Source organism: Vigna radiata, chromosome 10 (genome assembly GCF_000741045.1).
Source record: "Vigna radiata var. radiata cultivar VC1973A chromosome 10, Vradiata_ver6, whole genome shotgun sequence".
In the NCBI taxonomy this organism is placed as follows: domain Eukaryota; kingdom Viridiplantae; phylum Streptophyta; class Magnoliopsida; order Fabales; family Fabaceae; genus Vigna; species Vigna radiata.
The window spans coordinates 7,234,035-7,306,123 of NC_028360.1; the positions used below are offsets into that span (position 1 = coordinate 7,234,035).

At 32.9% G+C, this 72,089-nt stretch overlaps 7 protein-coding genes across 9 annotated transcripts in view; 6 read left to right on the forward strand and 1 right to left on the reverse strand.

Annotated features, from left to right (window-relative positions):
• The first annotated feature begins 3,791 nt into the window (after positions 1–3,791).
• LOC106776067 (DNA-directed RNA polymerases I and III subunit RPAC1) lies at positions 3,792–8,963 on the forward strand. The gene is made up of 9 exons (XM_014663372.2): positions 3,792–4,103; positions 4,337–4,522; positions 5,948–6,074; positions 6,232–6,318; positions 6,446–6,639; positions 7,523–7,618; positions 7,729–7,822; positions 7,979–8,098; positions 8,671–8,963. Exons 1-9 carry the CDS (start codon positions 3,951–3,953, stop codon positions 8,772–8,774), a joined length of 1,161 nt encoding a protein of 386 aa, XP_014518858.1. The 5' UTR covers positions 3,792–3,950; the 3' UTR covers positions 8,775–8,963.
• Positions 8,964–12,929: 3,966 nt separating this feature from the next.
• Positions 12,930–15,092, forward strand: LOC106776066 (vacuolar protein 8). Of its 2 annotated transcripts, none has more exons than XM_014663369.2 (2): positions 12,930–13,045; positions 13,239–15,092. In XM_014663369.2, the coding sequence occupies exon 2, from the start codon at positions 13,285–13,287 to the stop codon at positions 14,668–14,670; it is 1,386 nt and encodes a 461-aa protein (XP_014518855.1). In that variant the 5' UTR covers positions 12,930–13,045; positions 13,239–13,284; the 3' UTR covers positions 14,671–15,092. The 2 variants fall into 2 exon arrangements, with proteins under 2 accessions (XP_014518855.1, XP_014518857.1); XM_014663371.2 differs by having other exon boundaries at positions 12,940–13,045; positions 13,271–15,092.
• A 19,887-nt stretch (positions 15,093–34,979) lies between these two features.
• Positions 34,980–41,142, reverse strand: LOC106776097 (ABC transporter C family member 3-like). 2 transcript variants are annotated; one of them, XM_022786854.1, is made up of 10 exons: positions 38,910–41,142; positions 38,510–38,596; positions 37,761–38,411; positions 37,425–37,589; positions 36,932–37,226; positions 36,615–36,829; positions 36,184–36,489; positions 36,035–36,098; positions 35,708–35,947; positions 34,980–35,537 (listed from the first exon to the last, which is right to left on the reverse strand). In XM_022786854.1, exons 1-10 carry the CDS (start codon positions 40,689–40,691, stop codon positions 35,425–35,427), a joined length of 3,918 nt encoding a protein of 1,305 aa, XP_022642575.1. In that variant the 5' UTR covers positions 40,692–41,142; the 3' UTR covers positions 34,980–35,424. The 2 variants fall into 2 exon arrangements, with proteins under 2 accessions (XP_022642575.1, XP_022642576.1); XM_022786855.1 differs by lacking the exons at positions 34,980–35,537; positions 35,708–35,947; positions 36,035–36,098; ... (1 more) ...; positions 36,615–36,829; positions 36,932–37,226 and having other exon boundaries at positions 37,449–37,589; positions 37,753–38,411.
• Positions 41,143–48,200: 7,058 nt separating this feature from the next.
• Positions 48,201–54,121, forward strand: LOC106774739 (ABC transporter C family member 3). The gene is made up of 10 exons (XM_014661778.2): positions 48,201–50,741; positions 50,913–50,999; positions 51,091–51,741; positions 51,945–52,109; positions 52,228–52,522; positions 52,627–52,841; positions 52,930–53,235; positions 53,348–53,411; positions 53,485–53,724; positions 53,814–54,121. The coding sequence occupies exons 1-10, from the start codon at positions 48,372–48,374 to the stop codon at positions 53,930–53,932; spliced, it is 4,512 nt and encodes a 1,503-aa protein (XP_014517264.1). The 5' UTR covers positions 48,201–48,371; the 3' UTR covers positions 53,933–54,121.
• A 5,874-nt stretch (positions 54,122–59,995) lies between these two features.
• LOC106774740 lies at positions 59,996–61,545 on the forward strand. The gene is made up of 4 exons (XM_014661779.1): positions 59,996–60,612; positions 60,693–60,839; positions 60,924–61,095; positions 61,174–61,545. Exons 1-4 carry the CDS (start codon positions 59,996–59,998, stop codon positions 61,543–61,545), a joined length of 1,308 nt encoding a protein of 435 aa, XP_014517265.1.
• Positions 61,546–67,098: 5,553 nt separating this feature from the next.
• Positions 67,099–71,278, forward strand: LOC106774741. The gene is made up of 6 exons (XM_014661780.2): positions 67,099–67,416; positions 68,805–69,223; positions 69,294–69,420; positions 69,506–69,781; positions 70,173–70,274; positions 70,373–71,278. The coding sequence occupies exons 1-6, from the start codon at positions 67,369–67,371 to the stop codon at positions 71,093–71,095; spliced, it is 1,695 nt and encodes a 564-aa protein (XP_014517266.2). The 5' UTR covers positions 67,099–67,368; the 3' UTR covers positions 71,096–71,278.
• A 409-nt stretch (positions 71,279–71,687) lies between these two features.
• LOC106775126 (ABC transporter C family member 3-like) overlaps positions 71,688–72,089 on the forward strand; it is a 5,875-nt gene continuing 5,473 nt past the window's right edge. The window contains exon 1 of the mRNA XM_022787109.1: positions 71,688–72,089. This exon is cut by the window's right edge and continues 1,868 nt beyond it. The gene's annotated coding sequence lies outside the window, so the exon portion shown is untranslated.

Sequence of the window (72,089 nt, forward strand, 5' to 3'; positions counted from 1 at the left end):
TTTGTACTATGTTGTATGTGTTTTCCTTTGCGATGATCATCCACTTGGATGAGAGTAGATGGCGAGGATGATACTTTGGAAACAACTTTTGATAGGGACAACAATGCTCTTGTCTAGTTCTCTAGGCTTTAATTATCTTGTCCTAGGATATTTTGAAGAAACTTTATTATGTTCTAAGTTTTTAAATTCTTTATATTTTAAAGGAGAAACTCTAGTACTCCAACTATGCATTTTTATACTGTTTAAGAATGATTGTAATCCTATCACTCTTAACTGCTTTCTATTACTATTCATGATGACGTCTTGATTATATCATATATCTTTATTTTATAATTGGGATGTCACATCATTTATAATTGTTTTTAATGTTTTTTATAATAAATATAAACTTCCTATGTTTATGGGGTAAAAGTATAAATATAATTATTTTAATTTAAAATTACGGATATTTAAAACATAAAATTGAAAAAAATATGTAAAAAACAACAACTAGTAAATATAATAGTTTATAAACTAACAAACTTATCCTAATCATAAATTAGTAATCATTAATAAACATAGGGTTAAATATGTTTTTAGTCCATAAATTATCAAGTGAATTTGTTTTTTGTCCCTCTTTCAAACTAAGGGTTATTTTGGTCCTCCTCCTTCAAGAAAACTTATTTTTTCGTCTTCTAAAACTAACGGCATTAAAAAAAAGCTAAGCTGGCTGAGGGTGGACGAGTTATTCATGTCGATAAGGTCTTTACACAGACTCATATTCGCAAGGGGATGTTGATTAGAGGTCTCGCAAGACCATTGTAAGTAAACTTTTTAACAACATTTAATTTTGTACTCTTTTTTCACACTTTCACATTCATGTTACTGACGTTTTCTATCTTATTTAACAGGAAGATTATTCTGCGAGATTGACACAGGTGAGACCAGAGGGGGGATCTGGTCGTGATGGTAGAGTAGATGCTGACGAAGAAATGATCAGGACCCAATGTTGGGTTGATACCATCGGGGAAAAAAAAGAAAGGATGACTGTATGGGGTAGGACAACTTGCCTCTCATTATAGTGCTGGAAGAGGAGGCATATTCAGACATCAACCATCTACCTCTACCACATTTGACCCCAACAATGTCGTCAGTAAAGATGTTTATGATTCACTTCTAACAAGATTTGAAAATCTGGAAAATCATGTTAGGACTTCCTCAGTAAGGACATACCGCCCCATCATCATCCCAGCAACCATGCCCATCTCAGCAGCCATGCCCACCTTAACAGTCATGCCCACCTCACGGCCTTCGGTATTATCGAGGGCTTTCAGGTCGTCAATAATATCGAAGACCAAAGGCCGTCGGTAATGCCAAATACCGAGGGATTGTGACCGTCGGTAAATCTCTTCTTTTTTATAGAAATTCTCAGATAATGAAATAAAATTTATATTCTAATAATAAAAATAAAAATATCTATATTATTTTACAAATATTTAAACTTAATTTCATATAAAAAATATACTCTTATTTAGTTTTGAAATAAATACATTCAAAGACACTTACAGAATATGAAACAGAATAAAATTACAAAAAGAGGGAAGTAAATAATACTAAATCATTTGTATAAAGCAAAATTCTCACAAAAGAATTATAGAAAGTGAAACAGGAAAAATATTTGTGAAGTAAAATGTTCACTCATACGAAATCAGTCAACAAGGATAACCTCTAAGACGCAAAACTATAGAAAAAATTTCAAATTATTTTATATCTCTCGCTTTTTAATTTTTATAGTAGTGTACGTGATTCATTAGTGAAATATTTAAAAGGATAAACTGTTATAGTATTTTTTATTTAATTTAGAATAATTAATATAGGAATAAACTTTCCAGAAAGTGTAACAAAAATTTAAAATATATTACATATATTTTGTTAATATATACCATCATTATCCAACATGTTAATTTAAAGGATTGTTATATAAAACAATTATCCAACATGTTAATTTACTCAATTTCGACTACCTATTAAATTTTTAGTTTTATTTAAGTCTTTAGTTATTTTCTTTATGAAATATAATTTAAATGAAACAACAACATATTAACTAAATATATGAAAGTAAATTATGTTGGCACGATTGACTCATAAACTCAAATTTTAAGACTGAAAGGCCAAGCTTAAGGCATTCTCCATGCACGATCAAGTTTTTTTTTTTCTGTTTTGTTTTTTTATGTATTTCTAAACTTTTTTTAATGTCAAAACTATTTTTTTTTATATAGATTTCTTTTTTCTCTTTCTTATAATTACTTTGTCCATCTACCACTAGAGCTGTCAACTTTTTTTTTGGCCCTGAGGCCAACCCTGACCCCCTTCTTAATTAGTCCACTATTTTTTACCCACATTAGAGAAGGTTTTTTCAAAACCCCAAGCCCCTACAGCCCCAAGAAAGTGGGTTAAGACTCTAGTTTACTCTAAAACTCCCATAGTCCCCAATGTACTTTTCTTTTTCGACTCTCACTCATTCTCTCTGATCAAACACTTGCTTGAGCTAGCAACCACAACATAGGTCAACGGCATACAGCAGTACAAAGTCGACGACAGACGACGGCGCATGGTGGACGGCAGCACATAGTGAACGACGACACTTTGCTTATGCAATGCTTAGAGGAGAATTNGGCATGAGTTGCTATGAAAGTTTGTAAGTGTAGCTGCTGTAAACAGTAGTTAAGTGGCTGCAACGCTGGAATTTTGCTGCCATGGTGGAATTAATCAAGTGGATGATGTTCTGAAGCGTTCACTCCTTTCACTATATCTTCTCTGCATGGATTCAAGATTCATACACTTTCAAGCCTGATTCAGAGTCATTTGCTTATGTGTAATTGACTTTGTTATTTATCTGAAATTAGTTCTACATTGAATTTACTTTTCTATGTAATTGCTTTCATTATGCACCTCTATAATTAGTTTATCTATGTTTATTCTCATTGCTTACTGTTTTGGGAGATTGACAGATAAATGGAAAGCATTCAATAGCCATAGTTTTTTTGTGAACATGTAGTAATTGAAAGGCTTGGATGTTAATGATTTGCTGCAGCATACGAATTATGCAGGAGGCTATCGTAGTGTAAGCTTTCTAGTATTTATGTGAGGATTTAGTCAGTAATACAAAAGCAAGAAACATTTAAGTGTTTTTTTTCTCTGTAAAAATGGAATTTATTGTTGGATATTTAGTTTTTTTTTTTTATAAAAAAGAAAGCCTATAGGCTGACCCTAACTCATAGAACTTTAGGGCTTTTTAGTTCCTAAAACTTTTTTATTAAAAGACTTTTTTGACCCTGTGAACTTTTTTGGCCCCAATCCACATGGGCTAGGACCAGTGCCTAATTGACAGCTCTAAGTACAAGGTTCAAGAAGTACGAGGACACAATAAATGTATTTTGGTTATATATATATATATATATATTCTTCTGCATCTTCATAATTTATAAGTTTTATCCCCTCAATTTTAAAAATAAGATATTCACACATGACATCCGTTTTGGAATTAGCTTTTTAAAATATAATTTTTGAAAGAAACTTTTCGCTATATGTGATATCTTTTATGATGAAATTTCTAGAATGAATTTTCTAAAAATACGTTTTTTTTGGACCAATATTTTTCTAATGTATATTTTTTCTTTAGTGAAAAATAATATTTTAATCTTTTTTATTATGAATGTAATGCAATTAAACATAATAGAATTCCAGTTAGCAATAATGAGGTTTAGGAAGAAAAAACTTAAATAAATAGAATATTATTTCCTATGCAAAACATAAGACGCAGGGGTTTGTCGTGTAAACCCTAAACCCTAAATATCTCAGGTCGCTCAGCAATTCACATAACCGCTCTGCTACTCCTTTCAGTTCCTTTCAACTGCTAACCCGACAGACCACTGGAAAGCTAAGAAGGAAGAGAAAAAAGCACAACAAAGATGTCGGAGGAAGACGAATCAATGGCGGAACAGAGTGATAATGAATCAGGACTTGATTTTATACTGAGCTTAGATGATGTTCCATCAAAGATCCCTCCACACCTTGAGCTTTTCAAAACGCGTGTTTTATGTAACAACGATGCTCCTATACATGTAAACTCTCATGCTCTTGACCTCTTTTATATTCTCTTCAAGTTATTTTAATTTTACCCTTTTTATGCTACATTATATTATTTTTTTTAGCACTCATTCATGTTTTGATAAAGTTTCTATCTTCTCAATTGGGTCTGGAACTGTTGGGGTTAGGATTTCAAGCATTGCATTTGTTATTTATCTTAGAAGGGGTTTGTTTTCTTATTTATATTTTTCTATGTTGGTGTTTGTAGACGGATACTATACATTATTCTGGTGCTTATAAGGTTTTGGGAGTTGATAATAGTCAGCAGTTTGATAGCTTCCGTAAAAACTTCAAAGTTGAAGTGAAGCGGCTTACTGATAGTGACATGGAGTTTGATATGATTGGTATTGATCCAGCACTTGCCAACGCATTTCGAAGAATTCTTATATCAGAGGTGAGATATTCTTGCTCTCCTTATTGCGTGCAACGTTGATGAGATTTTTTTTAATATTTTGATGCATTTGTTATTCCTATTTTTCAAGGTTAGATATCTTGCCATAATCTACAACACTTGTTCGTTCTTCTTAAATTTCGTTTTTTAATAGTAAGTAGGCAATAGTAGAGAATGATGCCCAGTCATGAGCCCTTACTAGTTTATAGTTTTGAACGTTTTTATTTTAAAACTGATGGGTTTACACCATGTTAATGTGTCTGTGTAGTATCTATAATGATTTGTCAGATTCTCTGAAATTAAATTAGCAAGTTTTAAACCTATATTGTACAAGCTGCTATATTTGCATGGGATGTACGCGTTTCTGTCCTTGTAGACAATAATGTTTTATTGTAGAGTTTGACAGACTTCTAATAATAATTTGAGAAATTACTTAAATGCAGACATTGATTGTTTTTTTGCAAAGTCTTAAACTGTGAAAGGGAAACAAAGAGATCTATTTCTACCTTTATAAAGCCTCAAGTTACTTTGGATTGACCCAAATAGATTTAGCGTCTATTACTAGTCAATTAAAGGCATTGAATTGTGTGAATCGTTTTGTATGGCCTGAAACATTGTGATTCAAGCTGCCCAATATTTTCTGTTATTCAATCAGCTTTGAAATAAGAGTAAATATCAGTACGAGGGAAAAGAGAGAAAATATCATGTACTAATAAGATGAATTTTGGGTGGATAGGTAATGGTAATTGCCATTTTTGAACAATAAAAGTAGGTTATTGACATGTGCTCCTTGGATTTTTCATTTTTCTTTTGATCTACAAATTCTTCGCTGATTATACTGAGGTATGCTGCAGATTTATAGTTACACAGTAAGATTCTTGATTAAAGTTGTTGCAGCTACCCATTGCTGCTATGCATTGCCTGGGGTAGTGAAATCTGGTTAGAAACCAGATCTAAACTGATTCGATATTTTAACTGGTTTGAAATCAGTTCAATTCATAATGGTTCTTGAAAAGTGGTTTGGTTTCCAAATGTCTCTACAACAATTATTATCTCTGGATTAAGAACTGAACCTTTTAAAGCGTTTGGTTTTTAAGAAAACTGAATTTTGCACACCTCTAAATTTAGTTATCCACTAAAAGATTTATGTTTTGTATTAACATATTCAAGAATTTTACATCAGGATAGTTTTTGAAATAGGAGACATATTGAATGAGAGGGGGGAGGGGGGGGGGGGTTAATTCACTTGCTCTGATGTTTTTTTCTGAATGGAAGTTTCTTTTATTAGCTCCGATTACATATAGCATTTTACAATAGTCTTATTTTGGTTTTTCTTTGCTGTTTCTATGATAGATTTGAGTAGGTTAGTAGTGGTGTTGTTGTAAAGTACCAGTGGAAATAATATTTTTTTGTGGCTATATATTTTAGGTTCCAACAATGGCTATTGAAAGAGTATATATCGCAAACAATACATCAGTTGTACAAGATGAAGTTCTTTCCCATAGATTGGGTCTTATACCAATTCGTGTTGATCCCAGGCTATTTGAATATCCAGGTCTATATCTGCACTAACCTATACATGGTTGTATTTCTCATTAATTTTACGACTTTCTCATATGTTGTTTGAAAATTTGAACTATGTGTGTACACTTTTCATATTGCCCTTGTATGGACGCAGTTAAATGTGTTATTTTTGTCTTTCTTTTGAATAGATAATGCAGGAGATGACAATAATGAAAGGAACACCATTGTCTTTGGGCTACATGTACGATGTCAAGTCGGTCAACCTCGAATTACTGGTACATGACATGAAGCTCCTGCTTTCTAACATATATGTTACTCTAAATTTCTTATTTATCTGTTTAACTCTATCCTTTACCCTTGCAGCAATCTGTTTTGACTGATGATATTGGGATATTATTGCAGTGAAATCCGATAAACTAAAGTGGTTACCTAATGGGAGTGAGCTTCCCTGTGAAGATGTCAAACCAAATACATCTTCAAAGCCAAAGACGTTTACATCTTTTAGTTGCAGCCAAAATTCACTTCCTGGATTTCCCAGCAATTCAAGTGATCTTACAGATTCAGATATTATATTAGCTAAACTTGGACCTGGTCAGGTAACCTCTAAAAGGAGTATAATCACTTTTTTTTCCCTAGATTTAGAGAGATAAATTATTTCTCATGGATAACTTTCTTCTCCAAAAGGATTGCTTTTTGGACTTTTTTATACGTGACATTATGACTGTACCCATCTCCCTTCCGGAACTAGAAATTTGTACCCATCCTAGTCTCTATTTCTGTTGGGTATGAGATCTGTCTCATCTCCATCCTTCTTGAGTAATGAATATATTTGCACTTGCATCCGTACCCGCTTTCACAATGCCCCAAATATTAGTTACATAATATTTTTTAAAAAAGCAAAAGTCAAAGCAAAGAAGGCATGATATTATAATAATTATACGTTGAAATTTTATGATAATGTTAACATCTATTATATTTTGCAAATGTGAAAGTGAAAGTATCTCGGGAATTTGAGTGAACTCGTTGGATATAAAACTAGTTGAATGATTGAAATAGAGAACAAAATGTAATGTAGTGAGAGAAGAGTTCTTTAAATGAAACGAAATTAAAAACCAAAGAAAAAAGAGAAGATAAGTCTTTTAGTTTACATGTTAAACTAAGGGATTAGGATGGAGATTTTCAGTGGAAATTAGGATGGGTTTGGACAATCCATGCGGAGATGGGTGTGTTTGCCATCCCTAATTTTCAATGCCCATCCACTCCTGGACAACTTCTCTTTTTTCTCATAGACTGGATAATTGTAACATTGTTGCTCATTAATGGTCTATTTGTTACCACACGAGGTTCATTTACCTCTGTTTCTGTCTGTCATTTCTTTTACCATGCAATGCAAGATACTGAGTTATCTGTTTTTGCAATCTTGTTTCCGTTTACTTGTCTTCGTATAGAATACTGAATGGCATACATGTTCTATTGTAGGAAATTGAACTTGAAGCACATGCAGTTAAAGGCATTGGTAGGACACATGCAAAATGGTCCCCAGTTGCCACTGCTTGGTATCGGATGCTTCCGGAGGTAAGGCAATATACCATATATCTTATCTACTAGTCATATTCACTTTGAACCAAGCCAAAAACTTGCAAATTCTGCCATGTGTAAGAAGGGATTTTTTTTTTTTAATCTAGGTTGTACTCTTGGAAGATATTGTGGATGAGCAGGCTGAAGAATTAGTAAATAAATGTCAACCTAATGTGTTTGATATTGAAGACATTGGAAAAGGTAGTTCAGTTTTTGTTTCAGTGCTGTCGTGTACCACATTATATTGTTTTGCATCTATTTCTGCCATGTGCTGCACATTGTTAATGATTAATAACATGTAATCTCAATATCTGTTCTCTTTGGTACTTAGTTTGCTGATTTGATTATTGAGCGTAGGTAAAAGAAGGGCAACAGTAGCCAGACCACGGAATTGCACTTTGTGTAGGGAATGCATCAGAGGAGGCAAAGAATGGGAAGATCGGATATCAATACGTCGCGTTAAACATCATTTCATTTGTAAGTATTATATAGCCTACTGATTTAACAGGGCTAAACATTCAAAGCTATCTGAAATCTTAACATACAAAAATTTACATAATTTTTAATAGTCTAGTCTCAAGGTAACTGGTTCATGTAGTGGTTCAGCTTAGAAGTAATAAATTTTATTGACATGACTGGTTCTAAAATTCTCTTCTTATATATTAATTCTCATTTACTAAGAAAAATGTCCTTACGTAATGTTATTTTCTTAATGAAATATTCTCAAGAATGTTGATATATTAGATTATAGCCAATGGCTGTGGCAAATATAAAGAAGAATGCTAGCAACACCTCATTAGGATTGACTGAACATTGGATCTCACATTTAAATAAAGAGAATCATTAAATGAGAAGCAGATACAATAAAATAAACTTGGGCCAAACATAGTGTCATGTGTCGTGAAGTTTAGCACACCAAATATATCTTGGCTGGTATAAGATGAAATGATGTATGTAAAGAACCTCCTACTTATTTTGTGCAAATTTGATTTTACATGGTTCTGTTGCAAAAAGATCTTACACGTATATTTTTTTACTTGTGTGTGTAGTTTGCATTGAATCAACCGGAGCATTACCACCTGAAGTGCTATTTACCGAAGCTGTGAAGATTTTGGAAGATAAATGTGAACGTGTGATTACTGAGTTTTCTTGATTCTTCTTTTTGTTATGTCTTAATCTTATAATCATTGAAATGGATAAGGTTATTCTATGCCCAGTTCTGATATGATTCATTTTTCTGGGACTCCTTATAAATTAACTCCCTTTCCTTACTCATAGTTAAGCTTTGGATGTCTGCATTGCCACCATGTTTTATATCTAGTGGTAGTTTAACTTAATATAATGGATTTTAGTTTGTCTTATTCTTTTTAATCTTCAAAATTCAACTGTTTAATATGAGTGATGATACTATTAAAAAATGTTGTCACATTAGTGGTAATAATTATTCCTTTTTGAAAAACTTAAACTTAATAAAATTAAAAATGATTATTTTGACCTCTTACTTGCTGCACAAATAAGCTAAAGAGTGTTTATAATATATGTGGCTGTATTAGTTTAAGTAAAAGATTTTATGGTATACATGTAAAGAGTAAAGAATCTACATATTTACTATAACATCTCTATTGAGATTGTCCTTAGGAATTATCAGAATCTCTAGTACATGATTATCACAATTCATTATTCACATATTATATTCACATCTCTTTCATATTCTTTAATAGACACAATTTCAATACATTTATTACACATTATAATAAATCAAGTGTCTATCTTTTAGTCAATGTTACATTTCATGTATTGAGCTTATAACATAACTTGTTATACAGACACTTAACTCTATTTCAAGAAACTTGTGTATTGAATTAAATTCAAATATTTATATTTATCAAATTATTATCACTACATTACAATAAAACTAAATAATTAGTCCACTCATATGATATGGTAAAATCATTTGACTTATAAAAAGTAATTATTTTTCACATTACAAACTAAGTAATAGGGACCTTCTTCGATTCACATCACCTTATAATTTTCTTTGAGTCTAACTTCAATAGAATCAAAATCATTTTTCTTAGAATATCAAATTCAATATCCAACATAAACATATCAATACACCAACATAGTATTTTACTAAAAATAACTATATTCATCACACATCATATTTCATTTCACAACTAAACCGTATTTTCATTCATAAATATACAATAAACTCAATTTAAATGTTAACAAATTGCAATTATTCATCCATTATATATATTGACAAAATATAATAGTATAGTGAAAGATAAACAAAGTTTAACATTTAGAAACATCTAAAACACGTTTTTTTTTTTTTTATGTTTAGAAAATACTCAAATTTTACAATTCATCCACTCAAAGGTATTAGCATGTCCAACAAAAATTCTACTCACCAAAAGCCGAAGTATTAGCCCAACGATTAAACCATTTGAAGTTTTCACAAAAAAAAAAAAAAAAAAAAAACTTGTTCAATGAAAATTTACTTATTTATTGACCAAAACTCTTAAATTTTCAATTAATTGAATTTTGTCTGTTGAAAATTGTCTCATTCTATGACATATCACCACAGAATTTTGATTTAAATAGTTTGTCCAAAGAATTTGACTCGTTCATAATGACTTTGCATAATTAAGAAATTCCACAAAATATAACAAGTGGTCAAATGGGTTTAAAGTGATTTTTTTCTTCTTTTCTTATGTTTAACATAGAAATTTTCTTACCAAATAACAAGAACCAATTCGACTCAATTGAAATATTTTAACCTTTTCACTGTTAAAATATACAACATAATTCATTTAAAATCTCTTCACTCAATTTATACAAATTTTATCTCAAACAATTCTAACTCTTTAATATCTTAAGCTAATCAAAATATAATAAATATTTAATCATATTACACCATGAAATCTTCAACATATCACAAAAACATTTGTTTTAAGATTCAATATGTTTAAACAACATGTAATCCTTGTATATAAAATCAAATATTGTAACCAAATAACCTTCTCATTCATATAATTTACCTTAAAGTATTGTTAAAACTTAACTAAATTATATGATATGTTAAAACTTGCTTAGATTTAAAGTTAAACTTTCAACTTCTACCATCACATAAAGAAAATTATACATATACACAAAACACTCTAATCAATAATCTAAATATACCTTTTGTACTGTCCTAGGTTAGACCGATCGTCCAAAAGAATAATCATGAGTGTTAGCGTTACAACGATGTCATTCTGTGTGATTAGTCAGATCAAGTAATCATTAATGACTACTTAATACATTTAATAACTGTATATATTGCACTTATTGGTGATTAGTTGATTACATTGCACAAAAAGATACCGTATTAATGAATAATTAAGGGGTTGAATGATGGGGCGACCTATAAATACAAGGTTAAGTGTCCAGGTAAAGATATTTTATTCCCAATTACTATTAGATTACTCTAAAGCAGTATCGCTGACTTGAGCGTCGGAATGTCTTTTGCAGGTACTCTCTCTCCCTTGGCTCGTACTTGAAGGATTAAGAACAGGAATATCGGAATGTCTTTTACAGGTACTCTCTCTCCCTTGNCTCGTACTTGAAGGATTAAGAACAGGAATATCGGAATGTCTTTTNCAGGTACTCTCTCTCCCTTGNCTCGTACTTGAAGGATTAAGAACAGAAATATCATAAGTCGAAAAACAAAGAAAATAACAGAAGAAAAATATGTTTCCTGACCCTACAAAATATCTCTGAAACACCTTTAACAGAGAATATATTTATCTTTGTCTTAGAAAGATTATATGCAATATCTTTAGTCTTCATTCATACACAATTTTCTAAAATCAATTGAAAAAAAAAATATAAAAGAAAAACTTAATCTTAAACACATGAAACAAACTTATTCTATTTTTCAATAGAATCTCTAAGATGAATTATGATGTTCAAAAAGAAAAATAAAACTTTCAAAAATATAAAAAGAACGTAAAGAAAATAGAAAAAAGTTGTAAAAAAATGGTATTTTTTAAATGTTTAAATAGTCGATTGTTTATTTATAAATTTTATATTTAGATAATAAAATATTCATATTTTATTACGAATAATGAATGTGACACAATAATATTAAAAAAAAATCAAATGAGATAACATAGTTCTCTTTCTATGTTTGATGAATATGTTTCTTCCATATTAAAAATATGTTACTCAATTATGTAGATTAGAAATTTAGGTTGATATTTAATGAAATATCTGTACTAATTACAATAAAACTTAATATTTTAGTGTTTGAAAAAAAAGTTACAATTTAAAAAAAATCAAATACGTTGTATTTAAATTATTTATATTTCAAATTATTTAAACTTTCAAGCACTTTATTTAGATAAATTAATTTAATTTTTTTATAAGTAAAACATTTCAATTACTATAAAGTGATGTTTAAAATAAAGATTCAAACTTTAACCATGTAAAATATATGGTTTTATTTTATTAATCAGAAAAGTAATGTAAAACTTATAATGGTAGATATCCTTTATTATTATTTTTTTATGTTATAAATAGGTGTAATTAAATATACAATTGAAACAACAAGGAAGTTCTTCAATTTTGAAAAAAAAAATCACCATCATCATTACATTGATCGAACTGGCGATGTTCACATTAAAATTACATTAATAATATTTCAAATGAAATAAAAATGATGAAAAAAATATAAAAATGTAAATTTAAATGAAAAAAAATAAAAAAGGTTACATTTTATTTTTTAAAATGCAATGTAAAATTTTATAATTTAAATGATTAAATTATTTCTATAAATTCTTAAAATTTAAATTTTCAAAATTCTCTATTTAAATAACATATTTTATCTTAAACTATTTTAAATTATTTATAGAAATAAATTAAAACTCTATATTTAAATACTCTATTTTATCTTAAAATATTTTAAATTATTTATAGAAATAAATTACCGTTTAATTTTCTTTTTATCTAAACACAAATTAAGGCAACTTGATTGTTCTTCCCGAATTTTCTTGTGATCATTTATTATGATTGTTTATTTAACATTTCTATTGTTAAATTATAGCATTATCCTGATATCCAACTCAATAATTTAATATATATATATATATATATTTATTGCGCAACACATTATTTTAATAGCAACTTAATTTGTAGTTTACAAGTTCGAAGACGTTCAGAAAATTATTTTAACTGGTTTAGTGAAAAATAAGTTGTTTACTTAAAATTATAGGCACCGTTGATTTTTCTTTTTTCCTTTTAATGTGTATAAAGATCAATGGTTTGCAATTGACGATGCGAAGTTGAATCAAAACCATCGACTACCACTGCCTGACGCGGTGCTCCACTTGTTGGTTTTCGCTACCTTTCGTTTGGTGTCAAAGTTTTGATTTTTCAGAGGTATCATACAAGATTCGCTCCCTTTTCTTCAAATTCAGCCACTTTTTCCAAAAGGGTGTTTCCCTCTTGTGTTTTTCATGTCTGTTTATTGATTTTTAATATTCCAGTATTTTTTCTACGCTCAGTGATAATTTTATTTTTGTAGGGCATTTGGGTAATAGTTTTGATTTTTAATTTTTGCTCATTGAATTAGACTTGTATTATCTGAAATAAATCACTCAATAGATTGAATTGGAGATATGAACACTGCTGATTGGGATCAAGAACTGAGAAAGTATCAGGATGTAATAGCTTCAGGTACCAAGAGTATGAAAATAAAGGCCATGATGATGTTGGCACGTTTTTCTAAGCATGCCCCTGAGCATGTTTTAGCTAGCACCATACCCATTCTCACTGAGATTCTTGGTCACAATGTTTCAAATGACTCTGGTCCTACACTTCAAGAGGCTGCTGCTTATTGCTTGAAGTGCATTGCTTGCAGGGGTGAGGGTGCGTTGGCCGTTGAAATTGGTGGACACGGTGCCCCTTATTCTTTGATGAGGTTGTTGTCTCACTCTGATGGAAGGATGCAGAAGGTCCTGATAAAGTGTTTGCTCGTTATTGTTAGTTTTTGTAATGCAAGTAGGACAGCTGTTGCCACCAATGGTGGGGTAGAAATGATCATTGGTTTGTTGAGTTCTTGCACCAATGATACTAAGAGGTATTTGTTGGAGATTTTGAGTGTGTTAGCATTGAGGAGGGATGTTAGGAAGGCTCTCACTAGACTGAGAGCTCTACATTATGTTGTGGAGGCTGCTAGTTTTGGGAGCATGGTGTCTAGGGAAAGGGCTTGTCAAGCAATTGGGTTGCTTGGAGTCACCAGACAGACTCGGCGTATGCTTGTTGATTTGGGAGCAATTCCAGTGCTTGTGTCCTTGTTTCGTGAAGGAGAACACTCCACAAAGCTTGTTGCTGGTAATTCTCTTGGTGTGATATCTGCTCATGTTGATTACATTAGGCCGGTTGCTCAAGCTGGGGCTATTCCCCTTTATGCTGAGCTTCTTGAAGGACCTGATCCCTCTGGGAAAGAGATAGCTGAGGATGTTTTTTGTATATTGGCTGTTGCTGAGGCTAATGCTGTTGAAATTGCCGGTCACTTGGTGAGGATTCTGAGAGAAGGTAATGATGAGGCAAAGGCTTCTGCAGCGGATGTGATGTGGGATCTGTCGGGTTACAAGCATTCAATGTCTGTAGTACGGGATTCAGGTGCGATTCCTATTCTTGTTGAGCTTTTGGAGACTGGGAGTGAAGATGTGAAGGTGAATGTTTCTGGGACATTTGCTCAACTGAGCTATGATGGAACTGATAGAATGTCACTTGCTGAGGCAGGGGCGATTCCAATTCTCATAGACTTGATGAATGATGTTGATGAGGTTGAGGAACTAAGGGATAATGCTACGGAGGCTCTTGTAAATTTTTATGAAGATCCATTTTATCATGATAGAGTGTCGGATGCAATTAATGTTTCTTCCTTCAGAAATATGCAGAATAGGTTAGTTCATATTCGGGCATCGAATGAGCACATGGCTAGATCCTTGAGAAGAATGAGTGTTGAGCAGCTCACATGGAACCCAGATCTTGTATAATCAGTTTGAGGGTATCTTTTTTATCTCAAAGTCTGTGCAGAATAGGCTTCTCTCTCTTAAGTTTTAGGACAAAACTTTGATGCAGTACCATGAATGCTGTTGGTGCGGTTGTCAAATCAGAATTGGAGTTTCATTAATTGTCATCGCATGTTAGTGAGGTGTAAATTATCTCATTACAGAACACCTCCAATGGTCAGTACCTAAGTTTTTATCAATTTTACACCCTATAATAGATGTATGTTGTGATGAGAATTGGGAGAAACTAGAGAGAGATCTTGATATTTGTGGTGTATATTTGTTGAATTTTAAAGTCAAATATAAATTAGTGAGTAGATAGAGTTCTACTTGTTGCAAAATACCTGAATTTGCATAAACTTCTGGTACTGTCATTATTAATGTTATTCATTATGAATCAGGAACAACCATTCCATTTTATTAAGATCCTAGGCTACTAGCATTTTGGCACTCACCTAAGTAGTTTGTATTAGCCATTCATTTTGAATTCTCATTAGCTTCGTTAGTGAGTTTACACCCTCTAGAAGTACAAGATCGTCCAATTTCTTTTTAAGAGATCTTGAAGAAGGAGAACATGGATAAAACACTCATTTTTTTTATACTCAAAGTTTATGCTTATTTTGATATACAGACTACAAATTTTGAGCAAGTTTGAACAAATATTTCGACATACGCTTATCTGAGAAGAGATAAAATATACTAAGTTTCTTGCTCAAAGTTAAAATTAACTCACTCGAGAACTATTTTCTGAAGTTCCATCATATAACTGCTTCAATTCACTTATTAACTTAACATAACTTGACATTATTGCTTTAAAAATTTCTTTGACAACAATGTTTTATAATTAGAAGTTCTCAGTGCCCTTGTAAACTTAAAAGAACTAGACATTCTTACTTTTAAAGTTGTTTCAACTAAGGTTTTATGTGTAAGAAGTTCTCATAAGTTAAAAACTAATCAATTGAGCTTATACTACCACTGACTGACCTCTTTTTTATTACTGTTTTTACAATTTCATTCATGAAATAAAAATAAGTATGAGATTTTATTATTATAGTAATAAAAACATATTGTTCCAAAGGGTTTTCGTCACTCTTTTGCAGCAACAAAAAATAATGCTAAGATTAAGAGATACTCTTACATGTAAAAATTGAGAATCCACTGAATAAACACGCAGAACTTTCTATAAGCTTAATGCTTGTCAGTACTGATATCTAGCTAAAATTAGAAAAATCCATTTTCTGGTGTCATTGTAAATGCATCTCTAGTAAACTTTACACTATTATTGCTTAAGCTAGTGCAAGATTCCTAAACTAAACCAAAAGGTTTTCCTTTTCTTGCATCATTACATACAAATAAGGGGAGAGAGAAGCCAAAACAGAACATTTGAAGAATTTTGTTGATAATCGAGCTAAATGACATTGTGTCGTCCTTATAGGGATATATCCAACTTTATTTAAGGAGATAAGACTTTTTGTGGTTGTAATATTCATAACTAAAGCTAAAAAAACAAGTTAGTTTGTGAATATGTTTATAATGCTGTCACGTCTAAATCCTAACAATTTCGCCTTTTCTTTTCACAACTTTAGTGGTATTGCTTGTTATCTATTTGGTCTCTATTTCTTAAGCACCATTTATTCGTGTAAAATGCACAGTATTCACCTTTCTAGCATTTCCTTATAGTATCTGCACCAAAGAAAACGGGGTTTCATCTATAAGGTACAAAAGCATTAAATGATTATAAGATTGCTTGTTTTCACTGCATAAAATTTTAAAGTTAGTGCATGAGAAAGCATCTCATGTCAAAGACCAGCAATTTGACTAATGTCTGCAACATTTAAACGCTTTTAGAAAATTGGATAATGGGTAATATCAGTAAGACATTTATATTTCATACACATAAGTTCTTTAAAATTTTCAGAACTTATAAGCAGACAACATAAGGTGGATTTCAGACAGATGGAAGTATATCTACACGCAATAGACTTTATAGAAGTAATTTCAGTTTAGCCTTTAACCAGGATTTACTTCACCTTAAATATAATTCCGCCATTGTAAAATGCAACGAGCATGGGAAGCTCTGAACTGAATGTTAGCATACTGGCTGCAAATCACTAGACCAATTCATTGATAATTTCATTTTCTTTGTCTGTTGTCAAGTATTTCGTACATAAGCTGTTATCAAGACAACTTGTATTATTAAGTTTTTCGGTCATTTATGAATATTGTTCCACAACATAGCATGTTTTTATAGTCAGGTTTACTTCCTTTACAGCTATTGTAGATGTTAAATCATAGACGATATAATATATCATTAGCTAAGTACGCATTTGCAGCATCATGTATTCATATTTTGTGTCAAACACAGATCTAAGATGAATTCCAGTAGTGTTGAGACTTACTGCCACAGTTCCATCATACTCATTACAAACAATAGCCATGTGAACCGCTTGAACCGGTAGTCTCTTAGAGGATCCAAGTAGACATTGAATCTGGAAAACAGAAATAGATGCATTTTCGGTGATGACATAAAGAAGACCGTTCTTGCAAAATATGTTTTATGAACCTGTTCTTTTTTGCATTACACTCTGTCCTCAGAAACTAAAGTTAAAATGATTTGTACAAAATCTCAAGAGCGAAAGTTACCCGCCACACAATATAATCAAAAGATTGAACTTCGACGACAATATGCATAACAATTCACAAAACATGCATAAATTATATGTTAGAAAAAGTAATATTATTTAGGTTAAATCATTCCCAAGATCCTTACTTTTGGTTTGTCGTCTTAAATAGGTCTTTCACTTATTTTTGCTTTTAATTGAGTCCTTACTTGTAAAAAATTGATCCAATTAGGTCCCTGTCGTTAGATTGATTGAACGATGTTAAAGATACATTAATATCACACGTTGACATGATTTTTTGAATGACGCAACAAAGTGAGGTTGTATAATATGTTTAAGTACGACTTTGACATGAATTTTAGTATTTTAAACATAAAAAACAGTAAAATTTAATTAAAATCAACCTGGAGATGTTTCAATGAAGTTATATGGTGTGAAATTAGGGTTCATGTATAGGATTTAGGGTTCTACATGCAAATTGGGGATTGACTGAGTGAAATTGAGAATTGATTGAGTGAAATTAAGGTTCAGTTAAGAGATTTAGGTGTTTGTTGTCATCTTTTGGATGTTCTTGGTTGGAATCACGAGGTGGTTTAAGGTCAATCACGAGGTGGTCTGAGATCTCGGTTGTCATCTTTCGGATGTTCTTGGTTGGAATCACGAGGTGGTTTGAGGTCAATCGCGAGGTGGTTCGAGATGAATCGCGACTAAGGTGAGTAAATGTTGTATTAGGGGTTTCAATTTATTCTTCGTTGATTTTTGTCATGATATGTGTTTCGTTTTTGCAAAGGTAAATATTGGGGTTGTTTATTGCGATGTGATCTCCTATGTTTAAAGTTGTGTTGAAGTGTCTCTTTCAATGCGTTCTACTTTTAATGTGTTCTTTTTTGTTGGTATATTATTATTTTATAGGTCTATAAATATTTATATTTTGTTGTGCGTGATGGAGGAGGATTTTGAGACTATTTTTCACCACAGGGGAAAGTTCATAAATGATGGCAGACTAAAGTATGAAAGGGAGACTTCTACGATATCTTTTGACCTAGGCATTTGAAGTTATTTTATTGTAGTAAGTGTAGTGAAAGGGTTGTGGTATGTTGGATTCAAAGAGTTGTTGTACTGTGTAGAGGGTGTTTTGTCTTGGATGACAAGTTGGAGTCTTTGTGTGATGATATTGGAGTCATGCATATGGTCAACTTAGCTAGGTTAAATGGTTAGGTTCATGTAGTCATGGTTCACATAATATCTGAACTTCAGGTGATACACATGCTAGAATATGTTGTTGATGATAAAACTGAAGGAGAAGTTGCATCGGTCTTGCATGAGAGTGGTCAATGTGTACAGGTGATGATGAATGTGAAGGTCAAAGTGACTCACAATTTGAGGTGTGTCACTATGAAGAAGATGTTGTTGTGTCGCAAGAGAGAGGTCAATGTGATGTTGATATTGAAGGTCAACAATTTTGATGATGATATAAGTTGACCATCGTGGATTGAGATGTCTGACAACAATTTTGATGATGATATAAGTTGTGGAAATAAGAAAGGATTATCGGATGATGACTGACACTATGAATAATTACTTAGTGTAACACATAATGATCAAGAACATAATGAGGAAGAGGGTTATGGAAAGTTCATGGCTTTTTCTATGTCGAAAAGTATAGTTGATTTTAAATGGGAATTGGAGACGTATTTTGGTGATAAACAAAACTTTTTGGATGCCATCAAAACCTATTCATTGAAAAATGTCAGAATTCTAAAATTTATTAAGAACAATGAAGAAGAACGAGGCTGAAATGTTTGGGTGGAAAAGGATAATGCATGTGGATGGAATACTCTACTTATATGGATATTGTCCATATGTGGCAACTCAAAACTATTGTAGACAACCACATATGTAGTAGAGAGTACACACTTCGCTTACTTAATGTGAAGTGGTTGAGCAAGAAGTTGGAGAATACTGTGAGAGAAAATCCAAAAGTGAAGAGAAAAGCCAAAAATGAAGGGAGTTGAAATTGAAGAGAAAATCAGTAGAAAATAGAACATTGGTATATCTAAGTATATGACTTACAAGGCGAAAGCCATTGCTTCCTCTAAAATTTGTATTTATGACTTAACAACAATTTATATTTTCATTAATGTTAATATTTCTTAACCTCTTCCAATGTAGATAGTGGTCAAGACCAAGGTTTACCACCACAACTCAATGTTATACCTTGGTTAACATGTTAGAGGCCTTCAACAGTGTATTGGTTCATATGAGGACTAAGCCATTCATTAACATGTTGGAGGACATCCAAGTTTATATAATGAAGATATGGGCAAGAAATAGGTCAAAGATATAATCATTTTCTGCATCCATTTGTTCCAAAATTCAGAATAGACTTCGAAAGGAATTAGGATTAACTAAATATTATATTCCTAAGTATACTAAATTTGTTACTAATGATTTTTGTTCTAATTATTTTCTTCTTCGTTATTAATATTGTTTTGCCTTCACTGTTGATCTGCAAAGTAATTATTTGAAATTCAACATATATCAAAAAGTAGAGATAAATTTGTGGTCAATATAAATGAATATTTATGCACATGCAGAGAATAGAACATTATTATAAAATTTCAACATATATATGATAATAATAAGAAGTATACACATTAATAATCACATTTTTTTTTTTAATTCTACTAAACTTATTAAGTAATAATACGAAACATACATCTTTGGATATTTAATTATTTAGGAAAATATCTTAGAAGTGAATTTTAGGCCTAACTCAACCCTACAAAACCAGCTTGTAAGGTGAGGTATGCACCCACTTATATATTATAAATTGGCCTTATCTCTACTCGATGTGGGACTTCCAACAAAATAGAATTATTATCATAAGGTTATAAAAATATAATTTTATGCATGTTTTTTTAAGAAACGTTATTAAAAAAAGTTGCCCTCCCATGGTTTAATATATTTATTCCAATGGTATTAAAAAAAAATTCACCTGCGCTAACTGGTATCTAATGTTATTTTCCATTTTTTATTTAAATAGAATTTATTTGTTTTATTTTACTAAATGACCTCTAGTACATAAATTTTTATTTACATAAGTTACAAAGGTAACATAAAAGTTACATACTAAATACAAATTTGGTTGAGTTATTTTTAGATTTAATTTCCAATAAAATGAAAGTCTTGGCACTAATTATGAGAAGAATAATTATGATTTAAGATAATTTATTATATAAAAAATTGAAAAAATATAATTAACATGACCAAGTAGGTAAAGAAAGAAAGGTAACAAAATTGAAAATATAATTGACATGAGCAAGTAGATAAAGAAGGAAAGACAACAAAATTGAAGAATGTAATTAGCATGACCAAGTAGGTTAAGAAGGAAAGGCAACAAAATTTAGGAGAAGTGAGTGACTACATAGGTTCAGAGGACTTTTATCAAGTTTAGTAGATTGATTATGATTTTAATTTGGATGAGTATCTCTGGGCTACTTTGTTTTTTTTAATATATCAGGTTTTGAATATATATATATATAATATAATATAAAAATTTTTGAAAATTTTGAATATTTTTCAAATAAACATTGAAACAAAGATGGAAACCCAGAAAATAACCTATTTTATTATTATTATCATTCTAAATATTTTTGACAGTTTGAAATCAAACCATATATATTATTTTTTATTTTTTTAATAAATTTTCGAGTATATCAAACTGCCAGTTTCGAATCCTGTTTGATATTTGTTTCAGTTTTAGTGTTGATTTAATTCTGTTTTGTTAGTTCATTGCTTCTTTCATGTATCTTGTTATGAATTTTTTTGTTTGAGTCTTTTAATTTTCTAAATCTGTTCTGTTTTGTCAATGAGCAAGAATAGAATGACACGGTAGAGATCAGCCTTTTTAAGAAAAAAATACACAGTAAATGAGGGTAAATTTAGAAAAAATTGAAAATGGAAAACATTCTTCTTTGGCTATCGATTGTGAGTTTGAGGTAGGTTTTGTTTTTTTATCTCTCCGGTTGGGTTACATGTTTAAATGAAAACTATTGTGTTGGTCTTGAAATGTTATGACGCTAATTAGGGCGAACATGGATGCTAATTAGCAACAACAAATGTTAAATATTAGAAAAACCTCTGCCAGTGTCGCTTCCGAGGTAAACCTGTTAATATGTCTTTTTGCATAGAATCCTGAAAGAAAAGAAAGAATAGAATGTGACAAAGGAATCGAGAATAAATTAGAAGAGTGTTGGAGGGTAATGCTACGGGATTTTGGGAAGAATAAAATAAAAGATGATGTTATGAAATTTTGGAAAGAATAACATGAATAGTGATGTACACAACTTTTTCACTCCTCTTATTAATAGAATTAAATAAAGAGGAAGTATGAGAAATAGTTTAATATATAAATAGTTGCCTTGTTTAATATAGTAATATCTAAAATATTATACATTTTGGTTGTGATTGCATAAAAATAGAATAAAGTTTGTTTCGGTCGGGATTTTGTTCAATGCTAATGGCATTCCGACGCTCAAGTCGGTATAGATAAAAATGGTATAGATAGAAAGAGAGTGGAATAAATATGTATTTAATTCAACCACCTACCTTTGATGATCCTGGACTCCTATTTATAGTTTTTCTCATGGGCCGATGATTAGCAAAATCCTAATCACGGTCCAATAGTAGGCCTGCTATAGTTAATTTGGTTTTACCTTAATCCTGAAATCTTACCAATTCCTAATCTTCATCCTCTGCCGGACGCGTCCGCCGTCCGTCGTGACAACTTTGAAGAGGGATCTGTTCTAAACGGTATTGGATCAGCTCCCTTATGCGAGCACTCGTCGTTATTCGTTGGTCATCAGATGTTTGGCCGGTCCGTCCGTACGGCGACTCGAAGGCTCAACGCCTTGGTCATACCAGACGTTTCGTCTCTCAGCATTTCAAAGAACAATTTTTGTGAGCATGGAAAATGCGGTGCTATCTTGTGCTGACAGGGCTTTATGTGAATTCTTTAAAGTTTTTCTCACAAACAGAGGTTACTCCCGGCCGCCGAGACCGGGCTTCACCGTTGTTTCCTCGGGTTGTGGCGTGTCGGTCGTGACTATCCCTACGACCATCTGTCCTACCCCTTACAGTATAAAGTTATTTCCCATTATTAATCAACACATACATCAATTTTAAGAGGAGGAATAATTAAGTTTTAAAAGTTTTTAGTTAAAGTTTTTTTATTTACTTATAAACTAATATGATACTTAAATGGAACTAAAAGTATTTAAAGTTAAAACTGAAATGTATAAAAACAAGCAACTTAATTTGAAAATTAAAAATAAATCCTAAAAGTCAAATGAATATGCGCAGTGACTGAACCAAACTGTTGCAGACAAAAGATTTATAATTTAAAATTAAAAAAAAGTCAGCAAGAAACACCTAAAACTAATGATCAAAAGCAAAGAGTCATTGGTTAAACTCAAGAATCTGAATTAAATTTGTAAAGTGTGATGTAAGAAGTGACAGTTATCATCATCATCATCCAGGAAGACATCCTCTGTAAAATATGTCCACTTTGGGGGGTTTTTAGTTCCATTTTAGAACTTAGAAATAGATAATACTCGCTTGATTCACCAAACCAAACCAAATTTAAATCATATTCATAATTCTAACCAAAACCAGAACAGGAATCTAATCTAGATGTAATTATCGCAAACATTCTAACACTAAAAATACCTTTAAATTCCTAATGAAAACTAATTGACAGAAAAAATACATCAGAAACAACAAATGAAATGAAGAAATAATACCTAAACTATTTACAATCAAATAAAGGATTATAATAAAAAAACTACCTAAACAGATTTGACATCAAAACAGACTCAAAATAATACCAGAAATTGCAATAAAGCTAAAAGCAACGTGTATGATCTGAAATTGAAGTAAACATCTAAACCTAAATGTAAAAACAAAGATAGATGCTAAACAATTAACTATGAGATGCATAAAACTAATCTCAATCAACAGAAATCAAGACAATGGAAAATAAAGTGCAATATCAGAATGTTAACTCCAAAATTCCAACCAATACTCAAATCTTGAAATCAAAATTCAGAATCTAAAAGCCAGCAGCTTCATTAATCGCAGGCCCAAAAACCAATGCATTTTTTTTCAAGGATGTTGTGCGTATAAGATACCACCCATTTGATGCTCAAATTTCTTCATCAAGTTAGATAGCATACGTTTATGGACCTCTTGAACCAAGATGGCCATGATTCCACAGCCATCAACCCTAATCTTATCGACTTCTCCATCTTTCTTTTCTCTTTCTTATTTCACAGTCAAAAGTTAAAAAATATTAATTCTAAAACTATAATTTTATTAAGGGTAAAACAGGAATGTACAAGTAGAAGGAGGGGTAAAACAAGGGGTTGTGGAGGAAGCAAGGAATGACCGAATTAAGAAAAAAATTTTTATTTAAAAGATTTTCAAAAAATATTAATTTTTTACTTATTTATTAAAATTACATTTAAAAATTTATTTTTAACTAAAATTTTACCAAATTTAAGATTAAATAGAAAAATATAAAATTAACGTAATAATATATAATTAAAGACTAAAATGATCTATGCTAAACTTCTAAGAGTTGTAGTGATAGCTTGCAATAATTTGAAAATGGAAGTATAGCTTCTAATGATTAAAAAAAAGCAAAGAGTAGCAATTTGGACTGTTTTATTTTGCAATATTTCATACCATGAAATAGATATGAAAGGTTATTTTTAAATTTTTAATATCTCTGCCCCTTTTTATAGATGTAGATTTGTCAAAGTCATATTTTGGACAAAATTCATCTAGCAATACATCAAATATCAAAAGCAGATCAAAATTCAAAAAGTAAGGGAATCCCCAAAACCAAGGACAAACAATTGAAATAGTTTAAACTCCAACTCTTATTTTCACAAGTCGTGAATGAAGAGAAAACCAAAAGAGAAAAAGAAACTGGTTATTACCTATGTCTAACCTTAGTAATTTATAGCACATTACCCTCTTGTTACTGATTTTATTAACCAATACCAATCAATAATATTTAGATTAACCTTATTGTCTGCATCTTCCTTTTCTTGCTAGCCATCATTCGTATAAGGAACTTTGCTTAGAAGCATATATTTATTTTTTATTGTAATAAAATTATTATGAGTATCTCTGTGCGTGTACATGCGCGTATGTATATATATATATATATATATATATATATTTATTTATTTATTTATTTATTTATTTATTGTGTTTGTGGCCTTTGATTTTATTTTGATTAATCAGTGACTTACTGTAATTGGACTGAATTAGATTGTAAAGTTACATTCTATAGTTTCTCCTAAGACATTATAGGTCCAAATGATGGGATATGTGCATGTTTAATGGGTTTGGTGATAAAATCTTTAGTTTGAGTATTCAAAATTATTCTATAGTTTCTTTCACCACCAGGTCATTAGTTTGGAACTGTCATCTGGAATTAGAATTAGTGTTATTATTTTCTTTTACTTTTGTTGCAAGATTTATATCTTGTTTGATTTTGGCTTTTGGAGTAGTTATTGATTTATATTTTCAATGCATTGGTATAATTGACCTCTGCCAATAATTGTTTCCTTTTTGAGAGTTATATGATCCTAAAGTGGGCATGTCAATATTGTCCATTAACTATTATTTTATATTTTTAATTTTTAGTATCAAACATATATTATTTCTTAAATTAACAAATTAATTGTATTTTTAATTTTATAGTTTATTTTATATAATAACAATTATTTTCAATTTCATATTATTCTAGTTTAATATTAAACATATTTCATGTTAATCACATTAATCAAATCATTAATAATAATAAAAAAAATTAAACTATTTCCATTATAACCGATAGTTTTCAAAATCCTAACTACATAAACCAGAAAGGGTAATGATACATAGACAACATTTTTTGACAACATTTGAACATCAATCATACGTGTCATTGTGTGATTGGTCCAAATGGCACAATAACATCACCATGAACCAATTACACAATAACAGGTATGATTCAAATGTTGTCAAAAAATGTTGTCTAAGTATCTTTATCCAACCAGAAAATACCGAAAGTTTTTGACTAACCCACACAAGTCTCGGACAGTCTCTATTAAGCCCAGCAATTACCGACAATTTTTGCGAACTCTCACAAGTATCGGTTGTTTTTGTGAAAATCTCCGCAAATGACCATAATTAAATAAACTCCCATAAGTTGCGGCGGTTTCTGAAACCCTCTGTAAATAGTGGTCGTTACGAACAAAACTGTTAGAAATCTTTGTTGACGAATGATTTTTTAGTTGTTTTTCCAATCACGGAAAATTTATTTACTAGGAGTTAAACCTGTCGGTAATACAGAAAAAAAAAACTTTTGATAAAATGTTATTTTTATAGTGAAATATAAAATTTTCTTAATAAAGCATAAAGCATTGACCTTTATTGTGTATTTAAAATGAAAGCTGGTCATACTAATAAAAAAAAAATTGTAAGTTAGCAGAATGTGCTAATTGTCCAGTTAAATCCGAGATGGAAGATTACAATAATTGTGTTAAGAGAATGAAGCCATTCAAACGACAACGAGAGTAAGAAAGTCTTGAGTGTTTTGAAAAAGATTTTGTATATTTTGTTATATTTGTGCATATTACTAAAATACAAAGATATGATAAAAGTCACTAAAAAAATACCATGTGAAAGAAGAAGATAAAAATCAATAAAAAAAGACATTGTGAGAGAACAAGAATATTATAGGAATATTTTTCTTAAAACTTTTTACTTTGTCACATCGTATAAGCTCAGTTTGCTTAACGCTATAAAACTCTGATCCTACAAGGAAGACTAAAATCTAACTTTTTACCTAAAAGGCTACATACTCTACTGAAATCAATTTTTTTGTCTAATAATATTTTTCAAGAAAAGTTATATATAGACGAAAAGTTAAAAAATAAGACAATAATGATAACAGATGAAGGATAATATAAAAAGAATAGAGTACTGAACTTAAGCTGACATCACTTATATATAGTCTAAAGATATATTTCTTTTGAAAGAAAAATCTTAACAAATAAAAAAAATTCTTTGTATTGCTTGTATAATCTTTTTGAGAGTTATGATATATACCTTTGCTCTTAACATTGTTTGTGTTGCAAGTTTTGAAGAAAATTAAAACCAGAATATCTAAACGTGTTGTTCATACAAAATTTGGAATGCCTTTAAGAAGCACCAACTATTCAGATGTAACTAGCTCGACACCTCCTGCATTTTGGATAACATATGACACTCAAAGATAGACAAAGGAAATGTAATACTAAGTCGTTAAACATATAATCGTATACAGAGGTAAAGTCGGCACAATCCGATAAAGGTTTCATATATATCCTATGACTCGAAGAGCAAGGCTCGACCGCTACATATTCTACAAACTCCTCGTCACAAATATCAAAACTAGATACAGAGTTTTCTATAGACTCGTCAAAAAGGAAGTTAGAAGCATTTACACCCCTTCTTAAAAGGTTACTTAGAGCTGGAAGAGCCACCCATTTTCTGTTTCCCTTTCATAGAGGGACGAGGAAGAGAAAGAGGTTCATCGGAAGAACCTCTGTGAAAATAGAGTCAGTGCGACTCGAAGAGTCATAATCTTTGGCGGCAACAACCTTTGGTTGAACCAAAAGTTATAACTCACCAAAAGAATAAAAGAGAGATGAGGAAGACATATACAGGTACCTAGAGGATGACAAATGAAGAATTAACTTGAATGACGATGGTGATAGTTGGAAAACAAGAGCTAAGACACAAAATTGAATATGCATAAATTCAAAACCCTTGAAGAGAGAGATTAACTCTGCAGAAAAGCTTTTTGAGTTATGGATAGGTTAATAAAACATAACAATGGCTGGTCTACGCTAATTTCAAGCTCAACACACGAGCGTCACACATTACGTCGATCATGACAGACCATATTAAAAGAAAATTCTAACCGATATTAAGCTCGGAGAGATTGTCAGTGATGTTTAAGCTAGCTGATCTTGTGCTGAAAGCAATAGAAAGATTCGACCACAACTTAAAAATGAGAAATAAACTCGTTCACTTAATAAATTGGTCTACTCACAAAAATTATTAATTTTCAAATTGAGAAGGTTTATTTATCTATTCGATTAAAAAAATGTAATATTATTGTTAGGCTCAAAATGACCACAAAGTAAAAGATCCAGAAAAGATATACACAATAATTTTTGTTATAATAAATTGAACACAATTATTATATCTTTTAATTTGTTATTATATCTTGAGCTTATTTGTTATTATTCTTTATATAATAATATATTTACAAAATACACTATAGCACAAAGAGTATTTCAACTAAATACTCATTCTATAATATCATTTGCAAAGTAAACAAATGAGGTTCATATTGAACTCACTCCCTTTTATCACTTGAACATTTAGCACACACTGAAGATGTCCAAACGAACCCTGAAGTGGGAGTAGATACAGTCAGATCATACTGCAACTCTCTTATAAACAATCTTAACTCCTTAATACAAGCCTCAGACACAAAAGAGTGTGTCGCTCCAGAATCAAACAACACACAACAACTACTATCATGCAACAAACAACTTTCGATGATAAGATTACCTGAATTGGATGCCTCTAACCCACATAATGCATACACGTGCCTGATGCCTACGGTCTGGCACCGCCCCTCTGCTGAGATCTCCCTGCCTGATGGGACTACTGATTTGTCCTCCTAACAGTAGGACAATCCTTGGCATAATGGCCCTCAGCCCTGTAGATATTGCACCTCCTGAACCCAAACATCTGAGAGCAAACGGAATGGAGATGTGGCCCTCCATAGATATAACACCTCACACTCCCCGAGTGACTAGGCTGCCCTGACTACACTGAAGATTGAGAGGAGGAACCCCTAGACTTATATGAAGGAGTCCTAGAATAGGGTATCCTCCCGGAACTGAAGCTACCTCGAGACCTAGATGACCCTCTAATCCTTAACGACTGACTCCACTGACTTTCTACCACTTTCTTGGCCTTTTCAAGTACTCTTGCCTTCTCAACCAAAGCAGGAAACTCTTTAATGCACAACCAAGTGACCAGCAATTTAATGTCACCCCTTAGACCATTCTCAAACTTCCAATATTGTCATTCATCATCCATAGAAAAAGTGTGGAATCTAATCAAATGCTTGAACTGATCAACATACTTAGAAACTGACATACTCCCCTGAACCAACTGAAGAAACTCAATCTTTTTGGCAAATTCGACATTGTCAGGGAAGTACTCAATGTAGAACTTCTTCTTGAATAACTCCCAAGTGATAGGAGTACCACTTCCCTCCAATAGCATCCTCATGCTACTCCACTAATGGCTAGCCTCACCAGATGGCAAATACTCAATGAAGGCTACCCTGCTCTTATATCATGACCTCTTAGCATTATAAATTCGTTCCATATCACGAAACCACTGATCTACTTCATCAGGGCTGGCCTTGCCATTCAACCTGGTCGAACGGTGTTGCAAGAAATTCTCAAGACTCCATTCTTGAGGCTGAGTGGAAGTAGAAGATGATGGTCCAACTGCAGCCTTGCCACTGCTTATAAGATCCATATACTGCCTTTGAGAGGCCTATGCTGACACTTTGGCAGCCTCCAATTGCTGCAATGCCACAATATTCTACTAAACCAAAGCTGCATTCTGTTGTTGCTTTGCAGTTATCACAGACTTCATCATTCTCGTCATATTTGATACATCAGGACTTGTGGGTGGGGGAGGAGGAGGCATAGGTGCTATCTTATGCTTACACAGAGAGGTAAACCATCAATCTAACTCAAAGAAACAAGGATACCAACTAGACATAACTATGAGTTCACAACACAAGCATAGTACACTCATAACCTACGAGATTCCTAAGGAAATAACTGCTCTGATACCAAAAATGTATCGTCCCAAAAATATAGTATAATACTATATAAAAGAGCTCTCATAGATCTAATACGATAAAATGGTTATCAACTAAAGTATAAAGTATAAACTTAAAGTTATCCAAAAACAACTATAAATTTAAACTTTATATTACAACAGATTAAACAAAACTATCTACAAGACTAGTCTAAAGGTATCTACACCAATGGGTCCCCTCCATCAAGCGCCTGCTCTAGAGTAACCTCATCTCCCTCTACTCACACCCATAGATGATCATTGCAAAGAAAAGAACACTGCAACATACAAAACACAAGTACAAACAATAGTGTAAGCTAGTTTAAATAAAAGAACAATCAATATACTCATCAACTAAATTACACATAATCACACGTACATAGTCATTTACCAACACAATATACTATATGCGGGACACTAAAATGAATTGACTGTCCGAACTTAGAATGATTGTCGAGCTATGGCGGGTTCTCCACTTGTGGTGGCTTATACTGCTTCACAAAGTCATTGCCAATGAGTTTCACCCTACCACACTCACATTTGGGTCTGTTCCACGCCTTGGATCATATTGGAAGCACCCAAGACTAATACCTCCTACTACTCCTCACAACATGGATCAATCCTCTCTACTTTAGAATGAAAGACCATTGGAGTTTTAGGATAACCCCCAAGACTGAGCTCCTGCATTTATTCTAAACATACTTGAATCTCACTAAGAGGATTCACTTTGGAACTTACTTTCACCACTTTGAATCTCAATACATAACTTTGATACTTGCATAAACTCATACATAATCATACATCATCCACAATAAATCAAAGCTTAACTTTAATCAATCAAGAACAATTTAAGGCAAGAATAAAACAAAAACCTGCACTAGTCACTTAGTGACCACTCTCACTAGGCTACAACAGAGTTCTCTCGCTCAGCGACCCAACTCGTTGTGCGAATACATAGATAGTGTTCCCCATACCTCATCCTTTCGCTTAACGACCCAACTCATTCTGCGAATAAAATGACATTAATCTCAGACCCTAACCTATCGCTCAACGACCCAGCTTGTTGTGCGAATAAAATGACAGTGGTCTAAATCCCCAACCCTTTCGCTCAGCAACCCTACTCGCTAGACAAGACTAGAAACAATGGTCTAGACCCTTCAACCTTTCGCCCAACGACTCAACTCGCTAAGTGAATCCAAAGACAGTGGTCCAAACCCCTCAATTACTCGCCTAACGACCTAACTCGCTTGGCGAATTCAGAGACAGTGGTCCAGACTCTCAACTTTCTCGCCCAACGACCCAACTCACTAGGAAAGTCCACAGATAGTGACCCATACCTTTAGCTTCTTGCTGAGCGAATCCACTCGCTCAACGAGTCTACATAATTCTACAACACAAAAATTGCAGAATTTGCACCACTAACCTCCCTTGACCATTTGGATACCTTTTTCCCAACTTCTAACCCTCTTAGATTGTGTTATACACTTAATTATACTTAACTAATTGTGTTTAGACCAGCCTAACCTTATTTTAAAGTGTCTACTATCAAGATTCAACCCTAAAATCTACCAAACCTCAAATTATGGACTCAAATTGAATTCTACCATTTCTAGCTTGTTTTTAACTGAGTTAGGGGCTCCAACAAGTTCCAAAAGACTCAAGAACATCAACCAAAATGAAGAATTTTACACAGAACTTCCAATTCAAGTTCTCACTAGTTCACTTCCCCAAAAACTAGTCCCACAAGTTAAACACTACCTAACCCCCATCACATACTCTTATTTCAGACTCTTTCCATTTTAAATGTTTGAACAAGACATAAAACAACTCATAAACACTCTCAACTGCATCAAACCAGTTCACCACCCCTTTCTCACAATTTTCACTACATGGAATCTCATCTTTTCTTCAAGAACATCATTACAACTTCTACGTTTCCAACACTTTACTATCTAAACTTCCTAATACACATTCCAAACATACAATTTAACATATCAACATTCAATTCCAATTCAAATATCATACAATAAAATTCACAACAACATTTCATCATCACAGTCCTAAAAATACTCAATTAACTTGGTTACAACTAACATATCTCAGACTTTTCACTCCAAACAATTAAATACTCATATAGAACATTAATTAAAGGAAACTTTAGCTTCCCTTACCTATAAACCAACAACCCAAATTCTCAAGACGCTCCACCAATTGCTTTTATCATAAGAAACTTCTAAACAAACCTACGAAACACCAATTTTGACATGGACAGAGTCCTTAGAACTAAAGCAACCAAGAATCAAGGGAGAAGATAACTTGATACATGCAAAACAGTTTATCTTTGCATGATCAAGAATCAAGAAATTACTAAGAAAAAAAGATAAAAACTTACTTGTTCTAAACACCAAATTGATTGGATAAAAATGTAGACCTTGACACCGTGATCGTCTAGGCACCTCCTGATCGTCAAATATATGACTTGAGATCAAGAAATCTTAAAAAGAAGTGAAAGAGAATGAAAAGAAAAAGTTTTAGAGAAATAAAATGTTATTAAAATAATGAGACAAGTTTAGAAAATTCTATGTATATTATAAAATTATTTTATAATAAAATACTCAGTTTCACCATTTGAATACACCTACCAACTCTAATATTCTATTTTTTAGTTACTAGAATTTAACTTTCATTCATTTCAAAATTCAGAAAACAAGAAAAAGTTCATTATACATAAATGAAAAAAATAATTTTTTTCTTAATCTATATCATTAGTTTCATTTATAATTATAATTTTATTATTGAAAAAAAGCGAATACTCTTAAGAAAAGAGTTTTAGCATTTAAGAATGTTGGGAAAGTTACCGAAGGAAGGCTTGTTTGGAAGAAGCATAGTCACGCTTTCCTTAGATTTTCGTGTGATCAAATCCCCAAATCATTTCATATAAAGAAAGCCAATAAATTGGCGTTTCATATTCTAACTTGTAAAAATCGGTAGTATTTTCTCATTGCTTCTTTATCTTCCATTCTCTGTATTGTGTTTGTGTTTATGCTTAATGTGTGAGATTTAAGAAGCAGGAAAGAGCAACTCCACCAGGTAATGTTGTTTATTCTTCATTGGATTGTTCATTTGGCCCATTGTTCACTATAATCATTACCATTGTGTTTGCATGTATTTTTGAAGAAAAAAAATTGTTTTTTATTTCCTATAAGGAATATAGAACGTTTGGATAATCAATTAGTCTTTTTTAGAAGTGTTTTAGGCTAATGATGCCAAAAAAATGTCATCCTCCAAAATATGTTAAAGCCAGAAAGTCTTTTTTACAAAGATATCCGAGCATGCATACAAACATGCAAATTGTCATGTCTCTGAACTTTCGTATAGATCATTCTGATCTTTAGAAAGAGAACACTGGATTTAGCTGATAAAATAGAGGAGAGTAAAATTGATCCAAACATATTATATTAACATCACAGTAACCCATTCAGATCAAGAATAGCGGAAGCAAGAATGAAAGAATAATGTGCATATCTCAAAATGATAAAGTAACAGTATAAAATTGATTTAAACATGTTATATTATTATCACAGTAACACATTCAGATCAAAGATAACGGAAACAACAATGAAGAATAATGTGCGTACCTCCTGCCATTGTAATTTTGTAATCCCAACATTGAGACAACTTTGTTTTCTAAACCTTAACTCACTCAAACTCAATGATGTGTTTTTTAGAATAGAGAAGTAGGCTTAGTGGTCAAAAGTGAGAGTAACTCATTCACTTTATACAAAGTCTGGCCATCAGAGGTTCAAAAATAATGGGTTGGGTTTTACCTTCAAACAATATAATAACTGCTTCATAACCTCTGTGCAGTTAAAAAGGATAAAAGTAATGACTTAATGGACCATTTTATGTTTCTTAAAAATAGAAACTTAAAATGCTATAATATTTATTCTATAATTAAAATAATGCTAACATTAGCCACTTTTTTAAGTTTAAATAACTGTGATGAAAATTTAGAAAGGAGATAATAATTCACTAAAATTTGGGGGAGGGATTCATCATTATAAAAATGTAATGACCTTTACTATTGCTGACCGTAGGGGGATACAATAACATTTTATTTTTCATATTTAACAACACTCTGCTTGTTTTCTTAGTGACTGATTTGAATGTTAGTTTTGTGTAATGCTTTGAATGTGTGGCTCTGCTATTCAGTTTAGTATAGTAATCGTCGATTTGAAAACCCAGTGAACTCTTAATTAGCAAAAAGCTTGAACAATAAATTGCATAACCACTAATGCAAAAATGTTGTTTAACGTCACCCAATAGACGTCGGTTTGTTGGTAACCCGACGTATATGAGTGGACGGTGGCATTATCGTAAATAGTTTGGTAAACTAGACGTCGGTTTAAGTTTAAGGTGACGTCTTTTACACTGTAGACATCCACATTGGCGCAAACTGACGTCTAATGGTCTGGGGTAGTTGAAAAGAGAGTCCATTGCGTCGGTGTTCCCTGGGTCTGACGTCTATGGGGCTGCAATTAATGCTCTTTACCTAATTCCTAGACGCTTAGACGTCGCATAGTCAAACGGCGACATCTACGGCCTGAATGGAAGGCGGGAAGACAAAAAATCTTCAATTTAGACGTCGGTGTTCAGTGGAGGCAACGTCTCTATGCCTGTAATTAATTAGGTTCACCAGACTCGAGGGACATAGATGTCGGGTAGCAGGGGCACCGACGTCTATGTGTCTACAAGTAATTATGTTCATCATTATAGACGTCGGCACCCCATGACAATTGTCGTCAACATCCCTGACAGGAAATCAAACGTCAATCGTTTTAGCTTTCTAGACGTCGGCACCCCTAGACAGCGACGTCTACGGGTATTCAAAAGATCAGTTGAAATGTTAACTTGGTCGTCATATTAGTGATATACCCGACGTTTATGTCAATATAGACGTCAGTGTATGGAGCAACCAACGTCCAAATTCATTTTAAATACAACCGCAAACTCTTCGCGACATTTAGTTTCTGATATCGTCTTCCTCTTCTCCATTTTCTCTTGTGGCCTCTTCCTTTTCTCGCATGCGACACCTCTTCTTTTTCTCTCTGCCTCTTCTTCTTTTTCTCTCTTGCGGCATTCCAGGTGCGTGGTTTTTTTTTTTTTATACTTACCGTTTAAACTTTGTTTAGTCTTTCATCGATTATCTTCTAGTTCAACTTATTAAAATTTGCTTTCTTTGTGTTGTGTTTTAGTGCAGTTTTGTTCCTTTCTTGGGGTAACGTAGTAACACATTCTCCCTCTGCTAGCTGCCTCCCAGAAAAAAACGGCGTCTATTGAATTTCTTTTGATCATTTCAACCCAAAAACGACCCTGGGTCATTGCCTAGTTATCGTTTCACCGTGATTTTTTCTTCTTGCAGATGAAAATGGAACTATGCAAGAACCCAGGTTCGGTTTTGGGTTGAAAAGATCCATAAGAAATTCAAGAGACGCAAGCTTTTTTTTTGGAGGAAACTAGCAAAAGGAGATTGTGCTACTAGGCTATCCAAAGACGGAAACAAAACTGCACTAAAACACAACCACTGTATTAGATGTTGGTTAATGTACACACCGACGTCTATAATACCTCTTAGACGTCAGTCAGTGTCATATTTGAAGTCTTTAGTGCCTCTTCGACGTCGGTTATTGCTAAGACCGACGTCTATATGAAGTCTTTAGATATCCGTTTTCCCCCTACACCGACGTTCAGTGACGTCGGATCTTTCAGTGACTGACGTCAAAATAGACGTCGGTTATAGCAATAACCGACATCGCATTGACATCACCGGAAATGACGTCGGTTCAGTGGTAAACGTTAAAAGCATAAAATAAGTGACGTTAATCAATGTTTTTGCACTAGTGAACAGTTCACAAAATAAGGATAAATTATCTGTGAGCAAAATTAATATTATTTATAGGGTGAGTCTCACACTAGTCTTAGAGTAATAGGAAGTGTAACAACTGAAACCTTGACCTAAGTCCAGTAAGGTAGGGTACACTAGATGAAATGCAACGGTGACCAGACACCATAAAATTTTTATCGTCATGAGAACATATCTGGTTTGGCTAATTTCAATTTAATTTCCAAAACCAGAGTTTGACCTCCTTGTGTATTCTGCAACTAGTTGAGCTAGAGATGAAGTTTTGTTCTTAAGAAGTTTCTTAGGTGAATCATATTCTTCTATCAACCCTGCAGGATCAATATGAAGAGAAATCATATCCACATTTATCATGAGAAGAAAAGGAAAAATATTGACAAATCAAGAAGGAAGCTAAATGATGCTGCATTTCACGACAAAAGTGATTATTCCTTGGATAAAGACTAAATTAGCATGACGAAAGACACAAAGTGATGCATACCTTGATTTAAGAATAAAACCATGTCACTGTCGATGATAGAAGTTATCCTATGAGCAATGGTAATGACTGTGCATTCTGAAAAATGTTGCTTAACTGTTTGCTGAATAATATTATCTGTGGCTGTGTCAACAGATGCAGTAGCTTCATCAAGCACCAAGATCTTGCTTTTCTTCAGTAGAACACGGCCTAGGCAGACCAACTGCCTTTGACCCATACTCCAATTTTCTCCATTCTCAGTCACTGCAAAAACTCAGCGATATCCTTACTACATTTAGACATATAATTGAAACATGCTAAATCAATATTCAAAGTTTTGAGAAGTCACACCTATGGAGTCCAGCTTCCCTTCTTTTTTCCTTACATCATCTCCAAGTTGGCACATATCTAGAGCCTGGAATGATTCTTATTAAAATTTAACATGTATCACCTGCACTAAATAGACAAGTTTCTCATAGTTTCAAACAAGACCAAATTACCTCCCAAATCTGTTCATCTGTGTACTCTTCTAGTGGATCCAGGTTGGTTCTTATAGTCCCTTCAAACATGGTTGGATCTTGAGGAATAATGCTGAGTCTAGACCGCAAATCATGAATTCCAATCAAAGATATGTTAATGTTATCTATTAATATTTTTCCATCCACAGGTTCAATAAGTCGGAGAAGTGTTTGCACAAGAGTTGATTTTCCACTTCCTGTTCTTCCCACAATACCAGTTTTTGATCCAGCAGTAAAAGTGCAAGTAAGACCTCGTAAAACAATAGGCAAGTGAGGAGCATATCGAACCTGCATCACAGACATTCTCAATAAGGGTATATTCCATACAAAAACCGGATTTGGCTTTTAACCAAGAAAATGTTACCGAAGCCTTCAATTCAGAATATAACAAATGAATAATCTTTGAAATGTACCTGCAAATTCCAGATATGAACCTCTCCGAATGATGGCCAAGAACAATCCGGTTGGTTGTCTTTAATCACAAGAGGAGCTTCACTAGGGAGGGATGTGTACTGGAGTATTCTCTCAACAGATATAATCTTTTTCTCCAAGTCACAAAGAAACCAGATTACCCTAGTTTGCAGAATATTTAGATTAAGTCCATATGTCACAGCCAATCCCGCAATGCCTTGGAAAAAACAAAATTGGAACGAAAGATGAATGAAGTTGTTTGCTTAGTGTCATAAAAGAGTAACATATTCAGTGACTTTATGCACTTTGAAGTACTCACCAGGAGCAGTCATTGAATTTGGGAAAGATACCAAGAATACCAAACAGAAGGCAAATATGACAGTGGATAAAATATCCAATCGGAAATTCAGCCATTCAATTGCAGTAGCACTGTATAGTTTGGGTTGGGAATATCTGTCTATCAACTTCATGTTTATGTCATTAAATCTTGATTCTTGTTCAAAACTTCTTATGGTTGTTGATCCAGAAATTGTTTCAGAAAAATGTTGTATAACCGGAGCTTGACATGTACCAACCAATCGTGCCAATTCTCTTGCAGATGCAGAATAGTACCGCTACATTCATTGAATCACTTTGTTAGCATATACAGTGGTAATCTTTGCACAATGATATCAATCAGATTCATATTTTTCTTCCCCTGAGAAATGTTAAATATTAAGTGCATTTCAAATACTAAATAAGAAGAAAATTTTTTTGGATAGCTGGAGTTAAGTGTATTCAAATTATAAAGGTTGGATATTATCCAAAAATACCTGGTACCATATGCTAGCTGCCATGACAGGTATCAATACTATGAACACCTGCCATGCAGCTTGAGACATAACAATAACATTTCCCAATAGTTGAATCAGATTGAGGGTAATTGCCCATAATATGTTTGCAATGTACATATCTAGAGAGCTTTGGTCTATTGAAGCCTGCAACAAAAAGAAAAACTATGATTTTGTCAACAATTACATTCAATATGGTAATTTGAAAAAGAAAATCAAAAGTCTAACTTTCGAAAACAATGCAATCAGCCATTTACATCAGCTAAAAAAGTCTCTTCAACATAAACGAATGAAGAATATCAACACATACTGACATACTCTGTTGAGGATTCGACCACTTGGGGTGGAATCAAAAAATGATATTGGTGCTCGAAAAATACACAAATGCATTTTATCGAAGAGTACAGTGGCTGTCTTGTATCCAGCTATCACAGCAAGAAATGATCTGGCAAATGTGAAAATGGAACTTCCAAATTCAAAAGCAACATAGACAACCATAAGTGTAAAGCTTCCAATATCAGTTTCTGCTGTTGCTGAAACAGGAGTTGCTACAGTCATCCAATAATTGCTTGCAATCTGAAAACCCACAGTGAGTATCTGCGAAAGTAATATGAAGGGCACAAGAGCTCCTCCATAAGCTGTTGTGATGTATTTCCAGTACACTTTAAACCCAACTCTGCCCTTTTCTCGTTCTTCTTCTTGGACAAGTTGTCCTTTGGGCTCAACGGTGCCGTTTGGCTTATCATTTTCAACATGTATGTCTTCTACATTTTGCTCAAATTCAAAATCACTTAACAAATTTGTTTTCTCATCGGTGGTACTTGATGTTTTAAATGTTGGTCTTCTCTCTAAAGACTTAATTGAAGACAAAGCTGCTCTGTGTGCCCCTACAAGTTCCATAAAATCTGTGCCTGTCTTTAGAATGTCTTTGTATTTTCCTGATTGAGTTATCCTTCCTTCTCTCATGACCTAGATAAGTTGTGAGCAAGATAAAAATTCTCAGAAAAAAGTAAATTGACCAAATGCAGATGTTTCAATTCTTGAATATGTATGATTCAATCACTCACCAATATCAGATCAGCATCAGGTAAGAACTCTACTTGATGTGTTACGTATATCACAGTTTTTGATTTTAAATGGCCAAGCAAGCATTCCTGAAACAGTGTGGTGTAAGTGAAAAATCAAACCAAATTATGTTTGACGTATGTTGGTGTATCCTTGAACTCATATGCTGCTCGACATTGCAGAGATTAGATACAGAAAACTCCACTGGTAACTTTTATACTCACATTTGGAGAAATCTAAACTCATAGACTATTTGAAACACGTATGTAAGGAACTGAATACATGTAAAGTGTTAAAAAAGATTGAACGACTGTAACGAGTATTTGGAAGTCTAAAATTACATTACCAAGAAAAAAAAAAACTGGATTACACAGAAAATATTAGTTTAGAAAAATATAGAACCTTAAAGAGATGGGATCCTGTATGAGCATCAACGGCACTGAAGGGATCATCAAAAAGATATATATCAGCATCTTGATATAGAGCACGAGCTATTTGCACTCTTTGCTTCTGACCACCACTCAAATTGATTCCTTTCTCCCCAATAATTGTGTGATCACCGAATGGTAGAACCTCAAGGTCTTTTGTCAAGGAACATGCTTCTAGCACCTTCTCATACTTTTCATTGTCCATCTCTTTACCAAATAATATGTTGTCTTCTATCTTTCCACTCTGTATCCATGGCGATTGAGAAACATAAGCCTTTGTTCCACATATTTTCAATGTCCCAGATATCTTTGGTACTTCCCCTATAATACAAGAAAGTAAACTAGACTTGCCTGATCCAACAGTACCACATACAGCTACTCTCATACCATGATAAACATTGAGATTTATGTTTTTCAATGTTGGATTAGGAGAACATAAATCCCATGAGAAGTTTCCATCCACTAATTCAATTGCCTTGTCAGAACTACCCCACGGAAGCTTCTGTACTATATCAGTCTGCAACTCGTCTAGTCTAAGAAATGATGCAATCCTATCCAGAGAAACTTTAGTTTGTGCAATCGTAGAAATTGTGTCAGGAAGACTGTAGATGGGCATTTGAAGAATTCTGAATGTTGCAAGTGCAGACAAGACCTTCCCTGATTCAAGTGGTATCCCCACAAGAACACAAGCACCAAACGTAACAACTGCAATAAAAGTTGGGGCGTTGTGGAAGAAGAATCGAATAGTTGCTGTGCCAGCAAGAAATTTCCTTAGCCATGTCTCTTCACTCTTTCTAATCTGAATAATCTTTGATAAGAACTTCATCTCCCATGCTTGCAGTTTTAGAATCCTCATATTCTTAAGTATCTCAGACGTAGCCTTCATTCTTTTATCTTTGAATTCCATTATCTTGCCTTGGAACTTTTCTTGCAATGATGCCACAGGATGGTTTAGCAACATCACAATTACAGTGGCAGCAAGAGCAGCTAACGAAGCAACACCCACACTTCTATANAGAATTAACAGGGCCAAAGCAAGCTGCAAAACACANATCCATGGATCATGCATGTACCAACAGAATTCGCCAATTCTTTCAGCATCGACAGTCATTAAGTTGATGATTTCCCCAGTACTACGAACCTCCTTTGATTGACACGAAAGAGTCAAACCTTTAGCATAGATCATTTCCACCAACATGGATTGCATTCTAACCCCAACCTGCTGAAACCTAAACATCCAATGCCTCAGTGAAAGACACTCCACAAGCATTGCAGCAACAAAAGTCGCAGCCAAAACATAGCCTTCATTTTTAAACATGTATTCTCCATTGAGGTATCCAACAAGGATGTCAATAAGAAAGGGTCCAACATAAGAAGCACAGGCATAGAGGAACGCAAATAAACCTGACAAAAAGATCCCTTGCCATGTCGACAAGAATAATACCTTCACCAGCTTAAGTGTGGTNACATTTTTAACACTACCACACTCTGACTCGAGNTTTCTTCTAAAAGTTGGATAAACCCCATAGGCACTGTCAGCAGTAGCAAGAAGTGGGAGGTCTTCATGGTTTAAAGTCTTGTGATTTCCCAGTGTTATTAATGGAGTGATCCATGAGAAAGAAAGAATACTGAAAAGTCCAGCATTTGAATATCGGGTCAAATTTTCATTTCCTCTTGTCTTAATAGGATCAGAATTGTTGATTGAAGTAGAGTCACCACCCAAAAGAGGGTCTTCAAGAGGGGCAAGCTTGGCCATATTGCTAACAGAACATCCAATATAACATAGAAATAAACACGTAATTGTGGAACCTACGTCAGAAACAAGGCAATAACAAGACAAGAAGAAGTAAACACAAGCAGCACAAAATTCTGAACAAACATGGGCGTTCTGATGTATTTTCAAGGCCAAATCAGAAAGGGTGGCAAGCTCCTACGAACCATCATGCTTATACAAGTAAAACTCCCAAAGTAAGCATACAAAAGGTTGAACACAGAAATAACAAAGCTGCAAAGAAGAGTGTTTCTGTAATAGAAAAGACCAGAACTTTGAATTCAAATTCATTCAGTGTTTTCTATGATTACTCTTATTTAAGAAACAGAACCAAGCAAGCAAGAAGCTTCCCTTATTGGCAAAAATTTTCTTGGTGACGATCACTGTTTGACTTGTTGACTTTGCACCAAAACGATACTTCACAAAATATCTCTTTCCATTTAAGAAACAGAACCAAGCAAGCAAGAAGCTTCCTTCATTGTTAAAAATTTATACAAATTAATTTTTAAAGATTTAATTATTTATCAATTTTGCTGCGGGATTGTATTTTATTAAATTATGACAGACTAGTTTGAAAATAAAATTTCAACACTTGTGAAGACTATTTGCATCATTTTAGCATTTAAAAAGTATTTAAAGGAAAGATTGATATTTAATTATGGCGGCATATTTGTCTTTAAAGTAGTCGAGAATCTTGTGGCAAGATACACTTTGGAGATATCATGAAAAGCAATATAAAATCCATGCATGAGCTAAACTATTCCCAGGGCATTTAATGCTCAAGCTAATTTAATTTGTTTTGAAAAAATACGACCACTTCCTTACATGGATTATTAACATTTTAGATTTCCATTAATAAAAAAAAAATTATTCTTATTTAAAATTTTATTATTCCACTGTTATCAAAACTTTATTTTATTTTCATATATACAATTCCTTTTCTTTATTATTTTATGCAATAATTTCATAATTTATTTTTATAAAAGTGCCCACGTGGTAATAAAATAAAAATGATATTATCATATATTTAATATTAGAATAATATAAAGTTTTTAATATTAAATATCAATAAATAAATTATAATTACATAAATCTATATTAGAATGTCAAATAACAATTCAATAATATTAGATAATTATATAAAGGAGTAAAAATGATTAAATATATGTTTTAAAAATAATTTAAGAAACTTAAATTTAAAGAAAAATTAATATAAATAATTTAAATTACTTAATAAATTAAAGATACTCTACTAACTTAAAATGGATATCCAGATTGGATGAAACAAATATGTTCATACTCCTCCCTATCTTCATTTCATACTCAATTTAAAATTTGGACATTATTTATATTCATACTCTATCCATCATATATTTCTGGACAAAGTTGAAATGAGTTTAAACAATAGTTACAAAGAAGAAAATGTCTATATAAGTAGTGGAACAAAAATTGTAATAAGTTCTTAAAAATAACGTGACAGGTTCTGGTGATAAACGATTAATTCCGAGTAATATTGTTTTTGAAAATTTTCGGTAAATGTGAAGCAGATCAGAAATGAAGAAATTCTAATCCATTTTAAGTGACATCATAATGAAATAGATTTGACTTGTTAAAGAAGAGTAGAAATTTTAAATTGGAAATTCATATATAAGAATTCATACTTCTAGCAATGAATCCTATAAAATTTTCCACTCAAGATTCAAAATCTAAAATGACCAATTCATTGTATAAAGAATTTACAAAAAGATTGTGAATTTTGTATTCAAAGATCTGATTAAAAAATAGGATATCCTCGTAAAAAAATTTCATGTTACACACACTCAAATATTTTCTTAAAATTGAGTTTGTTATTTATTGATAATTAAAAGACTTTAAATAATCGTGTTATAATATTAGAGAAATAAAAATAAAATATCAATTATTTTAAAAATAAAATTTGCTTAATTTATCATAACTATCTATTTCAATTTTATCTCTATCAAATCAAACTAAATATTATTATGCTCAAAACTAACAAAATAAGATTTAAACAAAACTATTAATAAAACCCTAAAATTTAAGTTTATCCCAACAAACTATCTCATAAATTTAAATTCTTCTTTCTTTCATTCGGCTTTCCAAGTGCAGCATCCCACATCAAGTTTGCTTCTTTCAATCAAATTTGACTTTTTCCTTTCCCTTATGGACCTCTTGTCTTTTACCTTGGTTGACCTCTTTAATGCTTTGACTGACTTTGTTATGTCTGACTTCTCAATAACCTTGACCAACTCATTTCTGACCTTAGGCGATTTCTCAACAATCTTGGCCAACGTCTTCATCAGGTTCTTCTCAACGTCTTCATTTTCCTCTTTGTCTGGTTCAAGAACACTAGATGCTTTCTTTTCTTTTTCAAAAGCTCCCTTCTTCAGCTACTCAAGCTCAACCCTCTATTTATTCATAATTTCATTAGCTTCATCTAGAAGCCTCCCTATTCGTTGAATCTCTTCATCTTTTTGTTTGAGTTCTTTCTCCAGGTTTTCCTTCTCCACAATGTTGCATCCTTTACCGAGATTGCTTATCCATTATTGGGATCGGGATCTTCATGTCCACCACATCTGAGCTCTTTGCCATCAACAGAATTCCACACTCTTCTTCCACATCTTCAGTAACGAGATTCGTCTCCCCCTTTGTCTCGGTCTTGCAATACTTTGCAATATGGCCAGTCTTGCCACAGTTGTAGCACTTGCTTGATCTACACTCGTTTGCATAGTGGTCATACTTGCCACACTTAAAACACTCAACTCCTGACCAATCTCCTCGGCCTTTCCCTTGTCCTTGGTCACGTCAAATATGTTGACCGGTTTGGTCTTCACTATCATCTCGGCCACGTCCACCTCGTCCTCAGCCTCCCCGTCCTCTATCGTTAGGACCTCGGCTCTGAGTAATCCAAGTTTTATTCGAGTCAAACTGTACGCGTAGTGCTTGATCGTCAGGTTCAATCTGATCATCCCAACTCCTTCTCCTTTGTTCATGGGCTTCTAATGAACCAGCAAGTTCATCCACTATGAGAACCGACAAGTCCTTCGATTCGATGGCGCACACAATACTTTCAAAATCTTTTGTAAGGGATCTCAAAATTTTTTCCACAACCCGGCTAGATGGCATTTGTTCTTTATTCCTACTGAGTTGGTTGGCCACCTTCTCCACCCGAGTTATGTACTCGATTATATGCTCTTTGGGATCCATCTTCAATTGTTCAAACTCTCCTCTGAGAGCTTGTATTCGAATTTTTCTAATGCGATTGTCACCTTTATACGCAACCTCTAATATCTCCCAGGCTTCCTTTGTTGATTTAGCATTCACTATTTTTTCAAATCCCGACTCATCTAATGCATTGTGTATAAAATATAATGTTGACTCATCTCTTGCACGAGTTTTCTTCAACGGTGTCATTTGTGCCACCGTCTGATGTTCATCCTCATCAGGTTTATATAAGTTTTGTTGAATATAGTGAAAAATATGTATGAGATTAATCTTCCTTTTGTTGAATATACACATAGGGTCCTCTATTATAAAAGAAGAAATATAGGTTATGTCCAGAATACAAAGAAGAAATAATAACAAACTAATTAAAGATAAAATATGAAGATAAGATAAACATAATATATCTAACACTCCCCGTAAGCCTATGCATACAAATCATATGTACCAAGCTTGTTACTAATATAATTAATAAACTTAGTGAAGATATATGTTTCCACACTCAAGTGACACCAAATTGTTAATGATTTGCGATGACAACATAATAAAAATGTAATACCAATTCAAAAGACTCCCACTAAGAAAAAAAATATGGGAGGTTGCTTCATCTAAATATCTTTTTTCCAAATCGTCGCTAAGAAACACATTGTTGATAAATACGTCATTACTGAAGAGCTACCACAACTAAGATTCGAGAAAAATGTAGTAATTAGGGAATAAAGTGGGTTTGAGATTTAAGTGGTATTGCTTGGTAATTGTTATTTAAAGTTTAGGAGTTCCTTAGAATTATAATTGCTATGTTAATTATTTAATTTTATTATTGATAAAGTGTAACACCTGATTGAGATGTTATTAAATTGATGATTTATGTGTGTGTGATATTACCAATGCGATGTGTTGGTTTGTTGCTAGGAATTTTGTTTAGGATGGAATGGGTGTGGATTCAATGCTTAGGGACAAAAGTTTAGGAAAAACTTAGATTTTAAGTGTTTTTTTTTTTTTTTGCCTAGGGTCAAAAGGATTTTTTTATCTTCATTAAATGGTACAAAATTAAGTTAGGGATTGTAGGAAGTAAAAGAATGAAAATAAAATCTAATGAAAATAGAAGGGGTTACGTGGCTTTTGGAAGGATTTAGTAGTTGTTGATATTTTAAAAAGTAATTGAAAGGAAATAGGAGAAGAAATCTTGGTGGTTTTTAGAGATTAAGTGAAAGATCTTATTTTAACGAAAAAGATAGAGATAGGGTAAAAAGAGATAAAAAGGAGAAGATGAAAAGGGTCTAGATATTGTTACTCAAGAGCTGAAAATGTAAAAGAAAGAGAGATAGGGAGAGAGACGTTTTCTAGGAGAGAGGAGGAAGAGCTGTAGAAAACCTTAGTGCAAAGGAAGATTTATGGTGTTTTGGAGTTGTAGATAAAGCCCTAGGATTGCCATGGTATGGGGAATCTTACCTTTGTTTGTTATATGTTATTCATTCTTGATTTTCTTGTATGGAAATCCTTATTTTGATACATGTTTATATGATTATGATTATTTGTTGGTATTGTTAGGGTTTATATAATGTTGGTATTGTTGGTTTGTGTATGCATGATGATAGGGTTTATATAATGTTTTTGTTGGGTTTTTCCTATGAAAGTATGTATGTTTTTGTTAAGTTATTCCATGATTTATGTATTGATGCTAAAGGAGGACAAAGATAATATATATTCTAAAGAGTGGTATGATGATCATATGTAGTATGTTGGGTTATTTTGGGTGATAATCTGCATAATGATGGGTTTTGGATGATTCAAGTGATGTAATGAATGTATTAGAGTTTGTTCATAAGGGTATGTGAGGTTTGAATACATGCATGAGGTATTGAGTATGCTTCCTTGTGATATAAGATTGATGTATGTGTGTTTTGAATACTTGAATTTTGTCCAGGATGTGTTTCGATTCGGCAATAATCGATTATCACTAGTTATAATTTATTATTTACACATTGATTTTGAGTTATGTTTCGAGAATAAGGGATTATCTAGGATGACATTAGATTATTCATTCATGTGTGACAATTATGGGAATTTGATATGTTAGGGCCACTAAGATAATTGATTATCTTTAGTGATAATCGATTATCACAATATAATTTATGTAAAATGTGAGTTTCTCAGCAATAATCGATTATCACTTATGACAATCAATTATCCTTGCATTTTTGTTAAAAATGGTGAATTGAATGAAGAATGGACGTAGACCAAGCTTGAGGAGCTGTAGAAAGTGGTAATAATCAAAGTAAGATTAGTGGTTATGTTTAAGGTCAGTTTTGACTTGTGGTTGAGATTGAAGTTTGAATGAGTGTTGGGATGTACATGAGTATGTGGTTGATAAGCATGAGAGTGAAGGATAGGTCTATTTATTGTACTTAGTAAATCCTGAGTTTATCTGCATATAAGTGCTTCTTTTTGCTTTGTGTGCATAAGAAGGTTTGTTCGATTATTGAACCTTCCTTGTGTGGGGGTGATGGTGTTCTTCTTGTCCTTTTGTGGCAAGATTACATGTTTCTTAGCTGGATTGTGGGACTACTCGAGTAGATTTGTAGAGAAGGCTGCAAATTGATATGTAGGAATGGCTATAGTGAGGTAGGGTACAAGAGTGAGACTGACTCATTTCATTATGGTGTTCATGGTACACTAATGCTCATGGTGTTGTTCATGACTAGGATAGTCATGAGGGTGGGATATCTATGATGATGATCATGGTATTGGAGATTTTCACGTTGATAGTGATGTTACTATAATGGTTATAGTAAGTAGTTAGCATATGTGCTAATGAATGGATAAACAAGGGGTCTATGTGTGAGATGTTAGCATATGTGCTAATGAGTGGATAAACAAGACTTGGGATTTTTAATGAAAGATATTTTTATTAAATTTAAGACAATGTAACTGGAGTTATTTTAATTCATTCATTATTTCTATTATTTGAATAATGTAATGGGACAAGTTTTTTGGAATTCATATGCTTTGAATATGTTATGCATATATAAATGTTATGGTTTTGAAAAAAAAAACATATGTTTTTGCGCTATGATAGAAAGTTGAAATTTACGGTTTTTAAATAATTCGTGACACTATGTAAAGTGAGGTGTTACAACTATAAATAAATTAACAAAAATCATCTTTTTCATAAGAGAAAAATCATATATAGATGGATCAAACGCAGTGATGATAAAAGAGAAATCAAAAGAGATAGCACTAGAAAAAAAATCATAAATAAACAAGAGAAAAATTTTTAAAATAAAAAATTTTTCATTCAGGACACCGAAAAAAAAAAAAGAACAACGTCAATGCGATGAATAACTATTTGAAAAAAAAAAGGTGCATTGAATAATCGTTGAATAATGTTAATATTAACCTTATAATAAAAAAGATGTTTGCCTTATGTCAACTTTATTCAACAACTACCTTAAAAACATTATTGGAACACCTAACAGTACAACAACACAATTATCAAATTGAAGCACACTCCAAAAAACAAAATAAAAATAGTTTACTAGAAAAGAAGCAACACTATAAAACTTTGTGAAATCATAATAATTTCATTACTCTCATCACCTTATATTTTCTTTTAATTTTAAGTGAGTTCAATATAAATAAAATCAAGTTATCTCTTTCAAAATCTAAAATTTAACATATAACCTAATATCTCAAGATAATATTTTTTTCTATAAAGTAAATAAACATTCTATATTCTTATTACATTCCAACTTAATTAATTTAAATATTAATAAATTTCAATTTATCATTTGTCATATTATCATAATATGTTGATAAAATATAAGAATTTAGTGAAAATTTTTGCAAAAAAAATCTTTCAAGCACAAAATTAAACCATAACTGCATCGAAAATCGCATTGTTATACTACATTACCATTTTATTAAAATTCAGGATTTGTGGTACTAATACAATTTCTAAGTCAACTATCTCTTCCCACGCATTTAATGAATGTGTACTAAAAGAAAGTGACAATCTAAACATTGAATTTAAGGACACATTAACCTTGGGCATTTTCTGAATAAACTAAAAATTGAATTTATTGACACATCACGTTCTTGGTGAGACAATCTAAACAATGTAACTGTAATGATTTATTTAATATGGCAACTGCAATTAACTCACAGAACTTTTATTCAGATCACGTGCAATATGACATGCATCATGCATTTAGGTCAACTTTCCTTTCCCAACCATTTTTCCTGGAAGATATAACCTCCACTTTCTCTCATTTTCTTGCTCTTTCTTTCGTGTCTTCTTTTCATTCATTGACCAAACTTCATTGTCATCATCCATAACCAGAATGTCTTCATTCGGATACCAAGCCATTTTTTAGAATCCATGCAAGCTTCCCCTGCAAACACAAATTCAACTGTTGTACATTCATGATGTTGTTGGTCTCAACACTCGGTTCTCTTGCTCTTAGACATTTTGGCACTAGTCTTGTGACATATTTAGTGAAGCCGGTTTTCTTGCATGGCTTCTCTGGTTTCCTTCATCTACTGTTATTGGTGGTGCTTTTAGTGTCACTGGTGTGGAGGAAAGTCGCAGTTGGAACCAGAGAAAGTTCCACAATGAACATTACGTTTCCAAAGGCTCCACTTTGTTCCCTTCTTGTTTCGGCTATCAATTTTCTACTCTTTTTGTTTGATTACTTTTGTTGGTATAAAAATGGTTGGTCAGAAGAAAAGCTTGCGACCCTTTTGGATTTTCTGTTCAAAACAGTTGCTTGGGGTGTTGCTGGTGTTTGTTTGCACATGGAACTCTTCATTTCAAGGGAAAGAAGATTACCATTCTTCTTCAGAGCTTGGTGCGTCCTTTACCTCGTTGTTTCCGGGTATTTCTTTATAGTGAACTTTGCTCTCTATAAAGAAAAGCATTCTGCTTTGCCCCTTCAGAGCTTAGTTTCTGATGCGTTCTCTGTTTGTGTGTGTTTGTTCTTCTTTTACTTGGAGTTGTTTGTAAAAAGTGAGGGTGGTGTAGGAGATAGTACTTTACAAGAATCTCTTTTGGATACTGACTCAAGAGATGATGTGTTTGAGACAAAAGAGACCAAGGGGAGTGACACTGTTACACCTTACTCTAATGCTGGAATATTTAGCCTTCTTACCTTCTCTTGGATTGGTCCTCTAATTACTGTTGGAAGGAAGAAGCCTTTGGACCTTGAGGATGTCCCCCAACTTGACAAAAGAGACAGTTTAATTGGAGCTTTTCCAACTTTTAGCGATAGGCTTGAGGCACAATGTGGAGCTATTACCTCAGTGGACACACTTATGTTAGTGAAGTCATTGGTATTCTCAAGCTGGAAAGAAATCATTTACACAGCCATCCTTGCATTGCTAAACACATTGGCTTCTTTTGTTGGTCCCTATCTTATTGATGGTTTTGTTCAATTCCTTAACGGACAACGGAAATTTGAGCATGAGGGCCTTATATTGGTGACTGCATTTTTTGTGGCAAAGCTTTTGGAGTGCCTCACAAGGAGGCACTGGTTATTTAGGTTGCAACAGGTTGGAATACGAATGCGAGCACTGCTTGTGACAATGATATATAATAAAATTTTGAATCTTTCATGTCAATCCAAGCACGGCCACACTACTGGGGAAATAATCAACTTCATGACCGTTGATGCAGAAAAAGTTGGTGAGTTCAGTTGGCATCTACATGATCTGTGGTTAGTAGTTCTACAGGTTATAGTAGCCTTGTTGATTTTGTATAGAAATCTTGGGCTTGCTTCAATTTCTGGCCTTGTTGCAATTCTCATAGTAATGTGGGCAAACATTCCCTTGGGTTCAATCCAAGAGAAGTTTCATAACAAGTTGATGGAGTCAAAAGATGCACGAATGAAAACAACTTCTGAGATTTTGAGAAACATGCGGATTCTCAAACTACAAGGATGGGAAATGAAGTTTTTGTCAAACATAACCCAACTCAGAAAGATTGAGCAGGACTGGTTAAAAAAAGTTATATACTCGTTAGTCATGATCATATTTGTGTTTTGGTGTGCCCCAGCATTTGTGTCAGTGGTTACTTTTGGTACTTGTATACTTGTAGGAATCCCCCTTGAGTCAGGGAAGATACTGTCTACACTTGCCACATTCCAGATTCTCCAAGAACCCATTTATAATCTTCCAGAGACAATATCAATGATGGCACAGACTAAGGTTTCTCTTGACAGGATTGCATCTTTCCTTCGTCTGGATGAGATTCTATTTGATGTTGTGGAGAAGCTTCCACAAGGTAGTTCTAATGTAGCTGTTGAAGTAGTTGATGGGAATTTCTCTTGGGACTCATTTTCCCCTGGTATAACATTGCAAAACATAAATTTCAGAGTTTTTCATGGCATGAAGGTTGCAGTTTGTGGTAGTGTTGGATCAGGCAAGTCTACTTTTCTTTCTTGTATATTAGGAGAAGTACCCAAGAAATCAGGGATTTTGAAGGTGTGTGGAACAAAGGCCTATGTAGCTCAGTCACCGTGGATACAAAGTAGCACGATAGAGGATAATATATTGTTTGGTAAGGACATGGAAAGGCAAAGGTATGAGAAGGTTCTTGAAGCTTGTTGCCTAAAGAAGGATCTAGATGTTTTGCCATTTGGAGATCAGACTATAATAGGGGAGAGGGGGATAAATTTGAGTGGTGGACAGAAACAGAGAATACAAATTGCTCGTGCTCTGTATCATGATGCTGATATATATCTATTGGATGATGTGTTTAGTGCTGTGGATGCTCACACAGGATCTCATCTTTTTCAGGTAACTCATTTTCTACTGTAATTTGTAGTAGAGTGTTATTATTCTATTGTATTCTTTGTATGTATTATAAAACGGAAACTTTCTCAAGCATTTTGTCCAATGTTCTCAAAGTACCATGGCCATTGTACTAGTATTTCGTTAAATGACCCTTTTAGTTTATGTATATGACAGGAATGCTTACTCAACTATTTAAGTTCAAAGACAGTGGTTTATGTCACTCATCAAGTAGAGTTCTTACCTGCCGCTGACCTTATTTTGGTGAGCAGTTCTCAGAGCTATGCTGTCATTAATTCATTTAGTTTGCTTTCCTTCTTCATATATTTCTCATCAGATTATGCTTTATGGTTAGGTCATGAAAGATGGAAAGATTATTCAAAGTGGAAAATACGATTATCTGCTCAAGTCAGGCACTGATTTTATGGAACTTGTTGGTGCTCATAAAGAAGCTTTGTCTGCACTTGATTCAATAGATGGAGGGAAAGCGTCTGCTATAACAAGTACATCAAAAGAGGATGTAAGTTTCGTTGTTTCTCAAGGTATTGAAGAAAAGGAAGTAAGGAAAAATGAGAAAAATGGTGGAAAAGATAACAAACATGACCCAAAAGGCCAACTTATCCAAGAAGAAGAAAGAGAGAAAGGTAAAGTAGGGTTTGCAGTTTATTGGAAATATATAACAACAACATATGGAGGAGCACTTGTACCACTCATATTGTGTGCTGAAATTTTGTTTCAACTTCTTCAAATTGGAAGCAACTATTGGATGGCTTGGGCAACTCCTATCACATCTGATGCTGAGCCAACTGTTGGAGGAAGTGCCCTTATATTTGTATATGTAGCTTTGGCCATAGGAAGTTCTATCTGTGTCCTTGCTAGAGCAACACTTGTTGCCACAACTGGTTATAAGACAGCTACTTCACTCTTCAACAACATGCATCTCAGCATTTTCCGTGCTCCAATGTCATTTTTCGATGCCACTCCAAGTGGGAGAATCCTTAATAGGGTACGTGGGGTGGAACTATGGATGTCACACTATCCATTCCATTTGTTATGATTTTGAGAACAATATATTAATCCTTCATATATTTTCGATTACCATTGATTAGTTAACTATTAGTCACAAGAACTTTACTAGTTGTTTTCACTTTTCAGTGTTTATAGGACGATTTTTCTCAAAAACATGAATAAACTCTATGCTCTTTTCAGGCTTCTACTGATCAAAGGGCAGTGGATATAGACATTCCTTTTCAAACTGGATCGTTTGCTGCCTCTATAGTCCATCTTCTCGGAATTGTAGCAGTAATGTCTCAAGTTGCATGGCAGGTTTTCATTGTCTTTATTCCCATCACAGCAATCAACATTTGGTATCAGGTACTTTGTTTTGCACCATGTTGTCTTTGATGACAGGATATAAAGATGTGACTGGATCATTTGCCAGATTTATTTATCACGCTTTGAGTTGACATCTTAAAAACTTACCATTCATCAGCAATATTATCTACCAGCAGCCCGGGAACTATCACGTTTAGTTGGGGTATGCAACGCTCCTGTCATTCAGCACTTTGCTGAAACAATATCAGGTGCATCAACCATCAGGAGCTTTGATCAGGTGCCAAGATTTCAGCAAACAAATATGAAACTGATGGATGGATATTCTCGCCCCAAGTTCAACAATGCTGCTACTATGGAATGGTTGTGCTTCCGATTAGATATCTTGTCTTCCATCACATTTGCCTTTTGCTTGATATTCTTGATATCTATTCCACATGGGTTCATAGATTCAGGTATGAAACTCAAATCCAATATCTTATTTACCAATCAAAATTGTGTGTTCATAACAGGGCACTTGACCATAATCGCGGTACATTTTTTTTTCTTGCTTTTGAAGGTATTGCTGGTTTAGCTGTAACCTATGGCCTTAATCTGAACATTATACAATCATGGATGATATGGGAACTTTGCAGCTTGGAGAACAAAATTATATCAGTGGAAAGAATTCTTCAGTTTTCTTCAATTCCTAGTGAGCCTCCTCTTGTTGTAGAGGAAAACCGGCCACATGATTCTTGGCCATCATGTGGCAGGATTGATATTCACAACCTGCAGGTAATTGGACTTCTCAATATGCTAGCATTTTAATACGTTCTTCTTCCGTTGTTGATTTACCAAACTTGAGCCAAGTTACTTGATGAAGGTACGTTACGCTCCACATATGCCATTTGTGTTGCATGGCTTTACATGCACATTCCATGGAGGACTTAAAACTGGAATTGTTGGGAGAACAGGAAGTGGCAAATCAACTCTCATACAAACACTATTCCGAATTGTTGAGCCTACTGTTGGGAGAATTATGATTGATGGCATCAACATCTCATCCATTGGACTTCATGATTTGAGGTCTAGACTGAGCATTATCCCTCAGGATCCAACCATGTTTGAAGGTACTGTGAGAAGTAATATGGACCCACTTGAAGAGTACACAGATGAACAAATTTGGGAGGTGAGTTGGTTTCATTTGTCACACAAGAAGAGACTGGATTCTATCCAAAACATTTGACTTGTGGTTGTTCTTCAAATTAGCAGTTTCTTCATATTGGAATTCTCTTATGTAGGCCCTTGATAAGTGCCAACTTGGAGATGAAGTCAGAAGGAAAGAAGGAAAACTAGACTATGCAGGTCTGTCTCATAACTTTGTTGAACATAAATCTAAATGAATTTAGTTTAAATATACTCACAATGGATGCTGCAGTTTGTGAGGATGGAGAAAATTGGAGTATGGGTCAGAGGCAATTGGTATGTCTTGGTAGAGTACTGCTTAAGAAGAGTAAGGTCTTGGTGCTAGATGAAGCTACTGCATCAGTTGACACAGCTACAGATAATTTGATTCAGCAAACTCTTAGGCAATACTTTTCTGATTTCACAGTCATTACAATTGCCCATAGAATAACTTCTGTCATTGATAGTGATATGATTCTACTACTTAATCAAGGTGAGAAGAGGCTTTAATGCTACATTCTTCTTTGAACTTAAATCACTTTAATGTACATTTGTTCATGATTTCAATGGACATTGTTGCAGGACTAATTGAGGAGTATGATTCTCCAGCAAGGTTGCTAGAGGACAAGTTTTCATCTTTTGCTCAACTTGTAGCAGAGTACACCACAAGGTCCAATTCCAGTTTTGACCAACTAAAATAAGAGTTTTTCCCTTTTTCATCTTTGTTTAATGAAATCAAGTTTGGGAAATTACAAGGATAATCAGTGTTTAATGATGTTTGCTTATGATGTTCACCTTAGTTGTCTTAGCATTGAGTGGAACTTTTATATAGTAATGCATACCTCCCCTCTCACAAATAATAAATCCCCCAAAGTGAACACATAAGTAACTACCATCCATTTGATATTCCTTTCACACCATTCTATTAAGTTCTTATCAGTGAATTAATGTAGAATAAGAACATTTATGAATAATACAATTCAAAAAATCATAAAAAAGAAATTTTTTAAAGGTCAAACACACTGAACTTGACAGATGCCTGTTAAATTTAATTTGATGCTGTTACATGGTGATCTATCTGTCCCTTTTATTTATTGTTAAACCCTAGTCGCAACCCAAAATATTCTAAGTCTCTTCTTTTATTTTGAGCTACCTTTTTCTTTAACCGGTTAAAGTTGGGATTTTTCATTATTAGGGTTTTTCTTTGCATCAGATTCTACTCAGTATTTTTCATGCTCTTCTTCTTAAATCTTTTTATTTTTGTTTTTGTTTAAGCTTCGATCTTTCTAACAAAAAGTTTGAATTTTTCTTTACATTAGATTCAACTCTCAGTTTTATTTTCTTTAAGAATGCAAAACCAAAATTTTTATTCTTCAATGTTGATAAGTTGTTGGTGTTTTAGGTGGCTTTGTCAAACCTAACAATGCATAAAAAACAACAATGTTCTTCCCATTTAACATGCCTTACTAATTAATTATATCCTTTTTATTTTTCCAAATCAATCATACTCCTAACCTAAATACCTGCTCTGTCCACTCAATTTTTTAGAATGTATTCACATTTTAATTTATTAGAAGATTTTTTATTAGTTCTGTCGGTCTCTGTTTTTTTTTTAAGTTAAATTTAAAATGGTAAACATGATTTAAATGATTAAGAACTTTATATTGTATTATTTGAATGATAATATTTTAATTTAAATTATTAACACTTATAAATTAAATTTTAATTAAAAACTTTAATACATATATTTTTAATATATATATATATATATATATATATATATATATATATATATATATATTAAAACAACTCAATTGTTGGAAGTCCCACATCGACTAGAGATAAGGCCAATTTATAATATATAAGTGAGGTGCAGACCTCACCTTACAAGCCGTTTTGTAGGGTTGAGTTAGGCTTAAAGTCAACTTCTAATATGGTATCAGAGCCATGGTTAGAGCCTATCCATATTTCTTGTTTCTTGGGCATTTCTATTCCACCCGTTGTCGGGTCGCTATTGGACCACCCAATTTCTACTATCACTTATGTACCTTCGAAAGCACCTTTAGCTCTTATGCTCTCATGGTATAATAACTAAGATTTCTTTACTACTGATTTCATATAGAATCTTTCCAAGAAAATCATAAATCATATAAAGCTTGTTAATATAATAATGAAGTTTAGCTTATTAAAAACGTTGAAGTCAGTTCGAGCATATGCCCTAAATTAATCACTTCATCATTAACTAAATCTCTGAGGAAATGAAACCTTACTACAATGTGTTTGCTTCTGCCACAAAAAGTAGGGTTTTTAGACAGCTGAATAATTGAATTATTGTTGCATAAAATCCCAGTAGCTTTTTTCTTTTTTATTCCAAGATGCTCTTAAATTCTTTTAAGCTAAATACATTGACATACACAGAATGTTGAAACAATATATTCCATCTCAGTGGTAGATAAGCTTACTATAGGCTGTTTCTTTGAAGCCCATGATACAATTGTTGTTCCTATCATGAAAACTCCCTCATATGAAATCTATTTTTCTTCCTTTTTGATAGAAGAGACCATATTCAATTGCCTTTAAGATATCTGAGAAGCCTTTTAACTGTGGACCAATGAGATTCCTTCGGATTAGCCATGTATCTACTATTTAAGCTTGTTCCAAACATTAAGTCTGGATGTGTGGTTGTTAAATACATGAGGCAACCAATGAATTGCTTAAACTTTGTAGTATCTATTGGAGTTGCCTCATCATCTTTGGATAACATGGTTCCTGGTACTATGGGATTTCGCATGGGAATGTCGTCTAACATATTGAATCGAGCTAGTATCTCCTTTGCATACCTTCGTTAGCAAATAAAGATGCCTGCTTCATTTTGAATAACTTCTATTCCCAAAAAAATATAGCATCCTTCCCACATCTGTCATATCAAACTTCAATTGCATTGATCATTTGAATTCTTCACAAATATCTTTGTTATTGCCAGTAAAGATTAGATCATCCACATACAAACTAACTATTAGGATACCGCTTCTAACCTTTTTCGTGAACAGAGTGTGTTCACTGGCACAACGTTCAAACTGTTCTTTAATAAAATACGCTTCAATTTTACTATACCGAGCTCGTAGTGCTTGTTTGAGCCCGTATAAGGCTTTTTAAAGTTTGTAGACTTGGCTTTCTCTTCCTTTCTTAATAAAACAGGCGGGTTGTTGAACATAAATCTCTTCTGTAATTTCACCGTGTAAGAATGCACTTTTTACATCGAGCTGAAAAACTTCCCATGCATTTTGAGCAGCCACAACTAGTAACATTCTCACAGTGTCAAGTCTCGCAACAGGGGCGAAAACTTTTGTGTAGTTGATGTAGTAGGTTTGCGCATAACCTTTGGCTACCAATTTGGCTTTGTATTTTTCTACATGTCCTCTTTCATTGAGCTTTGTTTTGAAGACCCACTTCACTCCTATGGGTATCACTCCATTAGGTGGATCAACTAGTTCCCACATATTGTTCTTCTCAATAGCTTTCATCTCAGCATCCATTGCTTCCCTAAATTTCTGGCTTGCATTTGCTTCTTCGAAAGTGTTAGGATCCTCAGTTGTCACCATTGCTAGTAGATTGTCTTCTTCTACACGTATATTAGTTTCATAAATTTTTAACCATGCAGGTTGTCTCCGTGTTCTCATTACCCTCCCTTCATTTGGATTAGTGTGCTCTGAATCCAAAGTTGGTCCAACTATTTTTGTTTCTGGTTCTGGATTGTTTGCGTTATCTGCAACTGCTACGCGTTGTAACCCCTCACCATCATCTTTGTCTTGGTTTTTCACATCAAGAGTAGTAGTCGTGCATTCAGTTTTGTTCCCATTCCAATATTAAACAGACAATGTAATCGAGCTTAAGTTATAAAATCTGTATATAATACTTAAGTTATATACGGATAAAAATCCGTATATAATAATCCGTAGATAATATCCATTTTTCTTGTAGTGAATTTCAATGCTTATCTTCTTCGAATACCACATCCCTACTAACAATCACCTTTTTTGTAATGGGATCAAAAAAATTTGTAACCTTTTGTCTCATCACTCACGCTTAAGAGAACACATTGGCGACTTTTGTCATCCAATTTCCTTCATTGTTGGTCTGGAATATGAACATACGCAATGCATCCAAATATGCGAAAATAATTTACATGAGGTTTAATTCCACTCCATACCTCTCCAAGTGTCTTGTATTCAACTGTAGTTGTGGGACTCCTATTCTGGATATGAACGCGTCATTTTATTGCCTCAGGCCAGAAGGTCTTGGGGACCTGTTATTTATGAAGTACGACTCTTATTGCATTCATAATTGTTCTGTTCTTCTGCTCTGCAACTACATTTTGTTGAGGAGTGTAAGCAATTGTGAGTTGTCTGGAAATGCCTTATTGGTCACATAATTATGAGAATGCTTTAGATGTGAACTCCCCTCCTCGATCAGTCCTTAAACAGACAATGTAATCGAGCTTCCTTTTTGGCACATGCTTTAAATATTTTAGATGCATTAAACGTCTCAGATTTATCATGAAAAAAATAAATCCATGTTTAGCGTGAATAATCATCAACAAAACTTAGTATGTACCTTTTGCCGCTGTTTGATATTGGTGAAATGAGACCACAGATATCTGCATGGACCAATTGAAGTCTATTTGATGCACACTGGGAGCTTTGTTTTGGTATTGTGGTTTGATGTTGTTTGCCCACGAGACAAGTAGTGCGTACATTTGTGGACATGTTTAGCAAGGGTAGCTCGATCACCATTTGTCTTTGAGCAAGTGTGTGGAGTCCTCTGAAATTAAGATGTCTGTATCGTTTGTGCCATAGTTGGCTTTCTTCCTCGGAACAGTCTTCGACTTGTAAGCACTTGGACTGTTTAGGACACATCGAAGCTGATAAATGAAACATATGATTTCCTCTCATAGTGGTAAGGATAATTAACCCTCTACCAGGATGAAATATTTTGCATGATCCATGTTGAATCAAGATCGTAAGCATGGTTATCGAAAACGCGAGTTATATTGTTAACTCGACCGAGTTTACGAGTTCAGACAATGCTTTCGAGTTAACTTGTAAGAAAACTCGGTTTTAGAGTAGGATCGGTAGACTCGGTTGTTGACTCGCTAAACTCGCCTAAAATCGTGATTTTGGTTCCGATTTTGCGAGTTTGAAAAAAAAATCGAAAACACAAAACGATTCGTTTTTAGGACGCATCAGAATAAGTTTTTTAAAACATTCACTCACTGTTCATCTTCTTTCTCGCGCTCTCGCTTTCTATCTCGTTCGATCTCGTCCTTCGTCACTTCCTCGTTCATCAAGTTCACAGTCCGCCGCGTCGTCGATCTTGACGTTCGAACTCAGCCTTCGTCGCGTCATCGATCTCGACGTTTGACCTCGCCTCTGTCGCACCTTCGTTCTCATCCCTGTGGGTTCTGTAAGTGCAAACCCTCTATCACTAAAATCTGAAGTTTGGTTTCATGGGCACTACAAGTTATATTTTAAACACTTTTATGGCACTGGCACTCACAGACACTGCAACATGTATTTTTTTTTTATTGATTTTAAGTTGAGTTGATGTCACGGGCCAACAACATATTTTTTAAACATTTTAATGGCACTATGCAACTGTACTTTGGGTTCACGGGCACTGCAACTTATTATTTTATTGAATTTAAGTAAAGTTGATGTTGCGTTACGGGCACTGCACTGCACCAAATAACTTTTTAATAGTATGTTACGGGCACTGCACCACTTTACATCACAACATTACAGTGCATCATTCTTTTTAATTTTTTCAAAAATAAAGTGTTGCACACTGCAGTGTTAAAAAAACTGTGCTGCAACAATATTTTTAAACTTTTGGACATTTTATTTTTTACATTTGTAGTGAAAAAGCTTATCTCACTATGTCGGGAAACACATCAAATTCAGGAGAAGTTAATCCAAGTGTATCTTCATCAGTTAGAAGTAGAAGTAAAAATGCTCCGGGAAATCGATATGATATTGGATGGAAACATGGATTTGATGTTAATGGCAATGGAAGAAAAGTGAAATGCAACTATTGCTCAAAGATTGTAAGTGGAGGCATATTTAGATTTAAGCATCATCTTGCTGGAACTAGAGAAGATTCTGAGCCTTGTGCTTCTGTTCCGGATGAAATAAAAAATTTGATGATAAAAATAGTTGCAGAAGCTAAGAATGCTTCATTAAAGAAAAGAAAGATAAATATCGGTGAAGACGAGGAAGAAAGTGAGAGTTTTGAAGGAGGACACAAGGTATTCGGTTTTAAAGTAAAAGAAAAAGTTGCTACTACTAGTAAGGGGGGAGTTCAAGTAACTATAAATCAAATGATGAAAAAAGGATACAAAGAAGAAGTTGATGCTCAAGTTGCTGAATTCTTTTACACCAGTGCCATTCCTTTTAATGTAATTAGAAATCCAGCATTTGCAAAGATATGTGAAATGATTGGTAAGTATGGAGTTGGATACAAACCATCATCTTATCATGATATTAGAGAGAAGCTCTTGAAACAAGCTGTGAAGAAAACAGATGAAAATCTTGAGGAATATAAGGAGGAGTGGAAGAAAACTGGATGTACAATTATGTCTGATGGTTGGACGGATAGGAAAAAGACGTTCTATTTGCAACTTCTTGGTGAATAGTCCTAGAGGAACGATTTTTCTTTATTCACTTGACACTTCAGACATTTCAAAAACAACTGATAAAGTTTTCAAAATGTTGGATGATGTTGTCGAGTTTGTTGGAGAAGAAAATGTTGTTCAAGTTGTCACTGATAATGCTGCAAATTTCAAGGCAGCCGGAGAGTTGTTGATGCAAAAGAGGGAAAAATTGTATTGGACTCCATGTGTAGCACATTGCATTGATTTGATATTCAAAGATTTTGAAAAAAATTTGAAGGTCCATGAATTGACCATTAAGAAGGGAAGAAAAATTACAACTTACATTTATGGGAGATCAATGTTGATTTCCTTATTGAAAAAGTTTACTAAAGGTAGAGACCTTATAAGACCGGGTGTGACTAGATTTGCCATGGCTTATTTAACTCTTTCTTGTCTTCATGAATTGAAGGCATCATTGTTGACAATGTTCAGCTCTGAGGAATGGAAGACAAGCAAGTTTGGAACTTCACAAGAGGGGAGAAAAGTAGCACATGTAGTATTAGATAGCCAATTTTGGAAGAATGTCTCCACATGCTTGAAAGTTGTTGCCCCTCTCATGGTTGTCTTAAGACTAGTGGACTCAGATGTAAAACCTCCAATGGGTTTCATTTATGAAGAGATGGACTATGCAAAAGAGAAGATTAAGTCTAACTTTAACAATATCAAAAAGAGGTAAATTTTCAAACTTTTACTCATTCAATGTTTAATTACTTATGTGTGAGATTATTTCTGATATAGCATGATTGATGTAGTTATGAAGAGGTTTGGAGAATAATTGATGCTCGATGGGATAATCAACTTCATAGGCCTTTGCATGCAGCTGCCTATTTTCTGAACCCTCATTTCCACTATGAACCTAACTTTAGATCTGATGATGGTGGAGAGGTGAAAGAAGGATTGTATTTTTGCATGAGAAGATTGATACCAGATATGGTAGAAAGAAGAAAAATTAATTTACAAATTGTTGAATTTCATAATGCTAGAGGACTGTTTGGAATGGAAGATGCAAAAGAGTGTAGGAAAGAGTTAAATCTTGGAGAATGGTGGGACATGTTTGGTGATGGAACTCCAGAGTTGAAGAGATTTGTTATTCGAATTCTAAGCTTGACTTATAGTTCTTCTGGATGTGAGCGTAATTGGAGTTCATTTGAAATGGTAATTTAAATTATTTTTAATCTATAAATTCCTTTATTATGTTTATATCTTCACTAAAAATATTATATTTCATTTTAGGTTCATATAAAGAGAAGGAATCGTTTACATCAAAAAAAGATGAATGATTTAGTTTATGTTATGTATAACTCCAAGCTGAAAAGTAGACAGATTCGAAAAACTATAGCTCTTCCATTTGATGACATAGAATCAGATGATGAATGGATAGCTGAAGAGACAAATGATGTTGTTGAGATTGATCAAGTTGAAGGTGAAAATGATAGTGAAAATATTCACTTAGATGGAGCAACAACAGATCCTGTTCTAGATGCTCTTGATCTTGATAACATAACATTTGGGAACAATGAGGATGCACAACATTCATCAGAGGAAGAGTTAGATGAGGATGACGATGGAGATGATGATGCCATTATTAGAGGATTAGAGGATTAGGCATAGAGACTTTGACATTTCAATTTATGTTTTACATTATATCTTTATGAACAATATTTCTATGAACTTATGTATTTCAATTTATATAATTTTGTTATCTTATTTGAATTAGGATGTCATTTATATTTTTTTTTTCATACAAAGTAAACTCTTACGAGTTTACGAGTCGAGTTTACTGGACTCTCACGAGTTTACGTAAACTCTCGAGTTTGACAACCTTGATCGTAAGACCTTTCTCTTGTAATTGTCCGAGACTCAAAAGATTGGTTTTAAGTTGTGGAACATAGTAGACGTCTGAGATGACATGAGTAGTGTTCCTTAGTTGGATCCGAAGGCTCCCTTTAGTAGTCACTTCCAATGTAGTATCATTACCAAGCTTCAAACTTTTATGGAGTCCTTCCTCATCTATTTTAGTAAACCAAAGTTTATTACCGATCGTATGATTGCTACAACCTGAGTCGATAAACCAATCTTCCATTTGTACCAGATGTGTCACCTCTTCATATGCAACCAACAAAACTTCATCCTCAGTGGTTGTTGCTTCTTCAAATGTCGCCCAATGAGCTTGTTTTGCTACTCCAGGGCACTCATATTGGAAATGGCCTAGCTTGTGGCAATGAAAACACTCAATGAGTGCTTTATTGAAAGGGTTTTCGTCCACATCCTCTTCCTCGTCCTCGACCTCCTTTGCCATTGGTACGACCACGATCACGACTTGCCCAATCATATTGCGTAACTTGCAGTACTTGTTCTTCTGATGGTTGAGAATCTTGCATTCGTTGTTCATGCACAAGCAGACTTCCATGGAGTTCATCAAGACTCAAGGTACTTAGGTCATTGGGTTCCATGGAACATACCACATAGTTGAATTTTGAGGTTAAAGACCTGAGTTGCTAACCACTATATTTAAGTCCATTGATTCACTGTTGGCTCTCATTTCATTTACAACACTAAGTGTGTGCCCAATGTAGTTGTCGACTTTCTCACCGCCCAATGTAAAAAAGTTTCCATAAGTCATAGTGTCCATCGAAGTGTGAGATAGCTGGTTGAACGAATTTTTCTGAAATAGATATGACTCTTCACACTCTTTTCTCACTCTATATCATTTTGTATCAGGCTCCTTAATAGAGCTCTAATACCAATTGTTAAGACCCTAAGAATATGGAATATGTTGATGCAATTAAAGTTTTTGTAAAAACTGCATATTTTATTTAGATAATGAAAATGACATTTATAAGTCTTTACCAAAAAAACTGAAAGAAAAAAAGAAAAACTTAACAACCTATGTGAATAGTGGACGAAAATACAACACCTTGTACTTATTCTTCTTAGAAATCAGGATGCAGTTATTTAACAAATACTAAAACATAAAAGTAACTAACAATTATTTTAATTATTTTATTGTAGATGTTCTTAACCTTCTAATTTTGAAGAATTTATCAATCTTGAATCATGATAATATTTGGTAGAACAAAAAAGTGCATTTTACTTGAGTAGATTTTTTTTCTATATTGATTTATCAAAACAAGATTGAAGAAAAAATGAAAAATAGTTAAAAATTTAGATATAATATAATTATTGATAAGTTTAATAATTTGAAAGAAAAAAAAATCTATTAAATAACCTTATCTCCAGAACCTAGGGAGGTGTATTTTGAAATTCAAAATTTACTTAAATAATTTCATTACTTTGCGGAACACTTACAGAGAATTGGGTAACAATTTAGCTTTTCAAGATATAAGCTTTACAAAATAAAATTTGATTAAAATTGGAAACTGTTTTAAATAACTTCTTATGAAATCAATTAAATTGCGATGAGAGAATTCAGTTTTTTCTGCATAATTTGTTTTTTTTCTTTTTTTATTAAGATTGTTTAGTTTGTGGAAGTTCTTTACCTGAGGGTCATGCTTTGTAGTATATATAATTATCGTAAAACTTCATTACCATATTTTTATTTGAATAATTATCATTGAATAAAAAAAATATCAAATAAATTTTAATAATTTTAAATTGTCGATTTTTTTTTAGTTTATTTTGATTGTTACATTTTGGTTATAGTTTATTTATATTTTTTAACTATAATTTTTTATTAACATTTAATGATATTTTTTATTGATATTGTCAAAATTATTTAAATAGATATTGGTAAGGGTATTTTTACAATTTTGACCGATTGGTTTATTTTTATTGACTATTTTTTGTTAATATTGACTAAAAAAATTATTCAATAAGTATTGATAAATAATAAATTCTAGTAAATGTTGACTATAAATTTCTTCAACCAACATTAGAAAAAATATTAGCAAATTATTTACCAATAATAAGAACTGCGTTGGTAAAATAAAAAAATAATCACTATATATATGGATAAAAAATAATCTTTTTAGTTTATATTCACAAAAAATATAATTTCTATGACATTGGTCAAAATGATTAAAAAATCAAAATTAGTTAATCTAAGAATATTTTAATCTTAACTATATTCATAATCATAGTAAAAATCGAGATATAATGAAATTACATGAGAGGAAAATCAATTAAATTTGAGAGGAAAATTGAGATTAAATTTTTTTTTTTTTTTACTTTTTTACATTAAATTTGAAATTCTTTACAAACATTCAAGTTAAGAAAAAAATAAATAGTCTTCAATATCATTATCCAAATCCCCATTATATTTTTCACATTTTTATATTATTATTAGAGTTACAAAAGCAACACATATTCATAACTCAACATTTATTTCATTATTTATGATATTAGGTAACTTACTAAAAATCTTTTATAATTTTTTTTATGTAACATCTTAATTAATAACATATAATTACTAAATGAATATCACATAATTAATATTTAATAATAGATAACTCAAAAATAAATATTTTCTTATTACAATTATTTTATCATATATATATATATATATAAATATAAAGGGTACTCTACAATTAAGAAATAATATTACCAAATCAAAAGTATATTAACGTTTTCTTTAAAGAAGAAGCTTATACAAATCAAAAATCATCCTAGATGTATACTGCGTCACTATCATTTTGAATTGCATCAACAACTACATTAGTCATATCATTAACACTATAAACAAAGAAAATATGTAAAGAAAATAAGAAAAAAAAACTAATGTTCAAAAAGAGCATCGTAAAACAAACATAAAGATGTTACCATATATAAAGATTCGTACTAAACTCAATTAAATGGATACATATATTGATATCAGACTCTAGTGACTTATGTACTTGTGATGGTAAAATAGTTTGTTTACTCAAACTACTACACACAAGATTAGTATGTCGATCATCTTTGGCCAAAATAAAACTTTTAGACTAAGATCTCCTACATTTCTCACCACATACCTCACCCCTTTCTACTTGAGATTGTGTGATTATTATAGCGATATCATAATTCTCAATACTAAATTCATATATCAATACATACAATAATGAAACACCACCATAGAATCTCCCCACAAGATCATGGAATTACACTAAACACATATATTACTCATCATCATTACAATATCATACGTGAATAAACCTAATAATACTCTTAGACATGCATAACTTACATTACATTCTATCTCAACTGGACAAAGAAGAAGAAAATTTCAAACATACACACTGGTACTCAAAGGTGGCACCCAACACTAGACTTCTCGCAAATGGCGGCATTCAGCATCATTCTTCTTGCAAAAAGAAATGCTTAGTGACACCCTTTTACCACCCAACATCTTGTAAATAAATTACTCCAAAGCATTCACAAAACTGAGTGTCCAATGTCACCCTCTACCACTGCTCAAGCTATCACATTCATAAAATAGGATGTCCAGCTTCACCTTGACGTCGCTTAACGCTATACCAAATATTATATATACCTACATTTTGTACTTTTTAAAAGAACTTATACCTATTCAATTTATCAAATTAGTACTCTTTTCTTAGTGAATTAGTTTAAAACAGTTTTAAATATGAAAACTTCATACACTTGACTAATTACTGAGATTATAACTCTCTTAAACACAAAAAATCAAATCCAAACCAACAGGTTCACAAACCAAACATTCAAAACAAAAAGTGTCAATTCATCATACAACATAAGAAACAAGTTAGTCAACACATAATTCAATGATCCAGTCAATTCACTAAACAATCATAAAATTCTATATTTCAAGTGCAAATTAGCTTCTTATGTAAGAGACAAACTAAATTGTTCAAAATTCCTTAAAACACATTCATATGTACATGAAGTCCTATGTACTCCTAGGAACAACACAAACACGATCATAACACACTATTAATATCATTGATTAGTAGAAACTGTTATAAAAGACTCAAACATTACATGCGAACAAAGATGATTCACATGCACAGAAAAAATGTACAAACCAAGAAAAATTACAAATCATCAACTTATCCTCTTGAAAAAGCTGACTGAACAAAATTAAATAATTCGTCTCAAGGATCACATATCTTATCTTTAAACAAATGAAAAAAAAATAAAGAAAAGAACTCTAAATGAAACTTTAAAAAAAATATTTTTAAATAAAATAATTAAATAAAAACTCTATTTATACTTTAAATTTTAATATTAAAATAATTAAATTTTACTATTTTAAATATATCATCTATTCTAAAAATACTATTCTTTATATGGTTATATTTTGAATAGTAAAATGAATATAGTTGATTTCACAAATAAACTAAGTCAAAAGCAATTAATTAGCCATTCTCAAAATTATGATTTTAAAAGTTTATTGGAACAGTGTTGGTTGAATTAAAAAAAGAAAACTAACTCAAAATTTATTCTTTTCTTGTTCGTTTTGTTTTAATGGAAAACACTTTTTATTCATGGGTTGATAACTTTTGCTATAGACAAAGCCATTCATTTTCTAAGACCATACTGAAAAACCATTGAACTCAATAATATCAATATAAGGGTGACTAAAGATGCTAGCATAATGAAGCTTTTGGGACTATATACCCTCTTTGTCATTAACCTCACACATGCAAACCCTTATTGTTTCTTTGAGTACTATCTATTTTAACTTATTTAAAATGAAACATTGAAACCCAAAAATCATAAAGTATTTGTTAAAAATGTTTTTTTTTATATGAAAAATAAAGAGTAAAAGAGGAATAAATTCTATCCTTAAAAAATGTTACAGAAGAGTGTAAAATTACAACTGTTTCACTAAAGTAAATACAAATACAGTAATTTAAGAGAAAAAAAAATGTCCCAATAGATTGTTAAACAATTGTTAATAAATTTTTCCAAGGAAGATGGTGCTAATATATTTTCCTCCTAAAAACAAAAAATTCTTTTGAAAACAACTTTTCTAAACACAAGTAAATAAAAATTGAATCATATAAATTAGGTTAAACTTTTTTTTTTAATTTTTCATAAAAAAATAATAACTACATTATTTGGCTTTCATTCATTCAAATTTCAGAAAAGAAAGAAAGAATGATTAATGAAAAAACTAATTCTTTCTCAATGCTTAAGAAAGAAGTTTATCATTTAATAACGCCGGAAAACAACCGAGTGAAGACTGGTTTGGAAGAAGTGTAGCCACGCTTTCATCGGTTTTCGTGTGATCAAATTCCCAGATCATCGTTTTATATAAAAACCAATAAATTGGCGTTTCAAATTCTCACTCTCTCACTCACTCTGTGTATTTTGCAACACCTTTCTTCCATTTTCACATTATGTAAAGATCGGTGCTATACTCTCATGGCTTCTTTATCTTCCATTCTCTATATTGGGTTTGTGTTTTTCTTTTTCATATGTGTGAGATTTCTGTAACGTGTAACTTGTATGGCCAGAAGAAAGAGCAAAGCTAGCAAAAAGTTAACTAAACGCCAGGTAATGTTGTTTATTCTTCATTTCGTTGATATTATTGGGCCTTCACAATTCACCTTTATGAGTACCATTGTTTTTGCATGTCATTGCGTTTGCATGTCTTTTTAGAAGGAAAAAAATGTTTTTTTATTCTCCATACGGATGCATAAAAGGCATAGAAGGTTTGGATTCTTCCTTTTAGAAGTGTTTTAGACTAAAAATACACACAAAAATGTCATTCTCCAAAATATCTTTAATCCTGAAAATGCTTTTTACAATGTTATACGCAATCGATCAATATTTTCTAGCTTCAAAAGAGAACACTGGATTTAGCCCCTTTTAATTTTAAATAACTATGATGATATGTTAGAAAGGAGATAATAAATTCACGTGCTTCCTCAAATCTGGGCACTGATTCATCCTCGTGAAAATGGAGTGACCTTGACTATTGCTGACACCAGGGGGCTGAAATAACTTTTTTTTTTTTTTTTTTCATTTTTATTGACACTAGTTTCTGTTAATCCTCTGTTGTTTTAGTGATTGATTTGAATGTAAATCTTGTGTTATGGCTTGAATGCGAGTCTCTCGTATTCTGTTTGGTATAATCGATATTGTAAACCCAATGAACTCTTAATTAGCAAAAAGCTCTTGATTTTGTTTGGGGATAGATAGTTCAAGTTGAGTATAAAAAGGAATATAACTGCTGATTGGATTAATACATTGAAACTTAGGATTTAAGGGGATACGAATTACTTTGAATTTGGAAAGGTTTGGGTTAAGGAGGTACTTTGAAGGGAACTTTGCTTCTTTATCTTGCTATATGGAAGATTTTCTTAAATATATATATGTAATTGTTGTGCATGAATCTGGTGATTGATATGCCTTTTGACTGCTTTTGATGATGTGGTCTTTATAGTTCTTTTATTATGCTGGAGTGAGTCCACCACTCATAAAGTCTGTGCTCTTTACTGTTCTATTTCATGTCTGCTTTGGGCGTGCCATGTACTGCTTATTGTTGAATTTTGAGACTATGAATAATTTTCCTCGTATATTTTTCCATGCTTGCTAGGAACAAGCTTCCTTGTTAAGTTGATGGGTAGCTTGCATCTCCCTACAATTTCTGCTGGATTGTCTTTGAATACTATTAAAATTGATCTCTATGTTTTACTCCTGCAACTCAATCATCTGATTTTAGTGTATGCACTGAATGTGGGGTCTAGAAGGTGTTTTAATTGTGCATGTTGGCTTGGTTTCACTCATCTTCAAGTCATACCTTAAATCCTAACACATGATATAAACTACATATTATGCTTTTTGAGTTGTATAGTTTGGCTATTTGTTTTATAACGATCTTTCCCTTTATAGTCATGTTCTCCACAAAGTCTAAATTGTTAATTTTGTGATAATCGTAGATGACAGAGAAATATCAGAATAAAGGAAAAGTTCCTAACAGTCATGCAACAAAAAAGCGTGGTAGACCACTAATGACCTCTCAATTTCTAGAAGCACACACAACAGAATCCAGTTCTTCTGATCCATCTGCTTCGACATTTGATGGCGCAGCTCCATCTCCAATACAAGGGGTACAAACACCATGTACTCCACAACCAACAAATTCCGATAATTCATATGCAGGACGTATCTTTGAGGCAGATGTTGGATTAGAGACACAGAGCAAAGATGACAAGCCAATACAAGGGGTACACACAAAATGTACTCCACAACCAACAAATTCAGATAATTCATATGCAGGACGTATCCTTGAGGCAGATGTTGGATTAGAGACACAGAGGAAAGATGACAAGCCAATGCTACACATTGATGGGCAAGGGTATGTTCTTGTATTTTGTTACTTATTTACATTTTGAAAACTTCTGTCCATTAACATGTAATCTTTGCAGATTTTTACCTTCACGCCTTGCTGCTAGTGGGATTGGGGATATCATCACAAGGTATTATACTGGTCCTTGGCCATCTTGGAGGAAGATACCAGCTAGAACAAGAGACTCGATGTTTGAGGAGTTTTTGGTGAGATTTCGTATGTTGGTGACTACAAAAAGTTGTATTTGCATGTTTACACTATTTTAGCTAACTTGTTTACTTATATATATAGACAAAGTTTTCCGTTAGTCCACCAGATTTCAGGTTGGCAAAACGGAATTTTCAAATGCGAGCTTCAATATCCATGACCAGTAAGCTAGTTAAGGCTCGAACCACACAGGATAAACCAAACTGGATTGAAGATGGAGTCTGGGAGAAATTGTGTGAGCATTGGAAATCTGATGGTTTTAAAAGCAAGAGTACCCAAGCGAAAACTAATCGGGCATCTAATTATGCAGCATCTCACACTGGTGGCTCTATTTCTGCATCTCAGCATAGAGCTAATATGGTAAAGTTGTTACTAGATATAATTTATCATATTGTTTATATCACGACTTAGTGTAAAAAAACCATTTTGCATCTCAGCATAGAGCTCTTTTAAGTTAATTGTTTTTCTTATTTGTGTAAGCCTTATAATCTGGAATAAATTTAAGCACTACACGCATAATTCCAATGTTTAAGGTTTCTAAGTTAAGTGCTTTACTTAATTTTTTGTCTTACAATCGATCCCACCTTCTTTAAAACATGATTTTTTTTCTTGAGCAATATTTGGTTCTTTGTTTTCAGGGATAAATTTTGTTAAGCAACAATGCTTAACTTTTAACAATCTTTATAAGCAACTGTGGAGATGACTTTAAAATCAAGCAACTCCTGAATTTGTATTCTTTTTTCCGTGTCAGATTAAAGAGACCGGAATTGCCCCTACCCCATTGGAGTTGTATCGTCGCCTCCACCAACACAAGGACAATACATGGGTGGACAGCAGATCGAAAAATCTAAATGTAATGAACCCTAATATTTACAATCATGTAACTTTTTACGTGGGTTCTATTCTATTTTGAATTGTTCTAAAACTTTATGCTTATATTGATGATGACAGGAGGTATTTACTCACACAATGAAACTATTGACCAAAAATGCACTGGCACAAGGAAAACCTCCGCCAAATGAGTTGGATGTCTGGTCTGATGTGGCTAGATCGAAGAAAGGAAAGGTGTATGGGCTTGGAGAAAAATCTGCAGCAGTTGGAGGAGGGCAATGCCCTCATGCTTCATCTTCATCAATGTTGATTAGAAAAGAGTTTGGTGAACTTGGAGTAGAATCTACAGAAGTTAGAGGAGGGCAATGCCATCATCGTTCATCTTCACCAATGGAGTTGATTATAAAACAAGAGGTTGATGAACAGAGGAAGGAGATGGAAGAAGTAAGAAAAGAAAGAGATGAGCTTCAGACCAAAGGTTCAAATACTGAGAGGCATTGTTCATCTTCATCAATGGAGTTGATTACAAAACAAGATTTTCATGAATTGAGGAGGGAGATGGAAGAAATAAGAAAAGAAAGAGATGAGCTTAAGACCAAAGTTTCAAATAATGAGAGACATGGTTCATTTTCATCAATGGAGTTGATTACAAAACAAGAGTTTGATGACCTGAGGAGGGACCTGGAAGAAGTAAAAAAAGAAAGAGATGAGCTTCATATCAAAGTTTCAAATACTGAGAAGCTTATAGAGGAAAACAATGCATTGATTCGACAGATGATGGAAACCATCAATGATCAGTCCATGCTATCCATACACTCTAGAGGAAAGGCAAAACTGAGATGAGTGAGTCATGATGTTTGGATAGGTTGATTTTGGAGTAAGAGGAAATGAAAGTAGTAATTTAGGAAAGATTTCTTAAGTTTCATGGGTTTTGGATGACACAATTTTAAGAGTAATATAACACAACCCGCAGAAATTAATCTAGTCTACAACTAACACTTTAATATATATTCTTTTTCTTTTTTATTTGATTGCCAGTATAAAGAAATACTTTTAAGACAATTTTTATTTTTTTTACAATTCAAAGTTTTATCGGAGACTAAAGTTGTAAATTCCATTCGATGTTGATATATTTTAGAAAAAGGATTTTATAAAATCAAATCTTAAAGTTATGATTCACGGGTTGAATGAAGATGTCTCACACTTCAAAATCCATTGATTCCACTAACCCTTCCATGGCTTGAATGTACTTTTTTTCTTAGATTCTTAATTACCGATAGCCAATGAAAACATAGAGAACATTGGTACAGGACAAACAGAGAAAAGACTGAAAAGGAAAGAGAACACTAAGAATGTTCTTATTATTATTCTATATCAAAATGAACGTACATATATAAAAGCAGAACTTAAAATTATATCAGTTTTTATCTTGCTTTTCATAAATAATATCCCGAAAGTGTATACCAGAACTTAGAAATATATATATCACATCATGTATTACTGTCTTCACTCCTCTCTGCTACTCTTCTTCAGTGATGCACCATCCAACTCAATTTCGTCTCTGCTTCACTCCACCTAGTCTAGTTATTCGTGTTTCCCGACCACAGAGAAAACACTGAATGAATTTGAATTCAAAGTTCTGGTCTTTTCTATTACTAAAACACTCTTCTTTGCAGCTTTGTTATTTCTGTGTTCAACCTTTTGTTATGCTTACTTAAGGAGTTTTACTTGTATAAACATGATGGTTCGTAGGAGCTTGCCATACTTTCTGATTTGGCCTTGAAAATACATCAGAACGCCCGTGTTTGTTCAGAATTTTGTGCTGCTTGAGTTTACT

Bases quoted from the DNA above. Each gene is read 5' to 3' on its own strand.
- LOC106776067 (XM_014663372.2), top strand. From the start codon at position 3,951: ATGTCGGAGGAAGACGAATCAATGGCGGAACAGAGTGATAATGAATCA. The intron at 7,619-7,728 runs GTAAGGCAATAT...TTTTTAATCTAG, and splicing joins GGTATCGGATGCTTCCGGAG to GTTGTACTCTTGGAAGATAT. The intron at 8,099-8,670 runs GTAAGTATTATA...TTGTGTGTGTAG, and splicing joins CGTTAAACATCATTTCATTT to TTTGCATTGAATCAACCGGA.
- LOC106776066 (XM_014663369.2), top strand. From the start codon at position 13,285: ATGAACACTGCTGATTGGGATCAAGAACTGAGAAAGTATCAGGATGTA.
- LOC106774739 (XM_014661778.2), top strand. From the start codon at position 48,372: ATGATGTTGTTGGTCTCAACACTCGGTTCTCTTGCTCTTAGACATTTT. The intron at 50,742-50,912 runs GTAACTCATTTT...TGTATATGACAG, and splicing joins CAGGATCTCATCTTTTTCAG to GAATGCTTACTCAACTATTT. The intron at 52,842-52,929 runs GTAATTGGACTT...TACTTGATGAAG, and splicing joins TTGATATTCACAACCTGCAG to GTACGTTACGCTCCACATAT.
- LOC106774740 (XM_014661779.1), top strand. From the start codon at position 59,996: ATGTTGGATGATGTTGTCGAGTTTGTTGGAGAAGAAAATGTTGTTCAA. The intron at 60,613-60,692 runs GTAAATTTTCAA...TGATTGATGTAG, and splicing joins TTTAACAATATCAAAAAGAG to TTATGAAGAGGTTTGGAGAA. The intron at 60,840-60,923 runs GTATTTTTGCAT...TCATAATGCTAG, and splicing joins GGAGAGGTGAAAGAAGGATT to AGGACTGTTTGGAATGGAAG.
- LOC106774741 (XM_014661780.2), top strand. From the start codon at position 67,369: ATGGCCAGAAGAAAGAGCAAAGCTAGCAAAAAGTTAACTAAACGCCAG. The intron at 67,417-68,804 runs GTAATGTTGTTT...TGATAATCGTAG, and splicing joins AAAAGTTAACTAAACGCCAG to ATGACAGAGAAATATCAGAA. The intron at 69,421-69,505 runs GTGAGATTTCGT...TTATATATATAG, and splicing joins CGATGTTTGAGGAGTTTTTG to ACAAAGTTTTCCGTTAGTCC.